Below are 72089 nucleotides of genomic sequence, written 5' to 3'. Positions count from 1 at the left end.
CTTTGATGGCCTTGATTTTATCGGGGTTGATCTCGATCCCCCGATTCGATACCATGAAGCCAAAAAACTTGCCCGAACCAACCCCGTAAGCACATTTCTCGGGGTTGAGCTTTATGTTGTATTTCTTTAAAATCACGAATGCTTCCTGCAAATGAGCCAAATGGTCCTCTGCGCGCAGGGACTTAACTAGCATGTCATAAATATAAACTTCCATTGATTTACCTATTTGTTCCTCGAACATTTTATTTACTAGGCGTTGGTAAGTAGCTCCTGCATTTTTTAGCCCGAAGAGCATTACATTATAACAATAGATTCTACCCTTGGTGATAAACGAAGTCTTTTCTCGGTCCTCTGGGGTTTATTTGCTCGTCATCTTCGTCAATCTTATGATCTTCTAGTTGGGTCGAAGCTGACGTCTGTGATTGCTATTTGGCATTTCGTTCCCCTTTTAAGTCCGGCCCCTTTGTTGAGGAAGGTGAGGATATCAGAATTGCTTCTTTGACGGCAAATATTTCTTTTGCGGCCGGTTGTTCTCCGGACACTATTTTGACTCCCTCCAATGTTGGGAATTTAAGAACCTGGTGAAGGTTCGAAGGTACAGCTCTCATATTGTGGATCCATGGCCTTCCAAAAAGGGCGTTGTATCTCATGTCGCCTTCAATTACATGGAACTTTATTTCCTGGATGGTCCCAGCCAAGTTTATCGGCAGAATTATCTCGCCTTTGGTGGTTTCACATGTCATGTTGAATCCGTTTAGAACCATGGTTGCAGGTATGACCTGGTCCTGTAGACCGAGCTGTTCTACAACCTTCGATCTAATAATGTTACCCGAGCTACATGGATCAATTAACACATGTTTAACTTTAGTTTTATTCATAAGTACGTATATTACCAGTGCATCATTGTGAGGTTGCATGATTCCTTCTGCATCTTCATCATCAAAGGACAAGGTCCCAATGGGTGAGTAATTCTGAGTTCGAGGTCGTTTTTCTTGTATAACCGATGTCTTAGTGCGTTTAAGCACCAGCCCTTGAGGGGTATCGATGCCACCGATGATCATGTGGATGATGTGTTGTGGTTCTTCCTGTTCGTTTTGTTTACCGAAATCCCTGTTTTTGAAATGGTTTTTGGCCATGTTGCTTAAAAATTCTCGAAGGTGCCCTTTATTAAATAACCGGGCTACCTCCTCTCTTAGTTGCCTGTAATCTTCCGTTCTGTGGCCCTGGGTGCCATGATATTCGCACATTTGATTGGGGTTCCTCTAGGCAGGATCGGTCTGCATGGGTCGAGGCCATTTAGTGTCTTTGATGCATCTGATAGCCGATACGATGGCGGATGCATCGATGCTGAAGTTATACTCCGATAATCGTGGTGCTTCCTTAGGTTTGATAGACCTGTCGAACCCATTTATGTTTATCAGACCTCGAGACCCTTGACCTCGATCACTCCTTTTATTGCTTTGTCTGGGGTTACGTCTCGATTCATTGATCCTGTGGTTTCCACCATATGGTCGGTATCGGTCCCTGATCGGACCTTGTTCTCGATTGATGTCCCTTCTAGCAGCGGGTTCAGAACCCAACTGATCGTCTTCGACTCTAATTTTTGACTGGTACCGATTATGCACGTCGGCCCAAGTAATAGCTGTGTACTCGATCAGGTTATGCTTCAACCGCCGTTAAGCCGTCGAACTTCATTCGTTCAAACCTTGACTGAAAGCCTGAACAGCCCAATCGTCTGTGACTGGTGGCAGATCCATTCGTTCCATTTGAAAACGAGATACGAACTCCCTTAGCATCTCGTTATCCTTTTGTCTTACCTTGAACATGTCCGACTTCCTGGTCTGAACCTTTATGGCCCCGGCGTGTGCTTTTACGAAGGAATCTGCAAGCATAGCAAATGAATCGATAGAATTAGATGGTAAATTATGATACCATATTATTGCTCCCTTTGACAGGGTTTCACCAAATTTCTTCAATAATACGGATTCGATTTCATCAGCCTCCGGGTCGTTTCCTTTAATGGAACATGTGTAAGAGGTGACATGCTCGTTGGGTCGGTAGTTCTGTTATATTTAGGAATTTTGGGCATGCGGAATTTCTTTGGGATCGGTTTAGGAGCCGCGCTTGGGGGGGAAAGGCTTTTGTACGAATGTTTTGGAATCTAAGCTCTTCAATATCGGTGGTGTCCCCGGGATCTGATCAACCCTGGAGTTATATGTTTCCACCTTTTTATCGTTTGCTTCGATCCTCCTTTCTCCTGATTCTATTCGTTTGGTCATTTCTTCGAACATCTTAGCAATTTCGGGATTAGTCCCCGACTCTTGTTCATTTGACTTTACTATAGCTGGTTCCGTTCTGTGGGTGATTTCTCATGGTAGACTGGGCTCTGGCCTGCTCGGTATCTAGGTTTGGCTTTGCAACTGAGCTATTGCTGCCTGTTGAGGTTGCAACATTTCAAAAATCATACACAAGCTGACGCCATTTTCCTCAACGTTATAGGTATCTCGAGCTGCAGATCGAGTGCCACCATGAATGCTATTTTCAGGTTCAGAATGTAGGTTTGCCTCAATGGCCACACGCGAATTAACGTCTAATGGTACTTCGACTCGAGCTCCAACGGCGTCGACAAACGGTATTTCGGCCCTGGGCGTCAAGTTGTTGTTCTCACCTTGAAGGCCAGCTTCGTTGTCAATAGGTAAGGCCATTTAATTTGAGAGCTCGTCGTTGCTAATCCGAAATCAAAGGTACTTCCGAAAATAAGCGTAAAGTGGTATGTTTTTGCAGATTCGTATCAAATAATCACTATTATCCTTAACCCCACGGTGGGCGCCAAACTGTTTACCCGAAAAATAGATAGAGTTAAATTTGTACATAGTTCTAAGGGTATATGGTATAACTTGACACAAATCATAAGAATGAATAGAAATATCGAGTGTTGACTGTAGAGAATAAAAAATAACCAAAGTTGAGAAGAATATGATTTATAGATTAAGCAAGATGAATCAATCTATGAAGCTAAAAAATGATAACTCTTCAATATATGAGTGTATGATATCTCAGTTACAATGTATGCAAAAACTTGGTTGTACAGAAATAATAACCAACCCCTTTATAGTGGAAGGATCCTACTTTAGATACAATTAAAAATACATAGTGGGAGACCCATGATAAATCAGCTTTTCCATAATTCCTGCCAGGATTCTCTCCCCTAGTGCGGTTGCAACGGCTATTGTCTATGAGCTCGATATTGACTCGAGCTCGATACCGATTCGAGCTCTCGAGCTCGATTCTGATTCGAAACCTTGTAGATTCGGGGACAGTGTTGGTCAGTCTCTGCCTCGTAAGCTCGATAACTTCATCATAGTTCGATTTGGATTCGAGCTCGATAATGATATCGAGCTCGACATTGATCGGTCCCTAGGGCTCGAAGCTTGATGACCTGATTTCGGACCTCAACCTGATCTTCGATCCAATGCATTACCATTTCGACCAGTTCGTATGAAGGACTAACTGGTTTTGACCGTATACAGTGGTCATGAAGGAACTTTTGTTTGGCACACTTACAAACATAATGGTTCTACATGTTGAATCTATATGTGGTTGACAATTTTGCAAAAGGGAATTGGCAGTTGCCTTTACTACAACAACAACAACAACGACCCAGTAAAATCCTACAAGTGGGGTTTGGGGAGGGTAATGTGTACGCAGACCTTACCTCTACCTCGAGGATTGAGAGATTATTTTCGATAGACCCTAGGCTCAAGAGAACGAAAAGAGATAATATATCAGTACTATCAACAAAAAATCATAGAAATAATAACAACATCACAAGAATCAGAAATAGATGAAAAGCAGAAATAATAATAAGTAAATAAGGCTCGACACTATGAAAACGGAAGAGTAGTGTAAATACAACATTGACCACTAGTAATCTAAGACTAAATCCTATCAGCCTAGCCTCACACCGGTAGACTAAATATGCTCAACTACCTCCTAAATTACAACCTTAATGCTCGACCTCCACCGCTTCCTATCGAGTGTCATGTCCTCGGAGATCTGAAGTCTCGCCATATCCCGCCTGATCACCTCTCTCCAATACTTCTTCGGCCGCCCTCTACCTCTCCTCGTACCTACCAACGCCAACCGCTCGCACCTCCTTACTGGGCATCCAAGCTTCTCCTTTGTACGTGCCCGAACCATCTGAGTCTCGTTTCCCATATCTTCTCGTAAATGGGAATTGGCATTTGCCTTTATAAATAAAAATTTGCAGTATGAAGGAGAAAACAGGGACTGAAAATCAGGTGCTGCCTATGGTAAATGACACAAGAAACTTCACTTGGAATTCTTTGCAAAATTTCTTATCATTGAAGTTATGGTGTCTGTATCATTTCTCATCATATAGTTATCCTAAGAGAATGGGGTGGGTCGACAAGTGAAAAAGGAACTCTTAGGTTTCCTCTAGACATTCACCAGATTTACTGCTTTTTTATGTAACTCAAATCTTTACACCATTGTGTCATGTTCTGAATAAATATAATGGTGAAGCGTGTGCTGACTTTCAGGAATGAAATATGAGGATTCTGGTAAGGGGCGAAGCCACCTTTTGCTAATGGTCCCTTCGTCGAAATATTACGAAAAATTATACTGTATATAGAAGTAACATATTAGATTTTAGATGTATATAACATATATTGACAACCCTCTGTCAGGAAATATTTTTGCTTCTTACAAGTCTGAACACCCTTGGGGAATTTTCTGACTTCGCCGCTGATTCTGATGTGCATATATCAAATATACAAGGGAAAATTTCTGTTGGTAGAGATGCAGACTGCAGAACATTCTTTTGTTTGCGGGGTTGTTTCTTGATATTGCTCTTTCCTCTCAATCCTCTAGAATATTACTGTTATGTCACATTTGGTTGTTGGCTGCCTCTCTTTGAGTATTTTCCTTGATATTTCTCAATCCTCTGTAGAATATTTTCGTCTTATTGTTGGCTGCTTTTATTAATCAATTTTGCACTGGAAGTAGAAGGTATGTTGGTTTTCTTCTCCACTATGCTTTTTTCGTGTATGTCGAATGAAAATGATCTTAGAGATGCTATCTATGTTGTGTCTTCTTTCCCTGGTTTTGCTTCTAAGTAGAAGGTAGTTTTATTATAAATTGATAGCTTCAAATCTATGGAAGCATATTTCTTATGTTTTTATCTCTTTCGTCTTTGAGAAAACCTGCAGATTGTTTGTCCGAAAGTAGCATATGTTTGGCAAATTGTCGTAGAACCAATTTTAAGCATGTAAAGGGCAACCCGGTGCACTAAGTTCCAGTTATGCGCGGGGTTCGGGGAAGAATCGGATCATAAAGGTCTATTGTACGCAACATTACCCTACATTTCTACAAAAAGTTATTTTTACGCTTCGAACTCGTAATTTATTGGTCACATGATAGCAATTTTACCACTTACGTCGAGGCTCTCCCTCATGTCAGATAAGAATGCTAGCTAAAACTATAAGAAGATAAATGCAAGACCCATCACTGTTTTAAGTTAGTAGTATGGATTTTGAGCTAGGGTTACTTATCGGTCGGTTCAATTTTGGATGTTAAACTGAAAATTGAATCAATAAACTATTTGATTATCAATCGTTAACGGTTAAGTTATTAGTTTAACAAGATTTAGGTACATTTGAATTTTGAATTAACATTCAGATTTCTGAAATAAGCAGGTTAAGCATAGGCCCACTTGGTCTTACTGTTGTTTACTAAGTACTAAATGATATAAGTTCAAATCCATTTTATCTAACATGTTAATTGTTATCAGATTTTTAAGTGCGTGACGCATTAGTTTCCAACGTCCAGTATTAGAAACCTAATATACATAATATGTACTTTTAGAATGGTATTTCTAGAAACTAAGGTAGAGTTTCCAAAGCCCTATAGTGGCTTTATATACCCAATGATAAAATTATAATTTTAGTAAAGCTTATTAGGTTATTTGCAAAACCATTAGGAGAAGGAATTTTTACCTAATCATGCTCTATTATAAATTTATTTACTCCTATTAGAGAGGTATCACTTAATTACATTTTGATATACAAATTTATTAATTATATACAAATTAATGATAATTGAGTATCCCTTAATAATAAAGCATTTAATAGGTAATAATCGATACACACGTCAACAATTACCTTCCCTATCTACGTCTCATCTAACTCGTCCACTTGCTTAAATAACTATTCAAGATGTTTAGACAACTCAATCAGTTATTTAAGCAACTCAATCAATTATTTTAACAACTCAAATTAGTTATTTAAACAACTATTTAATTTTTTAAAACAAATCAATCATTTATTCAACAACTTCAAAGTTGTTCAAGCAACTCAATCAGTTATTTAAACAACTATTGATGTTGCTTAAACAACTTAATCAGTTATTTTGTTCAACTGCTTTTTGATCTCGTAATTTTTTTTGGAAATAGAAGATATTATTGATGCGCGCTGATCACTGATTTTAAAATGTAACAAACAGCTGGAAGGAGTTTTATTCGCGTATATATATATAGAGTTAACTTTAGTAATTAGCGAAATTTGTTAAATCGTGTAAAATAATTTTTAATATAGTATACATAAAAATAAGTTTTTTAAAATTGGACAAATAAAGTCCTAAACTGATAATCCGATTGTCAAATAATACTAAACTGTTTTCGAATTGTTATTGATAACCTTATAATAATTTTTTTTCAGTTTGATTTATTGGTTTTACCCAAAATATGCACAACCTCTACTTTAAGGACATTTTTTATTAAAAAATTCAAGCAATACTCCAGCAATCCATGTCTCTCTGCATTAGATTTTCAAAAAAATATTTCAACTCGACCAGATCGGAACCATTTTTCGTTTTTTCTCTTCCCAATCTAATGAGTAGATTATTTGTTTTAAGTTGTGGGTAATGTTATGAGTTTTGATTTGTAAATGAATCAAGTGCGCCTTGTGTACAGTGACAGAAACAAATCACCTAAGGGGTTCAAAAAAAGAATATAAGTTAAAAAATTAATAAAGATTGTGGCTAGTGGAAATTAAACTAATAATCTTATAAAGATTTTGAACCCCCTGACCATTAAGTTATGCTTTTGAGCTATGATAAAATGATTCAAAATATAATTTATAGATGCAGGAAATAAATTTTGTCTTATATAATTAACCTAATGAATAACCAGAGGCGGATGTAGTGAACAACTAACAGGTTCAACTAAACACATAACTTTTGACGTGGTGTAAAAATTTATATGTAAAAATTTATTAAAATTACAAAAATAGTGGATATGAACTCATAACTTTAAAAATATAATGGGTTCAATACTAAAAACCTTAAAAGTTGAACTCATAGGATTTAAATTCCGGATCTGGATAACCATACTTGTTTTTCAGGATGGTTGTACCTTTAAACTATCAAACTAAATAATTAACCTTAAGAATTAATAATAAATTAAAGTAAAAAAGCATATCACTTAGGCACGTTAAATACAAAATATATGTCTTATATTTATTGATTAGTATAAATACGTGGGGATAAATTTTTATCTATGAGCAAATATGACTGCTTTCCGTATCTTAGGGCATGTTTGTCCATAGATAATTTCTCCTTTTTTTTTGTAATTTTTTTCAACAATGAGTTTGTCCATGAAAATTTATAAGTTTTTTGAGACTTTTCAAAAATAAGTTTTTCAAAAATTAAATATTCAAATTTTTTGAAAAATAGTTTTTTTCCACCCAGAAATAATTTTTTGAAATAGAATGCACTCCAAACATAATTCAAATTACAAACTATCATTTTTTTCAAAAATCCCAATTTCGTCTTTATTAATCAAAAGGTCGTGAGAACCCCTGCGCTACCGCCTGCGAAGGAAGAGTTCGCTTTTGCTGTGATGTTTGGACTTGTTAGCAATGGCGCAAAACAGCATCTCTTTCCCATGTGTTACTTCAGATTTCAGCTCCTTTTCTCTACAGCTGCGGTGACTTCACGTGCCAATGTATTGGTGGACTTCCTGGTTAACTCACTTGACTTCTCAACAGAAGAAGCCATTTCTACGAGCTCCAAGGTAACTCGTTCGAGAACCCGAAACTACGAGCCTCATTTGTTACTTGATCTCTTTCACAAAATGGGTATGAACAAAGCCCAGATCAAAACCCTTGTTTCTTCTTCCCCTGAATTGTTGTTTTGTAATATTGACAAAACCCTTAAACCCAAAATTAAGGTTTTACAAGAACTTGGCTTATCTGTGTCTGACCTTGATCGTTTTATCAAAAAAAGCGATCTCTTGAAAAAAGGTTTACATACTATTTTAAAGCCTAATCTTGTTTATCTCCAGGAGTTTTTTATGATGGAATTGGGGTATGAATCTAGTTATCTTGCTTCTCATGCACCACTTTTAAAGTTAAGCTTGGAGAAGAGGATCATGCCAAGGAGTGAAATCTTGAAGCTTCTTAAAGAAAACCAGCTGATAAAAGGGAAGCTAAGTCTTTACACTGTTGTCACACGTACTGAATCGCAGTTTCTAGAGAAATATGTGCTGCCTTTCAGGGCAAAGATACCCGAGGTGTATGATTTATACATGAAAACTAGAAGCTAAAGAGAAGTCTTTATAGTCGATTGTCTAGTAGGTTTATTCAGTTCCTTGATAATGTTGCACTTTTGTTTTCATGCTCTTCTCAGACATATTACTGCTTTTTTACTTTTCATAGCTGATGGTCCATCATTGAGCGATGAATACTGGAAATTGAGGCGCGTCGCATCTTCAATCAACCTGTGCTTGTTTAAATAGAAGTAAATGAGATTTTATGTTTCGAGATTGATTATTTGAATGCTTATCTCTGTCAGGTTAGTACACTTCGGGCTTGCGCTGAAAAGTCTTTTTCTTTTGTCTTTGCTCTAGGATAATTTTGCTCCTCAATTACGTAGGTTTGACTAGAGGCTTCTTTTCTTGTGTTGCCTTGTCCTGGTGAGTGGAACTAAAATCTTCATTCTGTCTTGGAAAAGCACATTCTTCAGCTTTGACAAGTGAGCATGATCTTTCGACATGTAGCATGTACCTGTTGACAATTTTTATAGGAGCCGTATACCATTGCCTTTTGTCAAGATACATTGTTATCAAAGTGAAAATGGGGCCCCAAAAAGAAAAGAAAAAGTGACTGTTACTTAAGATTCAGATGGAAGCAAGTTTGGGATGAATTCTAGAAAAATTACTTCACTATATCAATTTTAGTTTAGGTTTCAGCTTTATTTCATTTTTCATGTGTAGGGGTGTGCATAATTTCGATATTTTGATATTCGGTACATTACTTGATTTAAGCTTTTAAAAATTTTGGTATTTGGTACGGTATTCGGTTTTTTAGAAAGAAAAAAACAAAATGAAATACCGAATATTGTATCGAAATACATAGTTACATTGACAATACACATATATCCTATTACTCTTCTGTCCCAATTTATGTGGCACTATTGCCTTTTTAGCCAATCCCAAAAAGAATTACATCTTTCTATATTTAGTAACAATTTAACTTTAAACTTTTTACTTTACCCTTAAACTTTTTCTTAATTAAAAAAAAATACTTTTGGATTTCTAAAAGCTTGGCCAAACAAGCTATAAGTAATGCACACTTCTGGGAGAATGAGGTAGTCCGTGGATGTAAAAAGTAACAGAGAACCTGATGTTTCGTCTGAAGTATATTTCATAAAATCAGCTTATGTGTCCAAATATGTTAGTGTAACTTAACCATCATCTAAACAGACTCATCATCCGTATGATATCCAGTCTTTTCCTAATTGGAGATTACTTTACATTGTTCAGTCGTTGTACTATGTTATGCAGCTGCCTAGTTCTGTTCTCTTAATCCTGTGAAGCGCCTCTATTGGTATTGGAGTATTGGTAGCAAATGGCTTCTCTTAGTTAACACGTCTTATGTTTGTTGTATTGTAATAATGGAACTTAATTTGAATTATATCATTGTGATTACTGTCGGATATTGACCTGATTTACTAAAACAATCTTGGTTTTTGTGTAAGCTAGGTCTTTAACACTATCCTGTCATGGTCTGAACCAAAATGTTAAGAGAGCTACATGCTACCTTTTATGAATGAGATGCTCAAGGTGTTTATGCATTAGAAATAGCTGCTAAGAGATAATTCTTTTTGGTAAGATATGCAGATTAGAGCCATTCTTTTTCTTTGTTACTATCATAGAAATCAACGAAAACTTAAAATAGAGAACGTTTCCATTTCCTTGCACCGAGATGCTTGTTGTAAATGCTGAAGGAAATAGCAGAAATTTCTTAGCTTCCTTGCCCTGAATTATTGATTGTATGAATGCATATCTCAATCACCACAGCATATTCCATAATTCCATTCTCATTTTTTCCTGTTGGCTGAAACCTCACCCACTTTCTGCCATATGATAGTATTACTAAATTCTTAATTAATTTTGGGCTTCTCCTCTGCATTGCTAGGCAGAGAAGTGGAATGTCTTTAGTTTATCTTGGGACAGTATCTTCTCTCACTGTCCTGTGGGCATGCGAAGCTTACTTTTGTGCAACTAGAGCTGTAATGATTGTATTGTGGGAAACTCATATAGATAACAGCTTTTTAAAAGAAGCTCACTGGCTATGCATACTTTGTTATTGAAATACAGCAGCACTAAGAGAAAGCAGTCTAAAAAAGAAAAGAAGTGTTGCTTAAAATAACAATTGCAAGAAGCTTCTGTTCAGGTCTGGGCCAAATTACATGACAATTACTTGGTGTTACTCTCCTCCAGATCACATTTGTAAGAAAGCTTCACCATGGATTCTGGTTAGCTATCTATGTACTTGGGGATTCCGCAAGTTGACTTCTTTGTGTCAAGTTTTGCATATGAAAGGATAAGATTCACAAATAGCCACTTTTCAGCTCCTGTAATTGAAAAATAGCAATGTCGTGGAGTTTCACCTTTGGAATTTGAAACTCCATGACAATGGCTATTTTTCAATTACATGAGCTGAAAAGTGGCAATCATGCGCTATTACTACCATATGAAATTGGTAAAGTAAAATACATCCTAGTGCTTATGCGGCATGTATTCTTACCTTTCAGTAACCAGATCGATTCAATCTTTGGAGCTCCATCATTTCTTAGTTTCATGGAACTTACAATTGTGCTATTTTCTTAGTAATGAGGTAGTGACCTCAAAACCTGTTAATGAAGATGTATACCATATTTTCTAGTCCTAGCTTCTTCCCAAGAATTAGTTCAAAATTGAGCACATACATTCAAGTTTTATTCATGGAATTGATCTATCACATTTTGATAAGCAATTTCTCTGAATTGGAGATGTGTTTAATTTTTGTCCATCTTGCTAGTTGACTTCTTTGTGTCATTTGTTTTGCATATGAAAGGATAAGATTCACAAATAGCCACTTTTCAGCTCCCGTAATTAAAAAATAGCAATGTCGTGGAGTTTCAAATTGTCATGGAGTTTCACCTGTGGAATTTGAAACTCCATGACAATGGCTATTTTTCACTTACATGAGCTGAAAAGTGGCTATCCCGTGCTTAGGGATGTTCATAAAAATCCGAAAAACCGAACCAAACCGACCAAAAAAATCGATACTTTTTAGGTTTGGTTTGATTTTGGTTTTGAATTTTAAAAACCGATCAAATTTGGTTTGGTTTTAATAAAAAAATAACCGAAAAAAATGAACCAAGCCGATTATAGAAGTAGCTATTAAAATTTTTATTACACCTATATATATGTATATTTTTATATAAAGTTTCTAAAATTTTATGGTACATATGAGTCGTTTATATTAGTCTAGTTTTTTGCCTTTATAATAATCTAATTCTTTGCCTTTACATTCTAGTTTGATTGGTAGTTTTCTTTTGGTAAGTACAAGAATTTATTTCATGTTATAAATAATCAATTTTTAATTGAGTACTTAAATTATTTATCACTAGTTGATTCAATTATCATCAATATATCTTGGTAAATGATAGATTTCTCAAAGAGCAATTAGTTTGATAGTGTTACGTTGAAAATGTAGTCTCCGAAATATGTGTTTGGTAGTGTATATCTCATATTTAAGAAAAAATCGATAAATAACCAAAAAACCGACCAAACCGATAAAAACCAAATTGATAAAAAATTAACTTAATTAGTTTGGTTTGGTTTTAATATTTGAAGAATCGATTTACTTGATTTGGTTTCTTTTTAGGGAAAACCCGATCCAAATCAAACCATTAACACCCCTACCCGTGCTATTACTACCATGTGAAATTGTTTAAATAGAACACACATCCTAGTGCTTATGCGGCATGTATTCTTACCTTTTGCTTTTGAATTTTTCCAACAGTTGTTGCTTCGATCCTCTTTGTATGACTTCTTATTTATTTTGCATCAGAAAACAATTGTGCCTAACAGTGGCGGATCCAACATTTTAAAGTTATGGGTGCTCGCCGATAAAGACTCCAAAAGAAGAGGAAAAATGAATATACTTATGGGTGCTAACTCAATATTTATCTAAATATTTGTACAATTGCCTATGTAATTTATTAAATATGGTCAAAGTTAATGGTTGATTAAGCACCCACAAATTGTGTCCAAAAGTTAGAATCTTATGTCCTTAATTTTAAATAAGCAGTTCAGAAATTCAGGACACTTTGTCCTGAATTTCAAATTAGCAACTCAATAATTAAGGACACTAAGTCCTGAATTTCCAAATTCAGGATACTTAGTCCTGAAGTTTGGGTGAATTGACCAATCTTTAAATACATTATAAACTGTGGATATATTTTACATAACGGGCTTTAAAATGGCTATGGGTGCACTTCGCCCCCATTATGATGCATATTCTCAGAAGCCACGCAGGTCTTTAATTTCAATCCTTAGGGAATGAGGCTATCCGAATATACAACTTGTTTTCCTCTTCATTGTAGTTGATAGAAGTACCACGTCGATTGTGGGATGGCTTATTGATCTCCTTGGACAGTTTTGGACAATTCTCGCATTGTGGGCTAGTTTTTTGAGTTGAGTGAAGCCCAACGTTTATTTCTTAGCATGATATCAGAACAAATAGATGTCTTAGTTTCGAGTCTCACCACTACCTATTATCAAGAAGAATTTTGAAGTGCTTGTCTTATAAAATAATTAACCCGCACGTGAGGAGGCGTGTTGAAGTTTCTGTTTGGTAAGAAGAGTAACCATCACATCATGCTCTTAAATCTCCAGCAAAGTCTAGGAATTCGATATCAAGATGCAGCCTTTGTGAGAATTTTCTTCAAGATTGTTTACATCAATGTGCAGAAGTTAGATTATATTATCCAGTAGTGACACCAATGATCCAACTTGCGAGCATAATTTCTCTACACAGATAATGATGAAGAAAAAAATAACAAAAAAAAAAAAAAAAGGAAAGCTACTGAATAAATAAGAACTTCTAGCTTGTTTTTAGGTAGTTAAAAGAACATCCTACGACATTATTTTAGTGTTGGAGTAGTCACATTTTCATACTCGAATGATGTGGTTTTTGACAACTTTTGATGAGAAGACATTTTGTACCCATTCCTGGCTCTAAATTCATCATTTCTCGATCAGCAAATTTATTTATGCCCAATTTGTATGGTCGAGTCCCGGCCTTGTTGACAAATTCAATGTATTCAACGTTGTTCTTGAATATTTTGTATCTCTTTGCCTTCTCTACATCATCTTTGTACACCTCATACAAGTCTCGAGATGTGGCTTGAGAAGCATACATTGCCAACACTAGTAGTGACTGATTCCATAGTTCGAATCCGTGACTATTAGTCACACAGAGACGATTTATTGTTGATAGGGAAATGGGAACCTAAAAAAGAAGAGACGATCACAACGATTCGCAAACTCACTGTGGACATTGTTACATAGATGTGTCGCAATCCTCTTCCTATATCCGAGTTTGGATTGGCAACCTGAGCAAACTCGCATAGGCAAGAGCTAATGTTCAACCAATAATAGCAAAATGTCGACAAGAACATTTGGTATAGAGCACTCGAATTTCGCTAGGTGACATGAAATGAAATGAAGGGGGGGGGGGGGGGGGGGAGGGAATGAAAGAAAATAAACCTAAGAAACATTTTTAAGCAATTGAAGTAATATGTTGCTTCATCATAAAATGATTCTCAACGTATTCCAAAATACAGTGTTGATTATGTCCTTTCAAGTAATAACAAATGTAAGTAATATTATCTATGCACTAAGAAACAATCTTCCAGTGTTTCCTCCCACAGAACTTACTAAACACTTTCACCCATTCTAAACCAGAAAATTGGAAATAAAAACTAATTTTCTATCCTCTTCTCAAAATAATCTTCATTCACATTAGGTGACCAAATTGCTGTGGTATTATCTGGAAATCCTCTGAACTCTTCTCTCAAGTGGCAGGCATGCAAAACTGTGGCGCAGCGTTTCAATATTGCTTCATTTAGGCACTTAATCACACTTGATATTTCTGTAAATCCTCCTAACGAACAAATTAGAGCCGAGATATCCTACAGCACCTGGATTTCCAAACAAATCAAGAAAGAATAATTTAAAGTCAGAACTTAAATCCATGACAGGGATGAAGAATTTAATTGAAACCCGCCAGATTCTGTATTGACTTGAGACATACAAATAATATATATCTTACCACAAAGGATACAGAGGCCAAGGCAGAACATCATAGTGTAGCCAAAGTAAAAGCTGGTCTGGAAGAAACCGGACATCTTAGTCTTTACATGATAGTAATATATCGCATATAAATACACATAAAGAGCTGTTGAGGCAGCAGAGAAGAACGAAGTCCACTGCCAATGGTAGTTTTCCGCATTCAGCAAGAAATATGTGCCCACAATTGTCACACAAACAGTGACAATGATCAGGATAATAAATACAAGAAGCATAAAACCATAGACATAGTAGACCTGCGCAACAACAAAATCAAGGTCAGCTAATAATACAGCAGAAATGCAATAGATAAATACTACACAACTTCCAGCAACTTAACAGACAAGAAAGTAGTAATTGTCGATGACATGAAGATATTAAATGCTCTAAGATCGTTGCTACTTTGAAGAAGTGAACATTGCAAGTTGTCCTTTATGTGTTGAAATGATTTGTCTAATAATTTAGAAAAAGAACGGAAGGAACTATACCAAAAAACATAAGTAGATCAATGTTTTGAGAATCTCAAGCAACTAGAGAAATGGTCACCAGCATCTATAGGCAAAGACATCGATATGTAATGCAAGTTTGGCTCTGTTGCACTATGCCTCGTTATAAAGTTCAAATCTGGTTTCCAACTTAAGCTAAGGCAGTTAGAATGGTTTCACCATCCATGTCGGAAGTAGTGTCTGACAGGAACACATCGGACAGTCCAGGGACATGCCGTCATGCCAAAAACAATGTTACATCTAGGTCACCTTTCTTATTTTATTTTTTTCTGACCATGAAAACTTATTCACACATCATTCATAGGTCTTAAGTGTGTACTCACTCCTCGAACAGATACATTTAAAAGTCCGATGTCTTTATTTTTTTTTCTTTAGCAATAAGGTCAATTTAGAATTTTGAAACTTTCCAGATGAACTCAATTTTGAAGCGGGATAAAAAGAGAAAGGTGGAGGATCAAGCATCTTACTGAAGCGAAAAACTGAGAAAACTAATTATAATGCAAAACTATCTCTATGCATGTCTCATGGTATTAAATATTTATTAGATTTTTCTGGGTATGTGAGCGTTAGTTATGTGCTTCTGTATTGTGTCAAAAATGCCTCATACACATATTCCGCGTGTCAGAAGCTCGTGTTTGAACCAGCGCAGCTTCACTTTCAACTAGTGGTGGCAGAACGTTTTAAAAAAATAGTTATCCATCCATATTATCTACTAAAAAATGGGTTGGATAGTGAACTATTTAAAAATGGGTCAAATATGGATAAGAACCATATTATCCACTTAAAAAACGGATAAGCAATGGATAACCAATGTATTTAACTTTTACATTTGCAAAGACTCAAATTGGGGGTTCCTCAAGTTTGGGAGGCTAGAAATTCTCCCTGTTAGTTTACAGATATGTATAGTGTAGTCTTGTCCCACATTGAAAGAGCAGTAATATCTTCTTGTAGTGTATAGCTATAAATAGGAACCTCTTGTATTGTATTAATTATCCAATATCAATAACATATTTTTTCCCGTGCTTTCTCGCATGGTATCAGAACATTAGTGAGAAACTCGTCGTTGTACATCATTCCAGCGACTTCCGGGAAGAAAGACCTCTTCGCCGTGTAATTTTCCGGCGACTTAGAAGGTTGTCCGTAAGCAAATCACTTTCTGTTGGTGTTGTGCAAAAATCAACACCACCACAAGACTCCTCACGCTCCGGCGACCAAATCCCAGTCAACCCCACCGGAAAACACACGTCCACGCGCCCTCACGCACCTGGAAAAGAAAAAAAATTTCAGCGCGATCTGACCCACACGCCGGCGCGTGAGCACTGTTCCGGCCAGATTTTGAAAAAGTTCCAGTTGAACAGTAGGATCGCCTGGTAATTCCGATCCTACCCTCACTGGTTTTGTTTCATTCCGACCAGTTTGAGTTTTACCGTCAGCTACAGTAGATTCCGGCGAGCTACAGTGTTTCCACAGTGTTTTCGGCGCAAGACAGTGATCTGTTTTCCTGCTATAAACAGTGTTTTTCAAGCTATTTCTTCAGTTTTCTCACAGGAGTTACTTATTTCCACTATTTCAAGTTAACCCTACTATTACAAATTGTAGTGACATGGGAACCGATGCTTTGAATAGTCGGATGGTTTCTTTAGCAGATTATATTGAGTTCCTTCAGTACAAAGCATGTAGGCAGACATCTTCTGAGATAGCTTCTGTTGTTCAAACAGGTAATAGCGTGGCTTGCTTCTCCCAATCTTCATCCTCTGAGTCTTGGGTCATTGATTCAGGTGCATCAGATCATATTTCTGGTAACAAATCTCTTTTCACTACTATTTTGTATTCTCAATCTCTTCCAAAAGTCACAATGGCCAATGGGTCTCAAACCATGGCAACTACAATAGGTCAAGCAAGCCCACTTCCTTCCTTACCTTTAGATTCGGTCCTTTATGTTCCCAATAGTCCTTTTAATCTCATAGTTGTTAGTCGCTTAGCCAAATCACTTAAATGTGTTGTTTTATTTCTTGATGACCATGTTTTTATACAGGAACGCAGTACGGGGCGGATCATTGGTACCGAGCGTGAATCAAACAGACTTTATTACCTCATCCTTGCTAAATCACATGGACTCACATCTTGCCTTCCTTTTACAACTTGTCATGTTACTGATTCACCAGATTTATTACATAAACGGTTAGGACATCCCAGTTTGTCAAAACTTCAGAAAATGGTATCTGGTTTATCTCACTTGTCAGCTCTAGAGTGTGAGTCATGTCAGCTCGGTAGGAGCATACTCGCTCCCATTTCCCTAAGCGTCTTGATAATCGAGCAGAGTCCCCTTTTACTTTAGTCCATTCAGATGTTTGGGGTCCTAGTCGGGTCAGTTCCACCTTGGGATTCCGCTACTTTGTCAGTTGCATTGATGATTATTCCAGGTGCACTTGGATATTTTTGATAAAAAATCGATCTGAGCTGTTTTCTATTTTCCAGACCATCCACGCTGAAATTCAAAATCAATTTGAGGTTTCTATTCGCACATTTCGTAGCGATAATGCCCGAGAGTATTTGTCTTCCCCATTTCAGCAGTTTATGAAATCTCATGGAATTATTCATCAAACATCTTGTCTGTACACATCTCAACAAAATGGGATAGCTGAAAGAAAGAATAGACATCTTATTAAAACTGCTCGTACCCTACTCATACAATCTCATGCTCCGTTGCATTTTTGGGGGGATGCAGTTCTTACATCTTGCTATCTTATTAATCGTATGCCATCTTCAGCTATCCAGAACCAAGCTCCATTCTCTGTCATATTTTCCCACTTACCTTTGTTCTCTCTTCCACCCCATATCTTTGGAAGCACTTGTTTTGTCCATAACCTTACTCCAGGAACAGATAAGTTAGCTCCTTGTGATCTTTAGTGCGTATTTCTGGGTTTCTCGAGAACACAAAAGGGGTATCGATGCTACTCTTTTGACCTCCAGCGGTACCTTATGTCCGCTGATGTTACTTCTTTGAAATCCAGTCATACTTCACAAGTTCAGGTCATCACTTAGATATTTCTGAGGTACTACCAGTTTCATCTTTTGGAAATTCAGTCACTCCAACTCCACCACCTACAGCTCCAGTTGTAGCCCCACCACCTATAGCTCCAGTTCCTCCACATAATCCAGTTCAACCTTTTGCAGCTCCACCATTCTTGACTATCATTGTCGTCCACATCTAGCATCAGGCCCAGGTGATTCACGCCCCGCATCAGATTTTGCACCTACTACGGACTTGTCTCCTCTTAGTCAACTAATTGCACTCCACAAAGGTGTACGATCCACACTTAATCCTAATCCCCACTATGTCGGTTTAAGTTATCATCGCCTGTCTTCACCTCATTATACTTTTATATCTTCTTTGTCCACTGTTTCTATCCATAAGTCTACAGGTGAGGCACTATCTCATCCAGGATGGCGACATGCTATGATTGACGAGATGTCTGCTTTACATGTGAGTGGCACTTGGGAGCTTGTTCCTCTTCCTGCAGGTAAGTCTATTGTTGATTGTCGTTGGGTTTATGCAGTCAAAGTCGGCCCGGATGGCCAAGTTGATCGGCTTAAGACTCGTCTTGTTGCAAAAGGATATACTCAGATTTTTAGGCTTGATTATAGTGATACTTTCTCCTGTAGCTAAAGTAGCATCTGTTCGTCTCTTTTTGTCCATGACGTCATTGGCCTCTTTATGAATTAGACATTAAGAATGCTTTTCTCCGCGGTGATCTTGAGGAAGAAGTTTATATGGAGCAACCACCTGGTTTTGTTGCTCAGGGGGAGTTTAATGGTTGTGTGTGCAGATTGCGCAGGTCACTATACGGTTTGAAACAGTCCCCTCGAGCTTGGTTTGGTAAGTTCAGCACAATTATTCAGGAGTTCGGCATGACTCGTAGTGAGGCTGATCACTCTGTGTTTTATCGGCATTCTGCTCCTAATCTGTGTATTTATCTAGTGATTCTGCTCCTAATCTGTGTATTTATCTAGTGGTTTATGTTGATGATATTGTTATTACTGGCAATGATCAGGATGGTATTACTAATCTGAAGCAACATCTCTTTCAGCACTTCCAGAATCCAGACTAAGGATCTGGGCAGATTGAAGTATTTTTTAGGTATTGAGGTCGCTCAGTCTAGCTCAGGTATTGTTATTTCACAGCGGAAATATGCCTTAGACATTCTTGAGAGACTGGAATGATGGGCTGCAGACCTATTGACTCTCCTATGGATCAGAATGCTAAGCTTATGCCTGGACAGGGGGAGCCTCTTAGAGACCCAACGAGATGTAGGAGGTTGGTTGGCAAATTGAATTACCTCACAGTGACTAGACCTGACATTTCTTTTCCGGTAAGTGTTGTAAGTCAGTTTATGGATTCACCCTGTGATAGTCACTGGGATGCAGTTGTTCGCATTCTTCGGTATATAAAGTCGGCTCCTGGCAAAGGATTACTATTCGAGGATCGAGGCCACGAGCAGATTGTTGGGTACACAGATGCTGATTGGGCAGGATCACCTTTTAATAGACGTTCTACGTCTAGATATTGTGTTCTAGTAGGAGGTAACTTGGTCTCGTGGAAGAGCAAGAAACAGAATGTAGTTGCTCGATCTAGCGCCGAAGCCGAATATCAGGCCATGGCTATGGCGACGTGTGAGTTAGTTTGGGTCAAGCAGTTGCTCAAGGAGTTAAAGTTCGGAGAAATCAGCAAGATGAAACTAGTGTGTGATAACCAAGCTGCTCTTCATATTGCGTCAAATCCGGTGTTTCATGAGAGGACTAAACATATTGAGATCGACTGTCACTTTATCAGAGAAAAAATACTTTCAGGAGATATTGTTACAAAGTTTGTAAAGTCAAATGATCAACTAGCAGATATTTTCACTAAATCTCTTACTGGTTCTCGTATTAGCTACATGTGTAACAAGCTCGGTACATATGATGTGTATGCACCGGCTTGAGAGGGGTGTTAGTTTACAGATATGTATAGTGTAGTCTTGCCCCACATTGGAAGAGAAGTAATATCTCTTTGTAGTGTATAGCTATAAATAGGGACCTCTTGTATTGTATTTATTATCCAATATCAATAACATATTTTCTCCCGTGCTTTCTCACACTCCCAAAAGTGATCATATTCAAGAAGCCATAGATAATATGGATTTAACCCATTTTTTGTCCATATTAAATATGGGTCAGGTGGGATAATTTATCCGTTTTCGACCGCCCATATCCGACCCGCCTATTTGCCACCCCTACTTTCAACTAACTGACAGCAAGCAAATTAAGACAGGTGTTTATGCTTGCTTGCTTCTCCGAACAAAATGAAATAAGTTCTTAGGCAATAAAATTACTATGTCTCCGACCAATTCAACACTTAGATAGTGGAAAATTGAGTAGTGATGCAAAAGAACATATAATAAAGTTGAAAAGATTGTCAAGTAAAAATAGTGCAAGGAACAATATCTTTTAAAAATGCTATTTCCATTTAGCCAAAAAAAGAGGAGAGAATAATTACCTTGTAGTTCCAGAAGGAAGTGAAGACAAAATACATCTCAATGAAAATGCTCCCAAAGGGAAGAAGACCTCCCATCAAAGAAATTACAGATGGTGTGAGGTACCATTTCTTCTCAGGGATAGGACGGGGTATGGTCTTAACACGGCACGGATTGTTTGGCGTACCACTCCAGTTTCTTCCTACAACAGTACCAAGAAGCGCCAGAGGGAATGAAATAAAAGCCCAAATAACAAAAATAACCACCATTGTTCCAAAGGGAATAGCAGCTAACGATCCATAAAATATAGCAATCGTGTTTAGAATGAACCCAATGCCAAAGCACATAAAGGGGAAAAGTGACGCTGTAAGGATCATCGACTTTATCCACTTTTTACCTGACAATATTCAAGGGTAAAAAAACAACCTTCAATCACTTAATGATTAGAGATAATTGATTGAATCAACTGAAGAGACGTCAGTTGCAGAAAGATAACATACCACCATTACGAGAATACAGGCCACCACTCACGTATCCGGCAATGAATGATGTAAGAGCATAACATACGATAAAGGTTGTAGTAATAGCTCCTCTCCTGAGCAGCATAAAGTACAGCAGATAAGCACAATATTGAAGTATTAGGGGGTGGGGGGTGGGGGGAATATACTCCCTCAGTATGTGACATTATTTAACCATGGACAGTTCTACAATATTAATGTGATTTTTATACTATATAGGTAGCAGTGTAAGAAATTTAACTAATATTTGAAACCTTAGCTTACTGAAAAAAAAATCAAATCCAAACTATATTTAATTAGACAAATTTGAGTTCTTTAAACTTGTTCTAGTTGAATAAGATTTATATTATTACCCAAAATAGTAAAAAATGTTATACCCACATGAGAAGCACTGTAAATGCCAACTACTGGTGATAAAATAGTAAAGATTTTAAACACTGACAAATTTGATTCACTAGGAAATATCCAAATCCATGTACTGGAACTCAAATAGAAAGTGACTGACACAATAATGATTACACAGAACATATATTTGAAAGTCTTCAGACAAGAGGATGAAGATTAATGGGTTAAAGTGTATCACTACTTCATTAACACCCCCCCACCCCACCCCACCCCATACACACACACAAAAAAAAAAAGAAACAGGTTAAAGAGGGAGCCAGAGGTAATGAACCGGAAATAAACTCTACCTAGAACCACAATCTTCAGATTTAGTACATATAATTAGAGGGAAAGGTCGCAGACATACCCAATGTATAACATTCCAACAATAGCAAATATGATCACAAGGAGAACAAGTGTTGTAAGCTGAGCGCCAGTGCCAACAACAGCTGAAAGCAGGGCCAAATTTGGTACAGGCCGGAAGACATCACCATGGACAAGTTTCCAACCAGACTCTTCATTTACATCCCTCTCCTGTACAATTAATTTAAATTTTTGATAAACTATCCAAAAATTTGCCAGACATGAGAAAAGGCCTCAAATAGTACCTTAAATTTGGGTAAAGACTCAAAATTGTCCTTTATGTATGCACTGACTGGAGCAGTAACAGTTTCTAAAAATGGTGCACTTTTGGTCCTGGTGGATGGAATCTATTAGCTACTAATATCACCCCCTACTTTTTGCCATTCAATACAAAACAACCCATTCGTAAACAAAAGCACCTCACTCTCAAAGTATTGACTTGAATGGAGTACTTTCATCTTTCATGAATCACAAAAAGATTGTTGCTGGTGATTCCATTATGTTCCTGAGGTCCGAAAATAGGGACCTTTCAAGTAAATAAGGGAGTGCACTGCAGGTGGATTAAAGACTTCTTCTGGGTGGAATTAGCTGGGGGAGAATAGATTGGTGCCACACCGAGAGCAGTGTTATTAAAAGCGACCGCTTCCTCGCTTAAAGCGAGAAGCGATGCGAAGCGAGGCATCTGGCGCTTCTCTGATCTGAAGCGTATCAGGTACACAAAAGCGATTGCTTCCCCCGGAAAAGCGAGAAGCGAGGAAGCGAACAAAGCGACAGAAGCGAGCGCTTCTCTTTATAACTGGGCTGCCAACGTTAATTAATTAAAAAGGCTCTTTTTTTTAACTTCAAGATCATCAAGTTTGGTCCCAGGTATGTGGTTTCTTCCTCCTCCTCCTTTTTCTTTCACTGTTTCAGTGTCCAAATAGCAACGAAATGCTGGCGAAATGTTTTCCCTTCAGTTCTTTTTCTCATTCTCCTCTTCTTCTTCTTCTTCATTTTCTTTCACTGTTTTAGTGATAAATTGCAGCGAAATGCTGCCCATTTTTCGTTTCAGTTATACTGCCATTTTTTGGCATACTTACTGCCATTTTTTTCAGATCATTTATTCTTAGTTGTCTATGCAGTATTTATTTTATTGTCATTCTCCTCTTCTTCTTCTTCATTGTCTATGCAGTATTTATTTTAATATTTATTTTTAAATTCTGCTTCACTTCAAAAAAGCAAGCGCTTCGCTTCTCGCTTTAAGTGAAAAGGGGCTTGTCGCTTTTCCTCGCTTCACGCTCTTCACAACACTGACCGAGAGTTTTCCACATTCCTCAGAGAAGACAAGAATAAATTGAATGAAAACAATACTGGGTGCTTGATAAGCAGGGGAAAGGTGTGAAGGCAGAATCAGTACTGGAAAGAATGCAGCCAATGAAACAGCCTTTGAGGTGATTTACTACCATTGTGTGAAAGCAGCATTGTAGATCTGTCGGCGATGGCTTTTGAAACTGAATAACTTTTCATGGATAAGCTGGCTAATTAGAACTAAACCATCTTTTCAGGTTGTTGATCCACTCAATCTGGAGGCTTCTTCATATTTGTTTTTTTCTAGGAAGAAATGACCCAAAGCCACATAGCTTACGCAAGAAGATCATGTCATTCTTTTTATAAGTAATAATAAAGAATTTTATTATTTGTAGTGTGCAGTTACAAAAAGTAAATATAGCATGAAAGAAGATGCAAAAAATCTACAAAAGCTCTTCCAACCCGAAAGCCAACAATTGGCTAAAAATTAAAGTCGGCCAAGAACAACACTAGATGGTATCTTTAATTGTGTAAACAGAGGAGAGCCATCTCTTGTAAAATGTATAGCAATTTAATTTTGTAAACAGAGGAGACCCATCTCTTGTAAAATGTATAGCAAGTTCGGGAAGTTTTTATGGTGAATAGTGAGTGTCTGGTAGCAGAAACTAACATGGCCCCTTTTTCGGGAAAAAAAGGTAAAGAAAAACATGGCCGGTTTCACTAAGAAAGGTGAAATGTGTTGTCGGGGTTTTTCTTTTCTTTTTTTTTTTGAAGTAAGGTGTTATATTACTGGCATGAAGAAGATGCAATAAGTACAAGAGTAGATGTGTTAGCGCCAGTTATAAAAAGTTCTATATCTAGTGCAGGGAGCTAACCAGAAAATTGGCTGTTGGGCCAGAATGAGAGAGCTAATGAAGTCTAGAAAGGGGAACAGGAACACATTATTTACAGGGGATAGATTACTCCAACCAAAAAGATTCATTAGGCTTCTAGCTTTTACAGATCAGTTAGGAGTTGAAATGCCATCAAAGCATCTGCAATTGCAATTTCTATCAGGAAAGGGTTATTCTGTATTGGGCGGCATTGGGCAGCAACAAATACGGGTCACATAAACAACTAACAAGTTCCATCTATCAGGACCAAAGTGCACCATTTTTAAAACTAGAAGGACTACTAGTGCCCCACTATATATTTAAGGTAAGATTTTGCATCAACGCTCGAACTTAAGGGACTATGGGCTTTTCTCACACAGACATCATGCAAAGACATGATTCAAGAGAAGAAGAAACATTACCAGAGACTCCAGATCATCATCTTCACGGGCATATTTAGCATAATCATTACGAAGAGTGCGCATCAGAATCATAGACACTAAGCCAGTGAGGAAAATAACCATCATGAACGAATTGAAAACAGAGAACCAGTGAATCTGCATAAAGAATAAGAAGTTAACAGAGGCTGGCAACAGAAAGAGTAACTTGGAGATACTCGTGTGCAGATTTATCCGTTAGTCATTTGTTTCAACAAGGACCAGATGACAATGAAGTTTCAAAACACACATGAGACAAGAAAGCCACAAGGAATTTAAATTCTACAACTTCTCTCGGGGCAACAAAGTATTGTCTCCAATCATATCAGTAAAGAAAATGTGAACAGTTATCTGTTGGAAATAAGTATGGAATTGTCCACTGGACGCATTTTCAGTTATCAAAGTAGTTCTTTCATATAATTGACCCGGCCATAGCTCATAGAGGATAGAGCCAAATGAACAGAGCATAAGACTGCAATCACCATTTCATTGTTCAGTTGATTCTTTCAATAAAAGCGATACGAGTGCAAGGTGAGGATCATCGATGGTGATTGGCATGTACCTGGTGTTCAAAAAAGGGGTAATCCAGGTATACGTCAAACCGGCGTTCATAACTAATATTTGTGGGAACCCATTTTACAGAGTACGTCATGCCCAAGAGTCTTCCTTCCTCCAATGGCTTTGGGCTCTCTTGAGTTAGGTTGACATGAATGATCTGTCGGAGTTAAAAAGTTAACTCAGCATAGCAACATTAAGTTGCAATAGGTATGAGAAGTGACCACGAGAGTGAAGATCAATAATACATTACCTGGTCTCCATTGTATTGAATAAGAAAATTCTTGTGTGTGTAGAGCACATGCTTGGTGTCTCGGCTTCTATCAGGAAGCACTTCACCGACGAAACCTGAATTTCCATTACACCATAATGAATTTCAGTTATGTTAAACAGTATCTAGTTATCAGAATTCACAAGACAAAAACTAGCTGAGCACATACCCCATAATGGCAAATCGTCTGATGCAGGAAGCCATAAGTCATAACCACAAAATACATACAGATCACAGGATACAGTAAAAAGGTCAGTAACTTAGCAGGTCTCATCTAGCAGCCATGTGTTACTGTTAAAAAAGAACTTTAAAAAAGAAAAAACCATAGGACATATAAAAAAAAATATACCCATAAAAAACTCAAACCAATATGAATTTTCGATTGCATCCTTAAATTGTGCCACTTTTGCTGCATCCAATGCAAGATCACAAATTGTGCTTTTCTCCACATCTCCTGTTGTATTAAAAACGGAACATGGTGAAAAAGATGCGCATTTGAGGAATAACAAATCCATTGTTAAATTTCAAAGAAACATACTTTTGAACTTTATGTCAATTCGGCTATCAATAAGCTCATTCCCACCAAGAACCTCGCCAAGGCCACCCCACTTGTGACCACCATCACCGGGGTGACAGAATGGAAGGCTGTAATAGTTGTACGTCTCTTGTGGATTATTATAGGGTCCCACTTTATTTACCCAAAGAGTGACAGGTTCATCTGCTTGATACTGCAGCAAATAGCAGAAAAGACATACATACCATCAGATAAACTCAAACCACGTTCTTACCAGCAAAATTTTTGTGAAACCAGATTTTCCTATCTGAGTTTAGAGACATTAAAAGAGACAGTCTTTAGGCTCTCATAAGATATGCTAACCGAACAGCACTCGCGTTGATTGTTGAATGTTAATTAGTATCAACTATCGCATATGTTTTATTAGGAGGGCAGCAGAAGGTATAGAAGAATAGAAGAACTAGTAGCAGAAGACATGGTGAAACAAGAAATATTCAAAGGAAGGCGATGAGTAAATGCGCCAGTTTTGTGGTTACAGAGTACAGGGTATGGACTAAGGAGGAGTGAAATAAAGGTTTCATACCCTTCAACTTTTGAAAAGATTAGAATTATAAGAAGATATATCTGGTTTAGTCAGTTAAATGGGAGAGCTTATCTATCGATCTTCCTTTCCATTTTGCATTCTCATTCCCTTCTTTGATCTAAACATATTAAAGAGCCGAAGACACTGTTTTGAGGTGAAAAAGCTTAAGGCAAGGTAATCCACAAGTGAAACGAGATTTCAAGCAATAATGATTTATAGTTTCTCAATTAAAAATAACCTCAAAAACAGAATAATCAGGTAAAATTGAGAACAGATTCAGAGAGAAAGGGCCAAGGGGAAACTTTGAATTCCGTTGTTATACTTCCAGCAAACATAAGAGTCCCAATCAACACATATACACATAAAAAGCGTCAAACAAAATGCTCTAGCCAGATAAGAGAAGAGTTACTACTCTAACCTTTTTCTCAACAATGCTCAAAATCATTAACAGTATGAATGTAAACACATTAACAGTGTAAAAAGAAAATGATCATAAAGCATCCATTTTTTAAGATTCAAATCATTATCCAACTAGACCTTCAGCATCAGATCATTATAATATAAAAGTTCAAAATTTTCTTTTATAAAGCTCAAAATTATTACACGCTTAGCACCTATAAACATAAAATCTTAATAAAATGACCTTAAAACATCCAGTCTGTAACCTTCAAATCACTACACAAATACAATTTCATCAAAAAGCATTATCATACAAAGTCTCTATTTTTTTCCACAAAGCTCAACTTCACTAAAAACTAAGTATGTACACACATAAACAGCAGAAAAGAAAAGAAGAAGCTACAGGTTCGGCGAAACTGATATATGTGTTAAGAAACCTACTAAATTTGTACAAATATTAAATGTCGAACCCAGTAACTCAAATGGTCAGTGGGTTCAGTGGCATCCAGAATACTTAAAGTTCAAATCCTGGATCCGCTGTGACTACAGAAAATGCTGTTACATAAATAAATAAAAAAGAAAAAAGAAACACATCATAGAGTTAACTCAAGATCCAAGAATGGTGAACCCCAAAAACAAAAACCCATTTAAATTTTCATAAACTAAAGTGCATCAAATTATTAATTCACTGAAATTCCAAGATTTTCAAAATTTTCTACCTTGGCAAAAGATGGGTATGCAAGGAACAGAGAGGAGATGATGAAAATAAAGAGGGATCGGACGGTGGAGAGCATTGCTGTGAGATCTTGAAAATTGATTCTTGAAACGTCTTTTTTGTTTATCAATTACGGGTTCTTTATGCTCTGTATCTTTTATTACTGTTCGACAGAACGTGAGCACTCTCTCTCGCTGTGTTCTTTGGATCTGAAGTTATGAATTGGTGTTTGGGAGGAGGGAGGAATTTGAGAGCTCAACGACTCGACAAAGCTGCAAATCTGAGTTTTTGTCGTTTCAAGGAAACTGTTTGGAAAAACCCAAAGAAAAGAAAATGAATTAAAAGGAAAAAAGAAATTGTGAGCAGTGGGCTAAAAGGTAATTACAGTAACTTATAAAAAAGTACTAATACCACGTAAAACTCTAATTAAACCCTGTCTCAAGGTCCGAGTGACCTTTGTGTTTTGGCAAAGTAGTGTGAGGAAAATAGAGAAAAAATAAATATTTGAATTTCTCTTTTTTACAATGAATTATTGTCCATATTAGAAGAGAAAAAGAGATTTGATGAGTTTATATATAATTGTACTTCTTCTAACTCTTAAAGAGTTGAGAAGAAGCAAGTCTCACGCGCTCTACTTTGCATTTTGTCTTTTTTGGATCAAATTTATTTGTTAATATAAAGATTACACTAATACTTTTAATCCAAATAAATCGTTTCCGTAACGATAATTTAGTTCTCCCTCTCGTTATTTGTTCAGACATTTTATGGAATAGTCGTTACATATAACAGCCACTTTGGAGTGGTAGCCTGATATGAAAGGTTGCATCTCTTTGTTTGGATCCCACTTTTTGGCTATAATTACACGTCAAAGCACTCTTTTTCCCTCTTGCATTGTTTTAATAAAGAAAAAGTAATTGTGATTTGTTGCTGCCTTATTGAGTGTGTTGAACACTTGTGTTTGAAGTACCATTACATTAGTGAGGTTAATCGGTTCTATCCTATAAGAAAATAATTCTAAATCTTGCATATTAGGAGAAGATTAAGTTCCTTAAGGATACACTGTGAATTTAGTGGGCTCGGATTTATTTCTATTGCTTCTATATTTATGTTTTTGTGTTTGTTTACAGGTTGTGAATTTTTTTTTTTTAATACAGATTACTAACAGTATGCTCAGAGACAGAGCTAGATCATTAGTTACGTATTCGGACGAACCCAATAATTTTGCTTAGATCTAGTATTTGTATTAAATTATTTATAAAATATGTATAAATCTATTTACGGACTCAATAGCTAAGGCTTCATTTGCTTGCACTTAATTGAGGTCTGAGCCTTTAATCATTCAGATCTCAAATATTAAATGTGTTTGTTTTTAAAGTCTAAATTTTAATCATTCAAATCTTAATCATTAAGTATTTTTTTACTTCACAACTACTTAATGAGTCTGAATAAGTCTGTATGATTAAGATCTATAACAAATACTTAATTTCATTAAGATGCTATCATCCACATTCATTATTAATTTCTACCATCGCCTACCATTATCAACTACCACCATCATTACCATCTTTAACCATAGCCGTGACCACTACCACCACCCTACCACCATAATCCTCAACCATAACTATAACGACCCGACTTGTCGTTTTGAGAATTTACGTTCCGTTCAGTGACTTAAGGTCCCGAGCAACTTCGTAATATGTATTATGATCCGCGTGTGGAATCGAGTTTGGTTTTCGGAAGATTCAGAATTTAATTGAAAGAACAATTCTTATTTATAAAGCTTGAATTTATAAAGTTTGACCGGAGATTTGACTTTTGAGAAAACGACTCCGAAATAGAATTTTTATGATTCCAATAGATTCGTATGGTAATTTCGGACTTAGGCGTATGTCCGGATTTGGATTTAGAAGTCCATATGACAATTCGACGCACTTTGGCGAAAGTTGAAAAATGGAAAATTTTTACTAAGTTTGACCGAGGAGCTGACTTTTTGATATCGGGGTCGGAATCCGATTTTGAAAATTGAAATAGGCCTGTTATGTCATTTATGACTTGTGTGCATAATTTGAGGTCAATCGGACTTGATTTAATAGGTTTCAGCATCGAATGTAGAAGTTAGAATTTCTTAGTTTCATTAGGTTTGAATTAAGGTGCGATTCGTCGTTTTGATGTCGTTATATGTGATTTGAGGCCTCTCGAGTAGGTCTGTAACATATTTTGGAACTTGTTGGTATGTTTGGACGGGGTCCCAAGGGGCTCGGGTGAGTTTCAGAGTAGTTTCGGATCATTTTTAGTTGCTGGTTTTTTGCCACAGAGGTATGCATCACGATTGCGTACTAACGGGCGCGATCGCTAAGAGCAATTTTGCTATTTGGAAACTATGAATCGTGATCGCGAAAGCCGTTTCGCGATAGCGTAGAGGAAAACTTCTGCTGCAATGACCTAACTTTGGAAGCTTATATCTCGCAATCTATAAGGAATTTGGAGATGATCCAAAAATAAAAGTTGTAGCTCTTTGTGTCTAGTTTTCAGAAAATTAAACTATTTGTCATTTGAAATTTTTTACAAACAGTTATGACCATTATACTAGAGGTTATCTGGAAGAGTTGAGGAGTTTGTGATTCGCGATCGCGAAAAGCAAATTTTGAGTTGGAAAATTTTGTGCTTCGCGATCGCGAAGAATAAATGCCTGGACAGAAGCTATATTTTGAGGTTTCGGCCATTTTAACATATTTGAAGCTATGGAGCTCAGATTGAAATAATTTTTGAGGCGATTTTCAGGAGATTTTCAAGGGAAACATCGGGGTAAATATTCTTAACTCAATATTGGTCAAATTGCCCGAATCCATGGTTATTTTTAACATTTAATTGGTGATTTAAGTTGGAAAATTGTGAAAACCCTTTTGGTTTAATTTGAAGAATTGAGGGTCGAGCTAAGGTCGGAATTTGGTAAAATTTGTACTCGTGGTTGAATGGACGTTCATATTTTGTAACTTTTGTCGGGTTCCAAGACATGGTCCCCACGGGTAATTTTTGAGTTAAATTTCGGATTTTTGTTCGAAAATTAGTATTTTCACATGGAATTAATTCCAATAATTTGTATTGACAAGATCAAATTAATTGTGACTAGATACGAGGCTTTCGAAGGCCAATTCGCGAGGCAAAGGCACAGCGGAGTAAAGAATTTTACGGTTTGAGGTAAGTATCTTGCCTAACCTTGAGTGGGGAAAATTACCCTAGGCATTGAGTCTTATGTGAAAATTGTGTAATTGAAAACTATGTACGCGAGGTGACGAGTACGTACTTGGTTTATATTTGCAAATTACATTGGTTAAAATTCGTAGACGCCCTTATGTATTAAATTGGAAAATTGTTAGAACATAGTAAATCCTTGTTTGTTGGATTTATTTTTATATGATAATTTGGTGTGATTGCCACCTTGATTTTTATGTGAATCCTGTGTTTTTGTTGAGTTGATATTTCCTGGAGATAATTTCATTATGGTTTATTCATTTGTAAATAATTTATTAAATAAATTTAAATGAGGCATTAATCTATTTGCCAAAAATTTGGATTAAAAAAGGTGTTGTTCCTTGATGAATTACTTTCCAGTTCATGTTATTGAAATTGGTATTGAGATATAAAGGCCGTAAATCATATTGAGGCAAAATGTTAAATTGTGAAATATTATTTTGTTGAGTTGTTCACTTCCGGATATTTTTGTTAAGATTTTATACACAATATGGTCGAGCCATGGGCTCCTTATTGTGAAAAATAATGTATTGTTGATTTCTGTGACAAGTTGTGATATTTGAGCACTTGATGTGCAATTTGTGATATATTGTAATATTTGAGCACTTGATGTGCAATTTGTGATATGTTGTAATATTTGAGCACTTGGGGTGTAATTTGTGATATGTTGTAATATTTGAACACTTGGGGTACAATTTGTGATATGTTTTGATATTTGAGCACTTGATGTACAATTTATAATATGTTGTGATATTTGAGCACTTGAGGTGCAAGTTGTGTTATGCTATGATAATCGAGCACTTGAGGTGCGAGTTGTGATATATTGTGATATTGATACGCATGCGGTGGTATAAGGTCTGGGTATTGAAACGCATGCGGTGAGATAAGGGGGGTTTGATACGCGTGGCTAGTAAGGGAACTACTAGAAGCCATGCGGTGTGATAAGGGTGGCTAAAATGTGTGATGCTATTTCGGAAAAAATGATTTTAAAAACTAAATGTGAAGGCTCCCGCGGTGATATAAGGAAAGATTAAAATTTATTTATGATTTGAGACTACGAGGCGGTACCTCGAAAGTGCCCTTTGTTGATATTTTTCTATGGCTGCACTTGCCTTTGGTTATTTTATTTTTTCGTGATATGTAAATTCTTGTGTTCTTCCGTGATGCATTATTTACTTTTATTATGTATTTTGTATTCCTTGTTGTATTGTGTCAGCTTTGGCTCTTTGTACAAGGCTCTGAGGATTTGTGTTTCTGGTTTTTACTGGTTTTCGAGGTTTGAGTTATTTTGAATAAAAGAAATTGCTATTATATTTTAATTTAATAAATTTTACATCCAAATCAGTAGCTATCGGTTGCTTCATTTTAATTGAAATGTCATTTTCTTCACCCAAACGAGTTCAAAAATAAATTAATTTCTTTGTTGATTCCTTACTTGGTTTAAAAATTATAAACTTACTTTATTAAAAATAAATTGATCATGCGGATCTTATATACATTGATATTTTGGTATGTTAGTTGTCCGTGCGGTTGTAATAGAGATATGGGCATGAGGTGCCGTGAAAAAATAAAAGTGGACTGAGATCCGTATTTTATGATTATGAAATGAGGTGTCACATAGTGACTTTTATTTGAAAGAATTATACTCGAAGGACATTTATTTGAAGGAATTATATTCGAAAAATTTTTATTTAAAAAAAAAAATTATATGTGAAAGATTTAGATTTGAAGGACTTAATTAATTGGTTGTAATTATGTTCCTTATTCGTTTGAGCAATATTTATGGTGTTCTTGTTGCCTTGTTGTTCATATCCTTGATTGATCTTTGTTGCCATCACGACTATTTATTTTCTATTATTTTTTGAATGCTATATTGCACAAGTTATTTGACTAGTAAGTATCTTGACTGTACCTCATCACTACTCCACCGAGGTTAGTCTTGATACTTACTGGGTACCGACTGTGGTGTACTCATACTGCACTTCTGCATATTTTTGTATAGAGCCAGGTATTAGAGATATCAGACTCGGGCAGAGTTAGGGTGTTGATCGCAAGGACTCAAGGTTAGAGTTGCTTGGTCATCGCAGTCCCTTGGAATCTTTCCATTATATTGTACTGTCAACTCTTATTCAAACAATATTGTATATTCGATCCTTGAGATCATTCCATGTGTTCAGTTAGAGTTCGTGACTCGGTATTACCAGTCGTGGGAGGTTGTTATAATTAGTTCCGTTGTTGGTTTCAACACTTGTATTAAATTATATGTTAAAAAAATAGCTCGAAATGTAATTGTAATCGGCTTACCTAGCCTTAGAGACTAAGTGTCATCACGACGCCTGTGGTGGGATTTTGGGTCGTAACTTCTTTCATTCATGTCATGCGGAATTTATTGATTTTGGAATTTGAGCCTTTGTATCTCTACTCTCTCACAAATGGTGAGGACACGTGCTACCGAGTCAGCTGAACAGACACCCGCGCATTCTGCTAGGGCCGCAAGAGGCCAGGGCCGAGGTAGAGGCCGAGGTGGAGGCCGAGGAAGGGCACATACCGCGGCTAGAGCACCGGTCAGGAGCAACATATCAATGGTGGCAAGCTTATGAAGGGGGTAGACTAACCGAAACACCACCACCAACTTGGGCTCAATTTTCAGAGATGTTTTTGAAAGAGATTGTTCCCCAGACTCTCTGGGATGCGTGGCGCACAGAGTTTGAATGATTGCGTCAGGGCACCATGACGGTGTCAGAATATTCTATCAGGTTCAGTGAGTTAGCCCTTCATGCACCTATCTTGGTTCATACAGTTAGAGAGTGAGTCCGCAGATTCATTGAAGGGCTAGATTATGATTTTAAAATATGTATGGATCGAGAGTTGTAGACTGACATTCCATTTCAGCAAGTAGTAGAGATTGCCAGAATGTCAGAACGTGTTCGAAGTGAGGAAAATGAGCCTAAGGAAACCAAAAGGTCTCGGAACTCTGGAGGATTCAGTGGATTCTACTCTGTAGCTATGACTCATCATGGCGGAGGCCCGGGCAGTCAGTCAGCCCAGTCCGCAATTCAGAATACTCGTAGTGCTCCAGATAATACTTTTAGTGCACCACCGGCACAGGGTTCTTAAAGTGGTTATTCCAGTTATCCGGCACATACTCAGTATGAGCAGTCGCAGAGGGGTTATTATGAGTGTGGTGATACTAGGCACATCATGAGAAACTGTCCCAGACTTGGGAGGGGTGAATTTCATCAGAACACTCAGGCTACAAGTTTTATTTCAGTTAATACTCCACGTGCACAACCAGTTAGGAGTGTAGGACAGGCGGGTAGAGGGCGCCGAATAGGGGGAGGCCCGACCTGTTAATATAATTGATATGACTTAGCTAAGGCCAGTACACCAGATGGTGTCGTTACAGGAATGATTTAATTTATAATAAAAGGAGCAGCGACGATGGCAGAAAATTCAACAAGGGTATTCAAACCTCTACCAGTAGGCTATGCAAGGGTGTTAAAAGTCTATTTTTAATCAATAACAAGTAATATTTTATCTTATACGTAGTATAATATTGGTGAAACGTAGCTTCGCCCCTGAAAAGGAGCACTATTCTTATTTTGATTCAATTCTGATTATCGAGGTGAGACCTCCTATCGTGCTCCATATAGGGCGAGTTTGTGATTTGTACACCACTCACGTGCTTATCCCTGTTGGAAGATTTGACGGTGTTAGCCCGTGTCTATCATGTTGTTTTGCACACTATTGAGGGCTATGAGTCCAAAAGTGACTTTCTGTTACTCAATATAATGGGTTTTGATGTAATTTCGGGATAATTGATTACAATTTTATGAATTATATGTCCTACCGGTACGGGGATTCATTATGTGTTGTGAAATTATTTCACGGAATTTATCCCGAAAATAAAGGTTCGAAATGTAATTGTAATCGGCTTACCTATTCTTAGAGACTAAGTGCCATCACGCCGCATGTGGTGTGATTTTGGGTCGTGACAATAACCACACACTCACCCACCTAAACTATCACCACCAACCACCCAATCACCATAAACCATAGACGGCACCACCCACAATCATAAACTACCACCACCCACCATCACCTTACTCAATCACAACCACAACAACTATCACTACCCACTATTATTAACTATTACTACCCATCGCCACCATCCTCAACCATAATCAGAGGCGGAGTCAGGATTTGAAGTTTATTGGTTCTGAATTTTTTTTGGGACCCATAGCTCGTCTTTGTTACTGGGTTCGCAATTAAATATTTATACATATTTAATAAATTTCTTAATAAAAATACAGTGTCTAAGCAAAAGTGACTGGGTTCGGCCGAACCCGCACCTAGTAGTCTCACTCACAGCCACCATCATAATCGCTACCACTACTATCACCACTAGCTACTACCAGAACCACCACCATCAACCAAAATCGCCACCAACCACTGCCTCTAGTCGCATTCAAAAGCACCACCATTAGCCATCATCATCACTAACTACCATATTTTAAAAAATATATATTTTATTGATAGAATATTAGATATATATGATAGAATATTAGATTAATTAGTATTTTATTTGAATTTATATTTATTAATTTTTATATAAAGATAAATTCTATATATTCAGATGTTTAATAAACAAATAGCCTTAATTATTTAATACACATCTTAATATATTCATATGTGTATTCAGATTCAGATGTCTTAATCTTAATACACATTTTGATATTCAAATATGTATTCTGATTGAGATATCTTAATTTTAAATAAATAAATAAGGCCTAATAGTCTGTTTGGCCAAGCTTATTTTTTAGTCAAAAGTATTTTTTTGGGACAAAAATAGCTTCTCTCTAAAAATATTTTTTTGAAAAGCGCTTTCGAGAAAAATACAGTTAAAAATATTTTTTAAAAGTTTGGTCAAACACTAATTGTTACTTAAATATTTTTCAAATTAATTAGCCAAACACAAATTTTTGGAAAAGAGTTTTTGACAAAAGTAGCTTTCTATAAGACTGCTTGTGAGTTCAACGGCAACTTACAAACTTTAAATTGTGGCACACCTCTCATCTCCATTTCCATCTCCGCCAAGCCACTTGCCAAAGGTAGGAAGTGTTCTCACACAGCTGCGATGTGTTATAAAACTAAAATTTCTCTGCTTCGACGTGCGAGTGACGCCACTAACAAGTGACAACATATACGTATATATTTAGCAAACGCCGTCAACATAGCTTTGTCAACTATTCAATTGTATGCGTGCAGTTCGAGCAGCCTAGCTTCTTCTGCTACAGAAAATGGATATTTCCTCATCACCACCAATTGTAGGAGGAGGAGAAGAAGAAGAAGAAGCTATGCTATTGCTGGAGACTGAAACTCCAACTCATTCTAACGATGTCGTTCCAGATTCCGTTGACTTCTACGGCCGTCCGGTCCTCCGATCAAATTCCGGTCGATGGCGATCCGCTTCTCTCATCATATGTAAATCACATCAATTGATATGCTTTTTCGTTTTTTAGTATTCCGTTATTCATTTCATTTGACATGACCCTGCGTACACATAGTTACTAATATTTTGTGCACTACTTCTTTCGCTACAAATATTTCTGATTAGATTTTTAAAAATTATTAGTTCAATTCTTCTTATAAAAAGAAAAAAAGTGGAATTCACTGTGTTAGTGAAGTCAGCAATTTGTCCTAGTTAGCTGAAACCATGAGCAAAATCTGGATATAGCCTAACTGGAAAAGTTACTTAGATTGGCTGTTTGATATTGACAGCACCAAGTGTATTGATTTGGTGTTTTTTCTTAGGTTTAATTACACTAAACACCTCTATAATATGACTCAGCTTTAGATACCCCTTTTATTTTAGAATTAAAATATTTACACACCCTCTACACTATGAAAATCCTTTAATCTGCGTGTTCTAGATTTCTGCTGTCTCCAATTTGAATTTAGCACTAATTATTCTGAAAAAATGAATTCAAACTTAGTGCACGTCGCAAGATGTAGACAAGTCTGAAACATTTGTTAGTTTTGATCTTCATAATATGAAGTTATGAACTCCATCTTTCATGTTAGGCAGAGAGAGTGCTAGTTACTATTACTATATTGTTATATGGCAGGCGTGGAAATAGCGGAGAGGTTTGCATATTATGGAATAAATTCTAACCTAATTAATTACCTGACTGGGCCACTGGGTCAGTCCACTGCGGCAGCTGCCGAGAATGTGAATGCGTGGTCCGGAACAGCGTCGCTCACTCCCCTTTTGGGTGCTTTGGTGGCTGACTCCTTCCTCGGTCGTTATCGCACAATTGTGTTTGCTTCTCTGTTTTACATTCTGGTAAGTGTTAATCTCTTATTTTTCAAAGTTCTTGGCGTTAGGCACTGAGAAATGGTCCACAAGACCTCAAATCAATATACTTGTATAGGTACTCGGGGTTACTAAAGAAGGTAATATCATTGAGGGATATTGTTCTCTGTAGTCCTTCAATTGATTGCTATGGATTCAATGCTCAATGCTCTAATAACCTTTATCCTATTCTGTTCAAAGTTTTGGTCTTTTGAATTTGAAATGGTGTTGAAAAGCATGATGTGAGTTCACGATATGAGAATTTTGTAGATCGGACATGGATCGTACAAAACTGCCTAAGATCAAGAATTCTCATTGCCTATTTGAATGTTCTTTGAGTTTCCAGCTTGTACCTAATAGAATACAATAGATTGTACCTTACAGAATTATGAACCTTACTCTATCATTGGAATATGCCCCATTCATATAGCCCATCTTTTGGATTTTTTTCTGTTTATATTTTTCTATGATTTAAATTTCTAAACCTCGATTTAACATGTCGTAAGATTTTGAACTGTTTTTGTGGAGGAAAAGCTAGTTTAGGAGCAATACTACCCCCTTTAGCATAGGTGGATTTAGGACCCACCAGCCGCTTCCTCAAGGTTTTCTAAAGTTGAAATTTTAACCTTCAAATGTGTAGGACTTATAGTTGTCTCAAGGGCATGGGTCTAGTAGTAAAAGTGCAACACGTGTTGTGTAGGTTAGGGGCACATCATGGGTTTGAACCGTGGCACAGACAAAAGCTTGGTATTTATGTAGAAAAGGATAGAGGACCGAGCCCATTATCCACGAGTTTCGAATCATGCGCCACTAGCCCTCGGGGATTTCTTGGTTATCAAAAAATATTTAAGAACTTAGTAATACTTTTTCATATATATTATGTTGGATAAGGTTGAGAGTTTGTAAGGTTTGCCTACTAGAATGTCTTTTGAATTCAGTTAGACAAATATTCCATCTAGAAATGGCAGTCACTTCTACTTGTGCTTTTGATTCGCATGATAACAGGGACTCGGACTATTGACGCTTTCGGCTGTCTTCCCCTTCTTCAGCTCTTCTAACTGCCAAACTACTGATAATGCTGATGCATGTTCTCCTCCTCGACTCCAAGTTGTATTATTCTTTTTCTCTTTGTATCTGGTCGCAGTAGCTCAGGGAGGACACAAGCCTTGTGTTCAGGCTTTTGGGGCTGACCAATTTGATCCACTAGATCCCATAGAATGCAAAGCCAGAAGCTCATTTTTCAACTGGTGGTACTTTGGCATGTGTGGAGGTAATATTGTGACCATCTCGGTTCTGAACTACATTCAGGACAACTTTAATTGGGGTCTTGGGTTTGGCATTCCTTGTGTTGTCATGTGCCTTGCACTTGTCATTTTTTGGTTTGGTACATTAACTTATCGGTTTAGCAGCAGATGTGATAAAATAAGCCCATTTGTGAGAATTGGCATGGTTTTCAACAAAGCAGTGAGAAATTGGCTTGCGACATCTGTAGTGACATCAATAGAAGAAACAAGAGTGCAGTGTCATCAAGATTCCCAGGAAAACAGGTAACCGTTCTCAGTTATAAAATTTTATTGATGTCTTATTGAATAGTCAGATAAGTGGTTAGTTTTATCCAAAAAAGCAAATGGTGTGATATAAATGCTGTTCTTTCTATCTTAACCAGAATATTAGACTATCTTCTGCTGTAAATATAAGACTTGGAAACAGAATTATACTGCATAATACTTCACAGAATGTTAGTCTGTTTATAGGTTTCTGAACAAAGCTTTGCTTGCACCTGATGATCATTCGGCTGAAGATGGCCAAATTTCCAAAATCAATGATGTTGAAGCAGCAAAGGGACTTCTCAGGCTGGTTCCTATATGGGCGTCGTGTTTGATATATGCGATCGTATTTGCTCAAGCATTCACCTTATTTACAAAGCAAGCAGTCACAATGGACAGATCAATTACGCCATCTTTCAGGATACCATCTGCTGCCCTTCAGTCCTTTATCAATGTTTCTATTGTCATTTTCATTCCAATCTACGAGCAGATCCTAGTACCTATTGCGAGAACGATTACTGGAACTCCATCTGGTATTACAAAACTCCAAAGAGTCGGAACTGGGATCTTTTTGTCTGTTCTTACTATGGCAATTGCAGCACTGGTGGAGAAGAAGCGCCTCGAAATTGCACGAGAATATGGATCGGCTGATGTACCAAATGCAACAGTTCCAATGACTATCTGGTGGTTAGTTCCGCAGTATCTTTTAATTGGAATTTCTGATGCATTCACTATGGTTGGTCTTCAAGAATTCTTCTATGATCAAGTGCCTAGAGAATTCAGAAGCATAGGTCTCTCTCTTTACCTTAGTATCTTTGGTGTGGGGAGCTTTCTAAGTAGCTTCCTCATCTTTGTCGTTGAGAAAACAACAGGTGGTAAAGGCGAAGATGGTTGGATTTCAGACAACTTGAACAAAGGACATCTAGATTACTTTTATTGGCTACTTTGTGGAGTAAGTGCTCTTGGATTTATGACATATTTGTATTTTACACGGCGTTATGTTTACGCTCATTGTGGAAAGGTCATCTGAAATTGTTTAAACTGAGGTTTTTATGTTCTTTGAATTTACCAATGAAAAGATAAAACACAAGTCTTGACAAGCATATAATGCCTCATGAACAAGTGGAAACATGACCAATTTGTTCATCACAGATTCCCTTAACAATTAACAGAGTATTGGTTGCGCTCATCACAGATTTCCATATGGAGTACGTGTTCGGGATAAGCATTTTTTTATTGGTATAACCATTTGGTCTCCATAATTCATTGGCCCGACTAATCCAAATTCTCGCGGATGAACGACAAAAAAAGGACACTTTGGTGCCACTATTGGTTTTTTTACCCACTTGCCCCATGAGCAACACTTCAAGTTTAACAAGTGTTGCCTCTTGCTTGCCCCATAGACAACACATTTGACTTTGTACATTAAAGGTTCAACCAGCGGGTCAAAAAGTCAAGAGTGACTATTTTCAACATCATTAGGTGTAATTTCCTGAACTCGCGCTGCGTAGGCCAATTTAAAGGGGAAGCACTACCTACCAAGAGTTTCTCTTTCCTATCGCTACATAAGCAAATTTTGTTATCATAATCATCCACTTTATATACCAAGCATGGTTGGTCTGCAGGAATTCTTAAATATGAAGAGAACTGAATAGTTTGTCGTAACAATAATAAGACAAGTTTTATATGAAATGCTTCTAGCAGCTTGGATAGAAGAGGAAGCAAAAGTATGTAGCAATTTTGAAAATACTTATTGGTGCATGTGGAATCATGTGATCTTTTATCTTCATTCTTTTACCCCCTTTAAAAACCAAAAAACTTCAACTACAATTGATAAATGTAACAAGGTCAGATCCAGATAAGCCAGGTTCTTGTAAAACCTTAATTTTGGGTTTAAGGTTTTTATCAATGTGAGAAAATAAATATGTTGGACAGCACAGGCCCAATAAACGACTGGCCCAATTATAGCTGAAGCAGCCTCTTTGTACATGTTATACTCTTTTATGTAATAGACACATTTTGTAGTAGCTAGCCACATTTTGCATTTACTTGATAGCCACTTCCACTTGTATATAAACAAATAGATGATTCTCGAATAAAACAAGTGAGACATTTTCATTTCAATAGATCAGATATTTTCTCTCTCTTCGTCTCTCTTCTCCTTCTCTGATAATGGAGTTTGTACAATAATCGAGCTCTCTTGTCCGAGTCGAGCGATGTTACCCTCGACCTTAGTTTTACAAGTTTCGGTTTCACATACAAACCCTAATAATCCAAAATTTGGGGTTTTACGGATATTGTGGCCGATTACTTCAAAGATGAAGCTTTAATGATGTTGTCCATGGAGTTTTGACTGAATTTTAAAGCCTTGACAGTTTTCCACCATTTCAGAGGAAGAGCGGTATCATCTACTCTCACTCCTATCCGTTACTGTATATATGTGATCCTGCTTTGAAGTTTTCTTAGAAATATCATTTGATTTTAGAAATACCAGGTGTTATCATGACCATAGATGCTGAAACTACGTCTTCGTCCGTCTCCTCTGAAGGTTTTGCTACTTTTAGTCTAGATCCTTCTCACCCTTTCTATGTTCATCCGTCGGATAGTCCTGATACTCATTTAGTTTCTCCTCCGTTTGATGGTACTGATTTTGTCGCGTGGAGGAAAAGTATGCTTGTTTCTCTGTCTGCCAAAAATAAACTGGGCCTGATTAATGGTCGGCATGATAAACCTTCAGTAGATTCTCTCTATTATCCCTTTTGGAAAATATGCAATAACATGGTGATCGCTTGGATCACTAATTCTTTTTCTAGGGAGATTTCTACCAGTGTATTGGGGTACGACACTGATAGGAAAATCTGGTTAGATATAAATGAAAGATTTGGACAGTCTTATGGGTCCAAATTCATTCAGATTCAGAGGAAAATTGACACTATCTCTCAAGGGACTTCAGATATTGCATCATACTTTACTAGGTTGCGAAATCTTTGGGATGAAATGAGTACTGCATATGTATGTCCTGTTTGTTCTTGTGGTGCATTACCCAAGTTCATTGAAGAACTCAAGCTCTTTTGCTTCTTAGCTGGCCTTAATGAATTTTACTCTATAGTTAAGAGTAACATTCTTTTGATGACTCCACTCCCTACTGTTAGTAGAGCTTATTCTATGCTACAACATGATGAGAAACAAAGGGAATCTTCTCACACACCAGGCTCTCCAACGAGTCAGTTTCTTTCTCTGCATCTTCTACACCTTCTGGTAATCAGAAAACTTTTAATCAAAGGGATTAGTTTGAGTCAAGAAAGCCTGGGCAAGGTGTGAAAATATCATGCAAATATTATAAAAAACCAGGGCACACCATTGAGAAGTGCTACAAGCTGCATGGATTCCCTCTTGATTTCAAATTCACACGGTCTAAAAGGTTTGCCTCATGTGTTTATGCTGGCACTTCATCTATTGAGTCTTCAGTTCAAGCTCCTCTTTCCCAACCTGTGACTTCATCAACTTATGGTTTAAGCCAGGATCAATATCAACATCTTGTCTCTCTTCTACAATAAGCAAATATTTCTCCTGGTACCAATGACAATGGTTCTTCTGGAGAAACTTTTGGCTATGCTCACTTTGCAGGTTTGTTGAAAAGTTCTATGGTTAATTCTATTGATTTTCATGTTTGTGCATCTTCTCAGTTAAGTGATGATACTTGGATTTTAGATTCTGGGGCTACTAACTACATGACACCTCATAAACAGTTTCTTCACAATTTAAAACCATTACCTAAGCCATTCTTAATCACTCTTCCTAATGGTTATAAAGTCAAAGTTGTCTCAACTGGATCTTTACACCTTAGGGCTGACATAATGTTACATAATGTCCTTCTTGTGCCTTCTTTTCAATTTAACTTGATCTCAGTATATCAACTTCTTCTTTAACTTAATTGTCTTGCAATACTCACCATTTCTAATTGCTACTTATAAGGCCCTTCTCTGAAGTGGCCACTGGAAATTGGTAAAGTTACTAATGGTCTGTATTTTCTCCACCTTGATGATACTGCTCCATCATCTATGTCAGTCCCATTTGCTGTTTACAATGTTTCTGATTTTACTGCATCTTCTTGCCCTATTTTTTCTAATCAGTCTTGTAATGTTTCTACTTCTGCACTTAATCCTGTAACTCCTTTTCCCTTTGCTCCCCATTGTAATTCAATTTCTAGTATCAATAAAACTGATCTATTTTGGCACCAAAGACTAGGCCACATACCTTTTGCTAGAATGAAATCTATTCCATTTGTTTCTAGCAAGGTTTCTTCTAAACAATCTTTTATTTGCTCTATTTGTCCTATGGCTAGGCAACAAAGATTACCATTTACTGATAGCTCCATCTTTTGATATCTGCTCCTTTCCAGTTAGTACACATTGACATTTGGGGACCCTACAACACTAATACCTTTGATGGTTTCAGATATTTCTTGACTTTAGTAGATGATTTTACAAGAATCACCTGGACCTATCTACTTTCATGCAAGGGTAATGCTTTATCTATTATTAAAGCTTTTATTTCTATGGTAATCACACAATTCCACACTTCAGTTCAAAGTTTTAGATCTGATAATGCTTTTGAGCTTGGTACTAGTTCTGAGGCCAAATCCTTTTTCTCTTCCCAAGGTATTTTGCACCATACCACCATTCCACACACCCCACAACAAAATGGGGTTGTAGAGAGAAAACATAAGCACTTACTGAAAACATCTTGTTTCAATCTAACTTACCTTCCAAATATTGGGGTGATTGTGTCTTAACTGCTACCTATCTTGTCAATAGATTCCCTTCTACTGTTTTGAATAACATCTCACCTTATTAAAAACTTCATGGTCACCCTCCTTCCCATGATCATCTCAAGTCCTTTGGTTGCTTATATTTTGCCACCTCACCTAAGTTTGGGAGGGATAAATTCCAATCTAGGGCCATTTCTTGCATCTTTCTTGGTTATCCTTGTGGAAAGAAAGGATACAAACTGTTGAATTTATACACTCATTCCATTTTCTACTTTAGGGATGTTGTATTTCATGAGTTTGTCTTTCCTTATGCTTCCCCTTCTTCTCCTATTTTCACAGCTCCATCTCCTCATTTTGTTGACACTCCTTCTTACACCTCTTCTGCTCCATTAGTCTCCACTTCCTCATCTTCTCCAATTTCTGCCCATGTATCTACTCCTCTTCCTGATCTTTCCTCTTCTGTTGCACCTTGTGCTCCTCCACCTCTTAGGAAGTCCCTTAGGGTGAGTAATCCTCCTCCCTATCTTTCTGATTATTCCTGTTCTAATGTTCAGTCTTCTTCCCCTCCTAACTCTAAGCTATCCACTGCTGAACTACACTTGTATGAGCCTCACTTTTACCAACAGGATGCTTCCCATCGTGCTTGGCAAGAGGCAATGCTAAAGGAATTTGAAGCTCTTGAGGCTAATCACACTTGGGACATAGTCTCTCTTCCTCCCAACAAGAAGCCCATTCCTTGCAAATGGGTATATAAAATCAAGCAGAAATCTGATGGTTCTATTGAGAAGTACAAGGCTAGGTTGGTGATTAGAGGGGATACTCAAAAAGAGCACATTGACTACAATGAGACTTTTTCCCCTGTCGTTAAATTCACTACCATTAAATGCCTCCTCTCCCTTGTTGCCAAGAAGGATTGGACAGTCTACCAACTCAATGTAAATAATGCTTTTCTTCATGGGGATCTAAATGAAGAAGTATACATGAAAGTTGCCCCTGGCTTGCAAGTTTCTGCTTCTTCTACACAGTCTTCCTCTACTTCTCCTCTAGTTTGCAAGCTCAAGAAGTCTTTGTATGGCCTCAAGCAGGCTTCTAGATAGTGGTTCTCTAAACTGTCTGAAGCTCTGCTCTCTAGAGGCTACATTTCAAGCAAAAATGATTATTCCTTATTCACAAAATCTGTTGATGGGTCTCTCACTGTACTGGCTGTTTATGTTGATGACATTTTGTTGGCTGGGGACAACATTTCTGAGTTGGACAGTGTCAAAACCTTCCTAGATGCACACTTTAAGATTAACGATTTGGGTTCCATTCATTACTTCTTGGGTTTAGAGGTCACTCACACTTCTCAGGGATTTGTCATGAGCCAACAAAAGTTTACTTCTGATTTGCTAGTTGAATTTCATTGTCAGAATTTCTCCTCAGTGATGACACCTCTTGATTCTTCCATCAAGTTGGTTGCTGACATGTGAGAGCCACTATCTGATCCTAACACTTATAGGAGGATCATTGGGAAGTTGAATTTTCTTCAACATACCCGGCTTGATATTGCCTTTTATATGCAACATCTTAGCCAGTTCTTACAGGCTCCTCAAATTCCTCATATGTTGGCTGCTATACATGTCCTTAGGTATCTGTCTGCTGTTCCTGATCTTGGGATCTTGCTCTCCAATTCTTCTGATTGTTCTCTTATAGCCTATGCTGATTCTGACTGGGCTACTTGTGCCCAATCTCGGAGGTCTATCACTGGTTATTACATCACACTTGGTGGCTGTCCTATATCTTGGAAGAGTAATAAGCAGCCCACCATTTTCTTATCTTCCGCTGAGGTAGAATACCGAGCTTTGAACATGGTTGTGGCTGAAATTTCTTGGCTGATTAGGATTCTAGCTGATCTTGGGTTGTTGATATCCTCTCCTATCCCTATTTATTGTGACAGGAAGGCATCACTTCATATTGCTCGGAATCCTATTTTTCATGAGCGTACAAAACACATCGAGATTGATTGCCATTATGTGCGCGACAGTCTGCATTCTGGCTTGGTTTCACTTCATTTTGTTCCAGTTCTGAACAAGTGGCTGATATATCAACCAAGTCTCTTCCAGGACACCTCCATCATAATCTGTTTGGCAAGCTTGGTGTGCTCTCACCCTCAAGCTTGAGGGGGGTGTTGGATAGCACAGGCCCAATAAACCACTGGCCCAATTATAGCTGAAGCAACCTCTTTGTACATGTTATACTCTTATATGTAATAGACACATTTTGTATTTACTTGATAGCCACTTCTACTTTTATATAAACAAATAGATGGTTCTGGAATAAAATAAGTGAGACATTTTCATTTCAATAGATTAGATATTTTCTCTCTCTTCGTCTCTCTTCTCTTTCTCTGATAATGGATTTTGTACAATAATCGAGCTCTTCTTCACTTGACAGAAGAAGAGACACGAGTTTTAATCTGGGCTTTGTTCATACCCATTTTGTGAAAGAGATCAAGTAACAAATGTGGCTCATAATTTCGGAGTGTCGAACGAGTTACCTTGGAGCTTGTCGAAATGGCTTCTTTGTTGGAGAAGCCAAGTGAATTTACCAGAAAGTCCACCAATGTATTAGCACGGGAAGTCGCTGCAGCTGTGGAGTAAATGAGTTGAAATCTGATGGAAATGAGACGCTCTTTTTGCGCAATTTTTACTGATTCCAAACATCGGGGCAAGCTCTCTTCGTTTGCAGGCGTTACCACTACCTTCGGGGTCATACTCCACTTCGTTGATTTATTTCAGCTATGAGTCATTCACTTTAGTTTTATGGCGGCTGGACTTTAATTATGTTTTATTTTTATTTTAGGCAAAACGAACTCGTAGACACTTCAACTTGCATTAATTTTTCATCCCGGTAAATAAACTTTTAACTTTTTCATTTGAATACCTTAACTTATAAAAACACACGTTTTAAACACCTGCATCAAAGCTTGATACTCAATTGTGTTGACAAGGATAACACGTCATATGATAAGGTTTTTTATGGTTTGACACATGTAATTTATGGGTCCTACCGTATATGGTGAAATTGGTTTATATTAAATGCTCGAATGATTACATGACACGTGAAATCGGAGGCGGACGAAAGATGAAATGAATAGGAATCAAGACCGAGGACAACAACTTCGGTTGGTATTGGGTAGATCCCGAACGGAACACAATCAACTGAGGCAAACGAATGTTTGTCATCGGATGATGTTTAATGAACAATACTCCTCAGTATTAAATATGCAACTGTTGTAGAGAATTTTAGCATTTATGGCCTGTCGTTACACATTCATCAATGACCCTCATTATTGTCATTTAAGAGGGGCTTGATCCTAGGATCTTATTTCCTAAGTATAGCTATAAAAATGGACTTGAACAACCATTGTAGGACACGGAATCTCTAGCAAAATTTATGCTACTCCCTCCGTTCCATTTTATGTGAACCTATTTCCTTTTTGGTCTGTTCCAAAAAGAGTGACCCCTTTCTAAATTTGGATACAATTTAGTTTAAGCTATTCTACCATTAATGAGAAGCTTTTATAACCACACAAATACTCTGGACCCCTTTTTGACTTGTTTAGGACCACAAATTTCAAAAGTCTTCATTTTTTCTTAAACTCCGTGCCCAGTCAAACAGGTTCACATAAATTGAAACGGAGGGAGTACATTTTACTATAAAGCTGAATAATATAACTTTATTTTATGTCTAATATTGTCCTTATCGTTGTCTTCAGAAGCTTTGCTCCCGAAACTAGGTTGCTTGTTATTTCTCTCGATTTCAATGTTAAGTCTTATATTTCATTTAATTTATTTATCATTTTGGGATCAAATCAATTCACTTGTCTATAAATCACGCAACAAATTCAATTGTACAGTTTTACAGGTAAACAGTTTGGCACCCATCGTGGGGCTTAGACAACTGCGTAATTGAGTTGATCCTTGAATCTATTACTAACTTATTTGATTCTTTGTTTCATAGCAAAAATCGTATAAAATGGCAGCTGACGATGTTAACATCATACACAACGTTGAGGCACTAAATAATCTGCCATAACACGAGGATTCGATCAATGAGACCCACAATGAGGGGGACGTTGCAACTTCGATCCATGGCGGGCCATATACCCGACATGTGGAGGAGACAAATCCTAATGATGAGCACGTTGCGGAAACAGTAAGGATCCCGAGAGAGTAGCAAAAGTCCATCATGTGCCATCTCTCAAGGCAAGACCAGGCCATGAGAACTAAATCAGGCATTGTCAGACGCTTCCAACAATGGAATAGAAGAGGCCATGTTCTTCTCGGCGCTCCCACAAATCAAATAGCTCAAAGAGTTGATAACAACACCTCGAGGGGTGAGGTTGGCTTCGATGGAGCCGGGGGGATCGATAGCGGAGCCGGTAACGACAACGACAATGATCCCTTCAAAACCGAACTCATGAGGTTCATGAGGAAAATGAACGAGTGGATGGATCAGAACGCGAAAGAGTTCCATGTTTAAATGGACCAAATTACTGGCACACCACCAGCGTTGAAGGGCCCGAACTCGAAGAAGTACACCCAATTGCCATTTAAGCCGAGCACAACACTAGAATTGATTCCGAAACGATTCAAAATGCCACACATACCGAAGTATGATGGGACTTCAGGCCCTCAGGAGTATAGCACAACCTATACCATGGCGGTGAAAGGAAACGACTTGGTCCAACATGAGATTGAGTCGGTCCTGTTGAAGAAATACGGAGAAACCCTCACGAAGGGGGCCTTGACATGGTATTCACTCTTACCCGAACACTCAATATATTCCTTTGAGATGCTCGCAGATTCTTTCATCAAGGCCCATGTTGGGGCCATGAAGGTCTAGGACCGGAAGGCGGACATATTCAGAATTTAGCAAAGAGAGCCCGAGTTACTGCGTGAGTTTGTGATCAGGTTACAGAAAGAAAGGATGTTACCGGTCGTGCCACATGAATGGGAAGCTGAGGCATTTACTAAGGGGTTGAACCTGAGGAGCTCCGATGCCTCCCAAAAGGTGAAAGAAAGCCCGCTCGAGTTCCAAACAACTACATGGGCGGATGTCCATAACCATTATGAATCAAAGATAAGGATAGAAGATGATCAGCTCGGCTTCTCGGCATCAACCAAGGGTCGGGATCGAGAAAAGAACAGGGATAAATTGAAAGATGATTTTTATTCATATCGGCGATCTTCTAAGGGCCAATTCTTACCCTACGAGAGGGTCGAAGGACGCAGTAGCAAAGGATTCCGATCAACGGATAGGTTCGACCCCAGTAGAAGAATTGACCACGGTCGAAATAATAGGTCGTTGTAGGACAAAAAGGTATCGGGTTCCCGGGATTTCACTTATCCCAGGCTGTTAGAGTATAATTTCAATATTAGCGTAGTGGAGCTGGTATCGACAATGAGAAACATCAAGGAAGCACGGTTCCCGAGGCCAATGAGATCCGATCCCAGCTAGAGGGATCCTAATTTATGGTGCGAATATCATGGGACTTATGGCCACCGAACTGGGGACTGCTGACATCTGCACAAGGAGGTGGCAACACTGTTGAAGAACGGCCATCTCAGGGAATTCTTAAGCGAATAGGTTAAGAATAATTACAGTCGTAGCCGAGACAACGCGGAACCCTCGAAGATAGGGGAAGACCCTCCTTGACTAACTATCAATATGATTTTCGGGGGGAACGAGATCAGTAGTGTAACTTTCTCGGCAGCCAAGAAGACAAAGGTATCAGTGACTCATAGCAAGAGACTCTAGGAAGTTACCAATGACGCCATCACCTTCACGGAAGAAGACGCCGATGGACTTCTTCTGCCGTACAACGATGCCCTGGTAATTTATCTTAATGTTTTAGATTTCAATATTAAACGTGTTTTGGTTGACCGGGGAAGTTCAGCCAACATCATTCAATGGAGGGTGCTGGATCAAGCCAAACTTACCGGAAGCATCATTCCGACAACAAAGCTTCTCGCCAGGTTCAACTTAGCGAGTGTGACAACCCGGGGGGAAATCTTGTTGCCCACAAATGCCGAAGGTGTCACGAAGACCACCTTATTTGAAGTGGTGGACGGCGACATGGGCTACAACATAATTCGTGGTAGACCTTGGCTACATGAGATGAATGCCATACCATCAACATATCACCAACTGTTTAAATTCCCAACTCCAGAGGGAATCAAACAAATAATAGGAGATCAATTGACAACAAGGTAAATGAATGCGGTATCGATTTCCAGCAGTAAAAGGGAATGAACTCAACACATAGCAATTATAGGAACCGATGCCTATTCCCGAACCGATCGAAGATGACAAAGGGGAGGAGTCGTCGGAATCCCATCAAGTACCAAGATATTTTCAAGTACCGGAAGAAATAGACACGGCCAAGTTCACGGAAGAAGAACTCAAACAAGAGGCTTTGTTCGAAAAATTCTTGGAGAGAAAATTTCACTTGGGTACAGGACTCAACCCCAAGCTCAGGTCAGGATTTAATGATTTTCTTAAAACTAATGTTGATTGTTTCACGTGGTCGCACGCGGACATGAAAGGTATCCCGCTAGAGGTAGCTGTGCACAAGCTAAGCCTGGACCCAATCATCCCACCCTAAGGCATAAGAAACGCCCAATAGAGGTAACTCGGTTACTTGATATCGGTTCTATCCGAGAGGTAAGGTATCCCGACTGGCTAGCTAATATAGTTGTAGTTTCGAAAAAGAATAATAAATTTTGAATGTGCTTAGATTATAAAGACTTGAATAAGGCGTGCTCAAAAGATTCGTTCCCACTGCCGAACATCGATCAAATGATTGACGCGACCGCCAGACACGAGTTAATGAGTTTTTTTGATGCTTATTCCGTGTACAATCAAATTAAGATGAACCCGGAGGATCAAGAAAAAACTTTGTTCATAACAAACTTTGGCACATATTGTTGTAATGTAATGCTCTTCGAGCTTAAAAATGCTGGAGCCACTTATCAGAGGCTCATGAACAAGATGTTCGAAAACGAAAAGGTAAGACAATGGAAGTATACATAGATGATATGCTGGTCAAGTTTTTGAATGCAGGTGACCATTTAAAACACCTCTTGGAAACCTTCGATATCCTAAGGAAGCATAACATGAAGCTCAACCCCAAAAAATGCGCGTTCAGAGTTAGCTCCGAAAAATTCTTGGGTTTCTTGTTGTCACAAAGAGGGATCGAGGTCAATCCCAATAAGATAAAAGCCATCAAGGACATCCCAGACCAGCTGACAAGTGCGAAAGAAGTCCAAAGGCTAACCGGTAGATTGGCTGCTCTAAGTAGGTTCATTTCTCGATCTTCAGAAAAATGTCATAAATTCTTCTCACTTTTAAAGAAGAAGAACAACTTCGAATGGAATCTAGAATGCCAACAGGCCTTAAAAGACCTAAAATGTTATCTATCAAGCCCTCCGCTACTATCAAAACCAGAGGAAGGCGAACAATTGCTGATATACATAGCGGTCTCAAAGGTAGTGGTAAGAGCCGTTCTAGTCCGGGAGGATGAAGGTACGCAATCTCCTGTCTATTATGTTAGCAAAATTTTGTCGGGAGAGGAAACTCATTATCGGCACCTCGAAAAACTGACCTTAGTTCTCGTAGTCGCCTCTCAAAAGCTTAGGCCTTATTTTTAGTGCCACCTGATAGCCGTTGTGACAACCTTTCCCTTGCGGAATGTCTTTCACAAACCTGAGTTGTCAGGTCGGCTGACCAAATGGACAGTTGAAATTAGTGAATTTGATATTGAGTATAAGCCCAAGACTGTGATCAAATCACAAGTTTTGGCCGACTTCGTGGCCGATTTCAGTCCCGGGCTACTGCATTTGGCTGCAAAAGAAGCGATGATGGTGTCAGAAATGACATCAGGAGTTTGGACCCTGTTCACAGATGGAGCTTCCAATGTGAAAGGGTCCGGGCTCGGGGTTCTCCTAATCACGTCCTCGGGAGAAACCCTGAGGCAGACCATAAAATTTGTTCCTTTAACTAACAATAAATCCGAGTATGAGGCATTGATTACAAGACTCGAATAGGCCCGGGGACTTGGCTCCGAGGTCATAGAGATCAAATGTGATTCGCAGCTAGTGGTAAACCAAGTTTATGAGATCTTTGACACAAAGGAGGAACACATGCACCAATATGTGATTAAAGTTCAAACTTTGCTCACATGGTTCGGGGTAGTGGTCGATTATCCACATCCCGAGAGAAGAAAGCATAAAAGCAGATGCGTTGGCCAATTTTGGGTCGTTCACAGAGATGTAGGGATCAGATTTTGGTACCGTCGTACAAATCATGCATTCGATACTAGATGTGGATGGTTATTGTGAAGTAAATACAACCAACCAAGTCTGGGACTGGAGGAATGATTCATCGATTACCTTCAGTACGACAAGCTTCTCGAAGACCCGAGGGCATCCCGAGCACTCTCTACCAAAGCAGCTCGCTATAGCTTTTAGGGGAGGGGGAGGGAGGGGGGAAGCTATATAGAAGGTTGTTCCAAGGCCCGTTGGCCCGATGTTTAGGAGCCTCAGAGGCAGATTAAGTCATGAGAGAGGTTCATGAAGGGATATGCGGGAATCATTCTAGTGCAGATTCATTGGTGCTAAAATTAGTTAGAGCAGGATACTATTGGCCTCTGATGGAACAAGACGCGGAGGCATTCGTTCAGAAATGTGACAAGTGTCAATGCCATGCACCGTTAGTGCACCAACCGCTAGAACTATTGCATTCGGTACTGTCCCCATGGCCATTCATGAAATGAGGGATGTATATAGTTAGGCCGCTGCCACCAGGTCCCGGGAAGGTAAGGTTTCTTTTAATTTTAACTGATTACTTCACTAAATGGGTTGAGGCAGGTCCCTACCAAAAGATCGGTGAGCGCAGAGTGGTCAATTTACTGTGGAAAAATATAATTTTCAGTTTGGAATACCGAAGGAGATTGCCTGCGACAATGGACCACATTTCATAGGCTCTAAGGTTACAAAATTTCTTGAAGACCTGAAAATTAAAAGAATCACATATTCACCATACCATTCAAGCGCAAATAGGCAGGCAAAATCAACTAATATGGTTGTTATTCAAAACCTCAAAAAGAGGTTGGAAGCATCCAAGGGCAAGTGGCTTGAAGTGTTATCGGGAGTGTTGTGGGCATACCGGACGACGACTAAGTCAAGCATGGGGGAGACACCTTTCTCTCTCATATACGACGTAGAAGCTCTGATCCTGGTGGAAGTAGGAGAACCGACCTTGCGGTACTTTCGGGCGGACGAAGAAGCAAATAATGAGGCATTACTGGTCAAACTGGATTTGCTTGACGAACGCATGGACTTGGCGCATATAATAATGGTGGCTCAGAAACAAAGGATGGAAAGATTCTATAACTGAAGGGCCAATCTCCGCTATTTTAAAGTGGGAGACTTGTTTTTGAGGAAAGTGACTTAGAACACCCAGGAGCTCAACGCGGGAAAGTTGGGTCCGACATAGGAAGGCCCATACCGGGTTTTTTCTATCACCGGAAAAGGATCATATGCACTAGAGAACCAAGATGGAGTCAAATTGCCGAGCAACTGGAATGTGACTCTCCTCAAAAGGTATCACTGCTGATGGATCCTACTTACACTGAAAGTATGTGTTGCACTCTTTTTCCATTCTGGGTTTTTTCTGGAAAGATTTTTAACGAGGTACCAATGGAAAGCATACTACAAAGGAAATGTCATCAGCAAAGTTAAGACCTTTAAATGACAAGGCATTGAAACGACAAACCACTGCGGGATGGTTAAATAGTCTTTGGCTCGATGGCAAATTCCTAATGGGAAGCAAAACTTGCCATCATACCAAAGGCTATTCAACCGTTCACAAGTGTTTTTCCTCAGAGAAGCAAGACTTCCAGTGTTCCAATTCGCATTCGACGCATTCGAATAATAGGGGGGGGGATAGTATAAGAATACGTCAACTTGATTTCCACGAAAACCGAGACTGTGAGACCCGGGAACAATAATGTCTTATCAAGACTGGGGACTGCACAGCTAGCCCCGTAGAAATAAGTTGTACAAATTAGCCACATGTATTGGCAATTTCTTTTCTTTCAACAAACGAATGCTAATGTACTTTTGAAGATAGAAGGAATAAAATGAAGTCCTTTTATTTTTATCTTGTTTCTTGTCCAAACAATGAATTGATTTAATTTTATCATTTGAAAGTTAACTAAAAACTTCAAATACTAGTGCCGGAATGAGCATGAGACGTCCTCTTCAAGAATAACATAAACATAAGAGGGCCCTCTCTTATGAAACCCTCATCGTAAAGGGTTGGTTCTAGAAAAGTTTATGCCCGGAACCCAAAAGCTATCGGAAGAAAACACACCCGAAGTGTTACTTAATTCGACGTAAAAGGAATAAAATTTGTGCAATACTTAAACAAAAGGTCCTTTTTATTTATCAAACATGTCAAGCGTCATGAATACAAAGATACAAAAGAAGACAACAAAAGAAAACAAAGCAAAAAGGCTAAACTTAGTCGCCACCGGAACTCAGGGGAAGAGAAACATCTATGCCGCCGGGGGAAGTAGGCGGATCTGTCGTCAGCAAAGGATCTTGGCCTTCATCATCATTCTCTTCAAGTTTCTCCTCGGTTCCCGAAAACTCAAAACCGGGACTAGAAGAGCCAGTTGCATCAGGCTGCGCCGGGAGGCGTTCTCGAGCAATTAACTCCAGTGTTCGAGCCTTGGTAATCTTATCATCAATATCAATAACGCCTGCTTTGGCCTCTTCCAAGGTTTTTCTCTTCATATGGTACATAGATTGTGTTTTTTCAATGATGATAGAATCTCTTTGGTGCTGAACTTTTGCCTTAAGCCTATCAACCTCGGTCAAAAGGCAATCCAACTCGGATCTCATGGCACTAAGGCTAAGATCGAGATCACGGATTGTGGTTATGTGAACCTTATTTTGATCCATGATCTTCTTGTACCTATCTTCCACCCAAGCCTGCTTTTCCTTGGCAGCAACAACCTCTTAAGCCTTTGAGTTCAAAGCTGCCTCCAAATTATTTGCTCGTTCGATGGAGGCAGACTCGCGCTCGATAGCCGCAAGAGAAACATCTTGATATTTAGCCTGCCTAGCCTTTGCATCCTGAAGTTGTGCATGTAGTTTAGTGGATTCTTGGCTGTGATACATCACATCTTGCTCACTCTGTTGCAACCGGGACTGAAGCTCGGCCGCTTCAGTAGCCTTCGCCTCTAGTACCGAGAGGCGTGCGACGAGTTAATTCTTCTCGGCCAACAGTTGATCCCGCTCGGACATAAGTCCCTCTTTGTCAAGGATCAATCTCTGAAGGCCATCAGAAGCGAGGAAGTTGGCTTGTAAAACAAATATCGAAGTCAGAAACCCTGCTGTAACAGATGAATAAAAACAAGCAGTAAAAACAACAAGTACAATACCGCTGCTGCATTATGCATGGCGTTATTTAACATACACTTCCCTGAAAGAGAGTGTATTTTCTTCTTATCATTCTTTGAAGACAGTGGCTTCAGGTAATTGGTGAGCTTCACCGGCCTGGACAGCAGGTGGAACTCTTTTGAGACCGAGAGAGAGAGACGCCCCTCCTCACTTGGGGATCGACAGAAAGAGAATGAATAGTTGTGCCCCAAATTCCCGTGGTCAAGGGACTAGGGAGGAGGGACATCCTCCTCTTCGGTGTCTGCAGCCAACATAGGAGATGTGGCAGTTTCTGGTGATGAAGGCACGACCGGTGTGGAGGGAGATGAAGCTGATGGTGTTGTAGGTTGAGAAGTAGCTGCGATAGAGGCCGTGCTGTTTGTTGGTTGATCACCATCCAAAGGCAGAAGATGCCCGATATTCAACCTCATAGGACCAGGAGTAGCAACTGGGACTAGAAAGGAAGAGTCAGCATTCTCCACTAGATCCAGTTCTCCCTAGAGCACTCTGACCTCGCCCTTAGTTGGGGTTCTAAGCTCTCCATACTGAGAATTCGATTGAGCCGATGAAGATCTTTGTCTCCTTAGAAGGGAAACCTCTCCATCACTAGCTTCCCCATCGTCAATAACTACAGTGACTGCGACTGGCTCGGGTGTGGATTTCTTTACTTTCTTATTGTTATCCCCAACCGAGGAAGAATGCCGCCTTTTTGGTTGCTTGTTCTCTAGCCGAGGATGCCTAGAGAAAGTATTTGCACTGGAAGCAGACCCAAGGGCACCTGTTAGGGTGAAAGTTTCCTACAACAACTTCGTAACCTCTGCGGGACCGACCAAAACATCCCTCTCAAGGCGGGAAACAGAACCCTGCGGGAGACATGAATTAAATAAAAAGGTAGGGTTAGCAGGTTTTCTTATGTACAAAGGTGGAATGAAGGAAGAGTCAGTTTACCATGGTTCTTGGCCCTCCACTCATATTTGAGGGCCAACTCCTTCCACCAGCGGGTCTCTAACGTAGTGATGTCCATAATCTTGTTAACCCATCGGTCCAAGACTTCAACCCTTGGTGGTGTCCATCGAGTAGCTGAAATAACAAAAGAAAAAGGGTTAACAATGATATGGGGACAATCGTTTTCTGAGAAAGAGATAGATTTTGAACTTACGTGAACGATTCTAAGATTCGGGGAAAGATGGAGTTGTGGCCGGGATGATATCTTTGGTAGCAATGACAACAAACCGCTCCATCTATGCACGATCATTATCATCATCCATGCTTGTAAGCAAGGTATGGTGGCCACACTTGCTGAAATTTATTACTCCCCCACGAAAGATTTTGGGGGAGTAGAGGTTCATCATATGTGCCAGGGTGAGGGACTCCTTCGTTTCCTGGCACAGCCGCCACAGACAAGCCACTGTTAGTTACACCGAAGGACCCACCTGAGCCAAACAGACCTGGTACCAGTGGCACAACTCCAAAATCATGGGGTCAAATCCCCCGCTCAAAGAAAACAGACCCAAAGTGAAGGGATACATATAAATGTACGTAAACCCTTCTTAGTGAAGGTTACCCACTCCACCAGATCGAGAGCAATGATGTCTAGGGCATGCCAGTTACAGTCCTCCTTCACAGCAAGAATGCTAGAAGGGCGAATATAAGAAGAATATTTACCAACAACCCAAGTTCGAGGGTTTGGAGTGGCGAATTTCTCTTCAAAATCTTTGGCAGTGTTTAGATGATTAGGTATAATGGTGCTCATTGTGGGAGGATCAAATATCAACATCAACCTCTTTATCTTTGCTCCTCTTCGGGCCCCCACCGAAGAGAAAACCAGAAGAACTAGTAAAAAAAGCCATGATGATAAGGAGATGATAGAGTTTTTTTCAAAAGGATCAAAGAGAGATGAAAGCAAAAGGAAGATAAGTGCAAAGAGGTTAAGAAAGTTTATGAAGTTGTAGAAGTGAAAGAAGAAGAATGAGGCATATAAGTAAAGGTATATGCGGCTAAAATCGTGGTCATGATTACCTCGAGAATCGGTAAAAATATTGATAAATCGTGGGGTAATACGTGTTCGGAGTATTAAATACGAGGAGACGTGCGTCTTATCAAGCGTCAGAAATTTTTCAGAAGGGTTTTACCTGCCAAGAAAAGAATCTTCACCAACTTCCTGATGACACAAAGATGTGCCACCGGAAAGCAAGGGGACTATATATATAGGGTAAAATTTATTTATATTAAATGCTCGAATAATTACATGTCATGTGGAACCGAGGCGGACGGAAGATGAAGCGAGTAGGAACCAAGACTGAGGATAATAATTTCGGCTGGTATCGGATAGATCCTGAATGGAACACAGTCAATGGAGGCAAACAAATATTTATTATCGGACGACATTTAATGAAGAATATTCTTCAGTATTAAATATGCAGCCGTTGCAGAGAATTTTTGTATTCATGGTCTGCTGTTACACATTCATCAATGACCCTCATTATTGTCATTTAAGAGGGTCTTGATCCTAGGATCTTGTTCCCTAGGTATAGCTATAAAAATGGACTTGAATAACCATTGTAGGACACAAAATCTCTGGCAAAACTTATGCTTCATTTTACTATCAAGCTGAATAATATAACTTTATTTTCTTTCTAATATTGTCTTTATCGCTGTCTTCGGAAGCTTTGCTGCCGAAACCAGTCTGCTTGCTATTTCTCTAGATTTCAACGCTAAGTCTTATACTTAATTTAATTTATTTATCATTTTGGGATCAAATTAGTTCACTTTTTTATAAATCACGCAACAAATTCAACTGTACCGTTTTACTGGTTTAACACCCATATTTTAAAATGAGTTAATACCCTAAAGCCCGCCTAAACTATACAACTTTTGTCAGCTCCCTACCTAAACTATCGCATGTCCCCGAAAACCCCCTGAACTATATCCCCCTTCATAATAAAATTCCCTCGTCGCTTATGTGGCATAATGTGTGTAATAAATCGTCCAAAAGCGCGTGAAGGCTGAAAAAACCATTAAAATGGCCCATCTTACAGTGTCTAACAACTAATTAGCCCTTATATTTTGAAATTTATATTTCTTTTTATTTTCTCCTGTTTTTCTTATATTTCACCTTCCTTCCTCATTTATTTACCTTTTTTCTCCATTTTTCACCATTCTTCTCCATTTCTTCATCTAAATCCATCTGAAATTCTCTCTCTTGTTATTTCTGAATTAATTTCTTATCTTTGTCATTTTATCCATACTTTGTTTCTTACCCTTTATTTGAAAGAAAGAACATTATTTAAAGTATTTGTAGAGCATGAGGTTTAATGCCTTTCAAGTAATTAGGGAATAAAGAAATAGGACATGTAGCTATCTTGTTTAATAGCTTAGGTATCTCCTTCGACAATCTTCAGAATTTAAGTATGTCAAAACTCTAATTTTCTATACTGATTCAGGAGCAGAAACCCTAGTTTTTATCCTGATTTTCGAACAGAAGCAAGAATCGATAAAGCATTCGAGATTAAAACCAAGATTAATGGTGAAAATCGCTACTGAGAGATTAGTGTAGCCATTCTCCGATGAGAGCAAAGAGAAAATGAGTTTTTTATAATTGACCCACTAGTTTTAACCCTAGCCCCCTTTTTATTTTTACTAAGTAATTTTTTATAATGATATAATAAAGAGTATTAAAATCTTAATTAAGTTTGTTTTTTAGATTAAGCTACAAATATCCACGTAGATTGCCACATGACAGATTTTAAAAATAATTTGGATAGTGTATTATACGCACTAGTAAGAATGCGACGAAGGGGCTTTATTATGAAGGGGATATAGTTCAGAGAGTTTTCTGGGACATGCGATAGTTTAGGTGGGGAACTGACAAAAGTTGTATAGTTTAGGCGAGTTTCAGGGTATTAAATCAATTTATGAAATTTGCTAAAAATATTTCTCTCTCCTTCTCAACCCCACCAAAACTATTCAATCGGAGCCATACTACCACCATAATCTTCATTCATGACCAATTATTGATCAGATAAAAAATATCTTAAATTATCTATTTTTTACCCAAATTCTCTTTTTAGTCTTATGTTCAATAAAATCACCATTTTGCCCATGAAAAACTCGGCCTCATTTTCTGAAAATATTATGATATGCCAGCAACAATGCCATCGTCATGCACTACTAGAGCACCATCAACAATGCCATCGTCATGCACTACTAGAGCACCAACAACCCTGCATCTCTTCAGAGACCGAAGGCAGCAACGAGCAACAAAAATTAGAACGTCGTAGACGGACACCAATTCATCATCACCTTTATACTAATAGTGAGGTGCCTTCTTCCACCAAATCTTCTCCACCAATTCCAAATCTTAAACTCAACCTTCAAATCACTTACCTGCAACTAAGAAAACACCAATCAGTCTTTCATTAAAAAAAGACCACTAGTGACAACACCTCACAAGAACCCTAGAAGAAAAATCAATCGAGAAAAGAAAAGGAAAAGAAGAGAAATTAAGGAGGAATTAGGGGAGGTGAAGGCATCGGGAATAATGGGGGTGGAATTTTCAGAAAGGGGAAAGAAATGGGGAGAGGTAAAATGAAGGGGCAAGGCAGTGGAGTTAAACGAAAGGGGAGTTGCAGTTTTTCTTTCTTTTTTCTTTTTTAATCATTTCTTTTGTTTTTAACCTTAGTTTATGTTTGGCAAAATAGCCTCGGGGCCACCTAAACTTGTAGCCATTTGTCAATCCAGTAAACAAACTTACAACTTTCCCATTTTTCCATTTTAACACTTATATTGAAGAAATGACTACTATAAATACTTTTGACCGTTGACCATACCTATGTGAAAATGGTGTAGTTGACATGGACGAACTGAGTGAAAGTCACGCTGTCAAGGCGCGTAATGGGATTGTTTTAATTAAATAATATTAGAATGAAGAAAAAGAAATAAAAAAGAATAAAGACCTATCCCTATCCCCTTCTCTTTTCCCCTCCCCTCCCACATTTCTCTCTGTCTTCCCTAGCAAACTCCCCTCCCCTTTCTATATTTGTTTTCATTTCCTATCCTAATTTTACCTCCCTTCCCTTTAATCATTTCTTTTCCCCTCCTTCTTTTCATTCCAATATTTTTTTTCATTCATTTGCTAGTCTCCACCCACTTTTTCTATCCCAACTTCCCTCAAACTCCCACATAACCAACACCATCACCCCATATCGTTGCCATTAACTTTCTTTTCTTCTTCCTTTTCCCTTTCTCTTTTTTCTTCCAAAGCAAACCTAGTTAGTAGGCTGTCGCTAATAAATTGCAGGTGAGAATTAATGAAAACTTAGGTGGCTTTGATAGAAGAATAAGAAAATAAAGTGAAATTTTTTGTCTTCAATGGAATTTTTCGATGGCATTTAGTGAAAATAATTTTGAAACGAATGTTTGTTTAGTTTTTTGGGTGGAATAACAATAACTTTTTACTGGAAGAAAAAAGGAGGGGAGTGTAACGATCCGGCCGGTAGTATCGAGTATTATATCCCCATTCCCCTATTTACTGCTTATCTTGTGTTCAATTATAATTATGTGACTCGTCGGAGAGGATTCAGAATGAATTGGAACAATTAGTTTCAAGATTTAAAGCTTAAGTTGAAATAGTTGATCGGATATTGACTTATGTGTAAACAACCCCGGAATAGAGTTTTAGTGATTTCAATAGCTCCGTATGGTGATTTTGGACTTAGGAGTGCATCCGTAAAAGTTTTTGGAAGCCCGTAGTTAAATTAGGCTTGAAATGACGAAAATATAAAGTTTAATTTTGGAAGTTTGATCGGGGAGTTGACTTTTTGATATTGGGGTCAGAATTCGATTTTGGAAATTGGAATAGGTCCGTTATGTCATTTATGACTTGTGTGTAAAATTTGAGGTCAATCAGACTTGATTTGATAGGTTTCGGCATCGAATGTAGAAGTTGGAATTTCTTAATTTCATTAAGTTTGAATTAAGATGCGATTCATCATTTCGATGTTGTTATATGTGATTTGAGGCCCTGAGTAGGTCCGTAATATATTTTGGGACTTGTTGGTATGTTCAGACGGGGTTCTGAGGGGCTCGGGTGAATTTCGGGGTGGTTTCAGACCATTTTTAAGACATTTTTAATTGCTGGTTTTTGTCTACAGAGGTGTGCATCACGATCGTGAACATTGGGTCGCGTTCGCGAAGAGCAAACAGCAGTTTGGGTCCTTGTGAATCGCAATCACGGAAGCTCTTTCGCGATCGCGAAGAACAAAAGCTCTGCTACACTCACTCGACTTTGGAAGCTTTTATCTCGCAATCTATAAGGAATTTGGCGATGATTAAAAAATAAAAGTTGTAGCCCTTGATGTCTAGTTTTCTAAAAGTCAAACCATTTGTCATTTGGAATTTTGTACAAAATGTTATTACTATTATACTAGAGGCTGTCTGGAAGAGTTGGGGAGTTTGTGCTTCGCGATCGCGAAGAGCCAATTTGGAGCTGGAAAATTTTGTGCTTTGCTATCACGAAGAGTAAATACCTGGACAAAAGCTATATTTTGAGGTTTCGCGCGATTTTAACACATTTGGAGCTATGGAGCTCGTACTGAAGCGATTTTTAGGCGATTTTCACCATATTTCTTGGGATAAGTGATTCTAACTCGGTTTTGGTTAAATTATATGAATCTATTGGTTTTTTTATCAACAAATTATTGTTTTGTGTAGAAAACAATAAAATTTTTTATAGACTTTAATTGAGGATTTGAAGACCAAGTTGTGGTCGAATTTGAGTAATTTTAGTATGGTTAGACTCGCGGTTGAATGGAGGTTCGGATTTTATGAGTTTTGTTAGAATCCGAGACGTGGGCCCCACTGGCGATTTTTGAGTGTATTTTCAGATTTTGAAGAAAAAATAGTATTTTCATATGGAATTAATTCTTATAATTTGTATTGACTGAATCGATTTAATTGTGATTAGATTTGAGCCGTTCGGAGGTTGATACACGTAGAATAGAATTTTCAGAGTATTGTTTAGCTTGCTCGGCAATAGATTCAGCTTGTTCGAGGTAAGTAACACTTCTAAACTTGGAGCTGAGGGTATGGACCTTGATTATACGTATTATGTGAATTGTTTGGGAGGTGACACACATGCTAGTTGGCGGGCGTGTGGGCGTGCACCGTAGAAATTGAGACTCATTCGATTCCGTAGATTTGTATAGTCAATTAACTTGTATTTTTCCATGTATTTTTCATGTGTTAGAGGAACTGAGCTGTGACTCATGTTAGAAATCTTGCTTAGGCAAATGCTGGTATTATTGGAACCCACTGAGGTCATTTCTGCTGTCGAATTATATGTTTAAACTGTAATTTCATACTCAGTCATATTCATTCATTGCATATCATATCTCAGTCTCTGTTGTTATATATTGATACATCATATCATCATTTTTGGGCTAGTTTCATGACATTGTGAGCCCGAGAGACTGGAGAGATTGATGACTGAGTGAGGCCGAGGGCTTGATTGTGAGGATAATTATAGGATCGGGCTGCACGCCACAACAGGCCATATTGGCTTTATATATTTTATTATTTATGGGATCGGACTGCACGCCACAACATGGTTGACTGATTTATGTCATGATTGGCTTGTTATAGCGCTTGGGCTGAAGGAGCCCCTCCGGAGTCTGTACATACCCCTAGTGAGCGCAGGTACCTACTGAGTGCGAGTGCCGAGCGATTGAGAAGATTGAGTGACTGTGAGGATTGAGTGACTGGGATGACTGAGTGAAATGATACTCTTAGAGTTTGTATATGGTTTTATTACTGAGTTTCATCACATTGACATGAACACTTGACATACAGGCATAGAGATACATTTTTCCTCATGCTGTACGATATTGCATCATTCATGACTTCTCCTACATATTGACATGAAGGCATAGAGATATATTTTCCTTATGTTATTTAAAAATGAAACAATTACCTGCTAAAAGTTTTGGAAAAAATCACAGTTTTCAAACTTACTCATAAATTGGTGATTTCGGTAAAGGATTTGGGTTTTCACTGATATTTTTGAAAATGAGGACTATTTTTCTAGAACTGTGAACGAGCTGAGCATTTTATCTCTGAGCTACTTCTTTTAATACTTCTATTATGTTGTTATGAACTGTTGTTGGCTATTGGTGTTGGACCCTGACCTTTGTTCCAGCTCATCACTACTTTTAACCTAAGGTTAGGTTTGTTACTTATTGAGTACATGGGGTTGGTTGTACTCATACTACACTTCTGCACCTTGCGTGCAGATATTGGATGTTGATGTTGCTGTGATCGATGAGAACTGGATTTGAAGATGTACCTGTGTTCCAGTCGTAGCTGCCTCTTGTTCATGGTAGCCTTAAATTTATAAAAACAAAATCTGTTTATGTTCATTTCGAACAGATAATGTATTTATTTCATACCAACTTTATAAATTCTAATCTTAGAAGCTCATGATTTGTACTACTAGTCCTTAGGAAATTTTTGTATAAAAGGGGTGTATTATCATTTTTTTTATCTTAATAAATCTCATTTAGTTGGATAGTTATTAATTGGCTTACCTGACGGGTTGAGTTAGGTGCCATCACGGCTAGGTAGATTTTGGATCGTGACAAGTTGGTATCAGAGCCCTAGGTTCATAGGTTCTACAAGTCATGAGCAAGTGTCTAGTAGAGTCTTGCGGATCAGTATGATGACGTCCATACTTATCTTCGAGAGGCTACAGGGCATTTTGGATAATTTCCCATCTTTATTTCCTTATCGTGCGTAATTGATTTATCTTGAAGCATAACTCCTTGAATTCCTTCCACGTATTCGTGTGCGCATGTGGGCGCTCAGTATCAGCTGTGCATCGCCGGCTTATGATTCCATGAAAGAGGTTCGAGATGAGTATTCTGTGTTTTGGTGATGGGCCAGTCTGGAGGACTTGAGGCCAGGGTTAGACCGCAACTTAAGCTCGGTAGCTTCAGTTGTAACTTATACATTTGGACTCATATGTCCGGTAATGTCCATATGAGTGGAATTTTTAGCTCGATGAGCGGTGGAATGGCTTTGTGATGAGTATGATATGACTGCGGGATATGTTAAGACGATTTGAATGTGATGAGAAGTGTTTCCTTGAAATGTAAAAAGGGCCATTGGGTGCTTCATTTTCGTTTTGATGTGACGTACAATCTCGAGTATGAATATTTTGAAGGATCTTTCACTTTGTTAAATTTTGGGATAAATTAAATTCTCACGTCTTGTTAATGAGTTCAGACTCAGAAAGATTAAGTGATTGCATGGTAATTGTGACTGCGAAAGGGTATAACAAGATGCCAATTTGAGGCTAAGCTGGTGGGTTATCCCCTGCGGAGTAATCTACGTAGGTGTGTTCCTTATAATGTTGAGTAGAGAGTTTCTTTTCTTTCAGCGGGGTGTATGTGTTGATATTTGAATTTGAATCTGGTTGAGAAAGTTGACTTGAGTGTTAAGAGAATGAATGCGAGCTTAGCGGATGATTGAGGTATTTTTATGGTTGGCGTTGCATGAACTTGAGAAGAATTTTCGTTGAACTAACTGCGGTATTATGGAAGTAATAGAGTATGGGTATTGTGAGTTATTGAGTGTTCTAATCTATGGCTTTGAGCCAAGTGGGGGAGCCTGCTATTGACAATTTAATTTCATGGTTATATGTTAAATTTTAGTTTTGGTCTGAGGCATACTTATGGATTGGTTATGACTTGCAGAGGTTGAGATCGAGGATGACTCGAGTACTGAAATTCCTAAATACGGGTTACATTTCGCTTTATGAGTATATGAAAATCATGGGATGAGTGAGTTGTTATTTATAAATGATGTAGTGCGCATGGAGTATGAATTGGATCGGTGGTGTTAAGAAGGGGTTACCTCTTTGAGTGTTGTTGTGCTAATGGGGCATGTGTCTTTTAGCCCGTTTTGGCGGTGCAATTTAGATTTGAGCAAAGAAGGTGACTCCCAAGAAGGTTCTAATGGGTTCGATATATAGCAATCGAGAATTTTTCCGAATTTGTGTATGGATAGAATTTGAGATTTACATTTAATGGTGTTGGGACTTGCGGTAATTCTGTATGACTATGGATTCTTCATTTTAGTATAAGAAAGTTAAGAAAAACAATTTTAAATTCACATAAGGTATTTTTAGAGTGAGTGTTACGGCTGTGGTATTTATGGAGGTGCTTAAGAAGAATACAATGGCTTATGGGCCTTAGGGCGGAGTGATTTTATGTTAGAATTTCTTTTAGTGAGCTTTGGATAAGGATCGTGGAGTTCTGACAGGGAGAAGTGTCAACTTGAGGGTAATTCAGAAGAAACTCGGAGAAAATAGGACAACTGGATAGTAGGCTAGACCAGTATGATAATGGTATACTCGGTTCTTTTACGTAATTATGATGTGGTGAGACTTTACAAATATTTTTTGGTCAATCTTCTTGGGTTTGGTGACCTGCATGGCTTGGTCGAGTTAGAGGAATTCAGTTCTGATAGCTTAGTTATGTGCAAATGGATTTCAAAGTGTTCTTGATTGTTTCTACCATGGTTTGAACCGGATATTTTCCACCGGTGTGGGGAACGTATTATATATTGTGACTTGCTCCTTGAAGGAAGCAAAAGGAAGGTTTCTAAATGACCCGGTATGTAATTTGCTGGTGACTCAGAATTGATAATGAGATTCTCGTGCTTGTCACATGATGGCATGATAGATATGGTATGTTGTGCGGGATTACTATTTACATGTACAAGGGGGCAGTTCAATCTTGAAGGGAATATCACGAATTTTGGACAGAATGGTCAGTTTAAGATATTTAGATGAATGTTATAACTGCTCGATAATCCTTGAAAAGGGTGCGCATTTCAAAAGGCGCATTGTGTTTTGACTTACGGATGTTTCGTTGGTATTGCGGTACTCACATGGTTTATAGACTGCTGGTATTCGAATTTTTGTTATGTGGCACGTAATAATTATATAAGTATTCCTCATGAGGTGATCGTGCATGAAAGATGTGATAGTTATTCGAGTACTGGAGTTGGGAGCAGTTACGGTGATTCATGTGTTCTATGAATTTGGAGACTGGGAGTTCTTAGAATCATATTGTTTCAGGGTTGCGACCCGTTTGAGGTCAGTGTTTTATTTAAACTCAGTAGAGGCACTAGTTACGCTAATTAATTATGATAGCTACGCGCTATGAGTGCGCATATATGTGAGGTTTGAGCCCATGTGCGGGCATCGGGGCAGTATTCATACTCGGAAGAATGCTTAGGCTATGATATGGCTAGAGTTGACTGTTAAGCGCAAAGTTATAGCGTTTCTCGTATTCGTACCTTTGTTGAGAACTATCTGGGTTATACTTGAGGTTACAAAGAGGTTAATTCCCTGAATAAACTGGTAGTTACTAAATTTGTGATAACTTGCCGATTTGAGCTGTGATAGCATACTTTGCACATGCCTACACTATGGCGTGTTATTTATACCAGTCCAGGAGTGTGAGAATCTTACTTCATTATCATAAACATGTGTACTTGTTTAATTGATCCTGTATGATATGCTTGGACTGGAGGCGTGTGACCATGCTAGGCAGATTATGTTATTGGCACGTGAGTTGTCAGTGCAGATCCATATACTGATATTATTGGCACGTGAATTGTCCGTGCGAGTCCAGATATTGATACTATAGTACTTGAGTTGTCCGTGTGATTGATTTTAATGTGATCTCTAGAAGAGCTGGCTACCATTATTAGATTCGTATGTCTTGGTTCTACTATATATGATGATCTTATAACATTGCAGTTGTGGTGGTGCTTGTTGAACTTGCAATACGGTTCTCTTCTTTGAGACATTTTCCATTTTTGGGTACACAGATTGCGCAACTGTGGCTTGAGTTATATTGGTGTGGCATGTATGTGGGATAGTTGTGTTTAATAATATATGGTCACTGGACCTAGAATGGGTACTATCAGGTTTGATTATGGTATATTTGGGAGGATGGCATTGAAAGTCGGCTTAGAAAGTGATTATGGTTCTTGTTGGGGCGAGAGAGCTCCATGACTTGTTTATATCATCAGTGTACAAAGGTTTTGGAATGAGGTTTTGTTTGATATGGGGTTTAATACTAGTACTTGGTTGGTTTTGAGTAGTTACTGTGATCTGAAAATGGTGTTGCGAGTATGCGAGTTATGTAGTATGTTATGTGATTATATATCGGTTTATGGTTAAGGCTTAATACAAATTGTTCAGACTTATAAAGTGGGTAGATGTGAGATTCGGGTCTTGAAAAGAAATTCTGAATGTTGGAAATTGAATTACAAGGTTTATGGACTAAGGTTAAATTAATGACTTTCAAATATGTTGTGTTGTCAGGCCTATACAGAATAGGGTGATATGGGATTACCCCCGGGAATGTGCGTGGTAGGGTGGAATAACGATTTAAAGGCTTAGGAACAACTCTTGGCACCTTCGAGGACGAACGTATGTTTAAATGGGGGAGAATGTAACGACCCGACCGGTCGTTTTGAGTATTACAACCCCGTTCTCCCATTTATTGCTTATCCTGTGTTCAATTATAATTATGTGACTCGTCGGAGAGGTTTCAGAATAAATTGGAACACTTAGTTCTAAGATTTAAAGCTTAAGTTGAAATAGTTGACCGAATATTGATTTATGTGTAAACGATCCTTGAATAGAATTTTGATCATTCCAATAGCTCCGTATGGTGATTTTGGACTTAGGAGTGCGTTCGAATTTTTTTTTGGAGGCCCGTAGTTTAATAGGCTTGAAATGGCGAAAATATGAAGTTTAAGTTTGGAAGTTTGACCGGAGAGTTAACTTTTTGATATCGGGGTCGGAATCCGATTCTGGAAATTGGAATAGGTCTGTTATATCATTTATGACTTGTGTGAAAAATTTGAGGTCAATTAGACTTGATTTGATAGGTTTCAGCATCGAATGTAGAAGTTGAAATTTCTTTGTTTCATTAAGTTTGAATTGAGATGCGATTCGTCGTTTTGATATTGTTATATGTGATTTGAGGCCTCGAGTAGGTCTGTAATATGTTTTGGGACTTGTTGGTATGTTCAGACGGGGTTCCGAGGGACTCGGGTGAGTTTCGGGGTGGTTTCTGACCATTTCTAGGCCATTTTTAAGTGTTGGTTTTTTTCTACAGAGGTGTGCATCGCGAACATTTGGTCGTGTTCGCGAAGAGCAAACAACAGTTTGGGGTCTTATGAATCGCGATCTTGGAAGCTCTTTCTTGATCGCGAAGAACAAAATCTCTGCTACACTAACCCGACTTTGGAATCTTATATCTCGTAATCTATAAGGAATTTGGAGATGATCCAATAATAAAACTTGTAGCCCTTGATGTCTAGTTTTCCGAAAGTCAAACCATTTGTCATTTGGAGTTTTGTACAAAAAGTTATGACCATTATACTAGAGGCTATCTGGAAGAGTTGGGGAGTTTGTGGTTCGCGATTGCGATTGGTTTACCACGATCGCGAAGAGTAAATGCCTGGACAGAAGCTATATTTCGAGGTTTAAGCTAGTTTAACAAATTTTGAGCTATGGCGCTCGGATTGAAGTGATTTTTGAGACGATTTTCACCATATGGATTGGGGTATGTGATTCTAATGGTTTTAGTTAAATTATACGAATCTATTGTTGTTTTTACCAACAAATTAGTGTTTTGGGTTGAAAATAGTAGATAATTTCATAGAGTTTAAGTGAGGATTTGAAGGCCAAGTTGTGGTTGAATTTGAGTAATTTTGGTATGGTTAGACTCGTGGTTGAATGGGGGTTCAGATTTTGTGAGTTTTGTCAGATTCTGAGACGTGGGCCCCACTGGCGATTTTTGAGTGTAATTTCAGATTTTGTGAAAAAATTAGTATTTTCATATGGAATTAATTTCTATAATTTGTGTTGACTGAATCGAATTAATTGTGACTAGATTCAAGCCGTTCGGAGGTTGATACGCGTAGAATGGAATTTCCGGAGTATTGTTTAGCTTGCTCGGCAACGGATTCGGTTTGTTCAAGGTAAGTAACACTTCTAAACTTGGAGCTGAGGGTATGAACCCTGATTATACATGTTATGTGAATTGTTTGGGAGGTGACACACATGCTAGGTGATGGGCGTGTGGGTGTGCACCGTAGAAATTGAGAATCAGTCGATTCCGTAGAGTTGTATAGTCAATTAACTTGTATTTTTCCATGTATTTTTCATGTGTTAGAGAAACTGAGCTGTGACTAATGTTACAAATCATGCTTAGGCAAATGCTGGTATTATTGGGACCCACTGAGGTCATTTCTGTTGTCGAATTATATGTTTAAATTGTAATTTCATACTTAGTCATATTCATTCATTGCATATCATATCTCAGTCTCTGTTGTTATATATTGATACATCATATCATCATTTTTGGGCTAGTTTCATGACATTGTGAACCCGAAAAGACTGGAGAGATTGATGACTGAGTGAGGTCGAGGGCTTGATTGTGAGGATAATTATGGGATCGGGCTGCACGCCGCAGCATGCCATATTTTCTTTATATATTTTATTATTTATGGGATCAAGCTGTACGCTGTAGCATGGTTGAATGGTTTATGTCATGATTGGCTTGTTATAGCGCTTGGGCTAAAGGAGCCCCTCCGGAGTCTGTACACAACCCTAGTGAGCGCAGGTACCTACTGAGTGTGAGTGCCGAGCGATTGGGAGGATTGGGTGACTGTGAGGACTGAGTGACTGGGAGGACTGAGTGAAATGATACTCTGAGAGTATGCATATGGTTTTATTACTGAGTTGCATCGCATTGACATGCACGCTTGACATACATGCATAGAGATGTATTTTTCCTCATGCTGTACGATATTGCATCATTCATGACTTCTCCTACATATTGACATGAAGGCATAGAGATATATTTTACTCATGTTATTTAAAAATGAAATAATTACCTGCTGAAAGTTTTGGGAAAAATCACAGTTTTCAAACTTACTCATAAATTGGTGATTTCGGTAAAGGAATTGGGTTTTCACTGATATATTTGAAAAGCAGGACTATTTTTCTGGAACTGTGAACGAACTGAGCATTTTATCTCTGAGCTTCTTGTTTTATTACTTCTATTATGTTGTTATGAACAGTTGTTGGCTATTGGTGTTGGACCCTGACCTTTGTCCCAGCTTGTCACTACTTTCAACCTAAGGTTAGGTTTGTTACTTATTGAGTACATATGGTCGGTTGTTCTCATACTACACTTCTGCACCTTGCGTACAGATATTGGATGCTAATGTTGGTGTGATCGACGAGAGATGGATTTGAAGATGTACCTGTGTTCCGGTCGTAGCTGCCTCTTGTTCATGGTAGCCTTAAATTTATAAAAAAAATCTGTTTATGTACAATTCAAACAAATAATGTATTTATTTCATAACAACTTTGTAAATTCTAATATTAGAAGCTCATGATTTGTACTACCGGCCCTTAGAAAATTTTTGTATAAAAGCAGTGTATTATCATTTTTTTATCTTAATAAATCTCATTTAGTTGGATAGCTATTAATTGGCTTACCTGACGGGTTGAGTTAGGTTCCATCACGACTAGGTATATTTTGGGTCATGACTGTAATGACCCGACCGACTGTTTTGCTTTCTAGAATCCCGTTTCCCTAAATAAGACTTCCCATACATACTTTTACTGATTTATGACTTGCGGGGATGGTTGGTTCGGGATTTGAAAGAGTTTGGGTTGAAATCGGAACACATGGTTCCTTAAGGTTGACTTGAAAGGCCAAGTTTGACTTCGGTAAACATTTTGAGTAAATGACCTCAGAATCGGGATTTGACGGTTCCAATATGTTTGTATGATGATTTCAGACTTGGGCGTATGTTCGGATCAGGTTTTGGATGATCCGGGAGCGTTTTGGCACTCTACAGTGAAAGTTGGTTCTTGAAGGTTTTAGAAATTCTTTAAAATTTGGTTTGGAGCAGGTTTTGGTAATATCGAGATCCAAACAGAATTCCGAGATCGGAAATAGTTTCGTAGTGTCACTTAAGACTTGCACGCAAAATTTGGTGTCATTTCGAGTAGTATAAGTTTGTTTCGGCGCATTGGAAGTAAATTGAAGAACTTGAAGTTCTTAAGTTTGATTCAATTGGTTTAAGGTTTGATTCTTAGTTTTAATGTTGTTTCAGGCGTTCCGAGAGTTTGAGCAAGTCCGTTTTCTGATTTCAAACTTGTTGGTACGTTCGGACGGGGCCCCGGGAGTCCCGAGTGTCAATCAGACGAGGCTCGGACTAAGTTAGAATTTGGAAACCAAAGCTAAAGCTCCAGCTGCTGTCATAATCGCACCTGCGCTTGGTCAGCTGCAGGTGCGAGCCCCATGATCGCAGATGCGTCCCAGCATAGACTGCATAGCCATCGCAGAAGCGGAAGAAGGACCGCACCTGCGAAAGCGCAAGTGCGAAGGCAGGCATCGCAGGAGCGGGCAGTATCGCAGGTGCGCTTCGTTTGTCGCTAATGCGTGGCCGTAGGTGCGCTCACCTGGGCGCAAAAGTGAGATGAGGTAGCCTAGATTTGGTCCGCACCTACGTGAGTTGTCCACAGAAGCAGAAGCGCAGGTGCACCAATTTAACCGCAGGTGCGGAAGTCGCTGAAGGGTAGTGATGCTTTAAATCGGGGTTTGAGCACTTTTACTCACTTCTTACTCTTCTTGGGGTGATTTTGGAGCTGGTTAGAGAGGGTATTTCCATCAACTAATTGAGGTAAGTAATTTCTATTAAATGTGAATTAAATACATAGTTTATGGGTAGGTTATAACATGTAAATTAGTGAAAATCATAGGGTTAGATGAAAACCTAGTTTTTTGATAAAAAATGGAGTTTTACCGCGAAAATGGTTATGGAACTTAATGAAAATCATATATTTATGTTCCTAAGGTTATGAGTAACAACTTTCTTCGAAAATATCCAAAATCCGGGCACGTAGGCCCGAGGTGAATTTTAGGAATCTTGCATTTAGGGTTGGGAAATTA

At 38.3% G+C, this 72089-nt stretch overlaps 4 protein-coding genes across 7 annotated transcripts; 3 read left to right on the top strand and 1 right to left on the bottom strand.

The window, feature by feature from the left end:
• Window positions 1-7538: 7538 nt before the first annotated feature.
• On the top strand, window positions 7539-9195 carry LOC107799474 (uncharacterized). Of its 3 annotated transcripts, XR_012708987.1 has the most exons (4): window positions 7563-8092; window positions 8363-8590; window positions 8736-8871; window positions 8953-9195. XR_012708987.1 is itself a non-coding variant. In XM_075252561.1 (3 exons), exons 1-3 carry the CDS (start codon window positions 7919-7921, stop codon window positions 8751-8753), a joined length of 420 nt encoding a protein of 139 aa, XP_075108662.1. In that variant the 5' UTR covers window positions 7563-7918; the 3' UTR covers window positions 8754-9195. The 3 variants fall into 3 exon arrangements, 1 of the variants encoding a protein (XP_075108662.1); XR_001651131.2 differs by having other exon boundaries at window positions 7539-8092; window positions 8363-8817; window positions 8927-9195; XM_075252561.1 differs by having other exon boundaries at window positions 8736-9195.
• Window positions 9196-14129: 4934 nt separating this feature from the next.
• LOC107780080 (transmembrane 9 superfamily member 1) lies at window positions 14130-28074 on the bottom strand. The gene is made up of 12 exons (XM_075252560.1): window positions 27623-28074; window positions 25946-26135; window positions 25757-25861; window positions 25577-25594; window positions 25390-25484; window positions 25144-25296; window positions 24567-24701; window positions 21990-22156; window positions 21221-21315; window positions 20744-21117; window positions 14685-14958; window positions 14130-14553 (listed from the first exon to the last, which is right to left on the bottom strand). The coding sequence occupies exons 1-12, from the start codon at window positions 27695-27697 to the stop codon at window positions 14486-14488; spliced, it is 1749 nt and encodes a 582-aa protein (XP_075108661.1). The 5' UTR covers window positions 27698-28074; the 3' UTR covers window positions 14130-14485.
• Window positions 28075-35924: 7850 nt separating this feature from the next.
• LOC107780079 (protein NRT1/ PTR FAMILY 5.10-like) lies at window positions 35925-39875 on the top strand. 2 transcript variants are annotated; one of them, XM_016600599.1, is made up of 4 exons: window positions 35925-36354; window positions 36999-37216; window positions 38231-38772; window positions 38980-39875. In XM_016600599.1, exons 1-4 carry the CDS (start codon window positions 36171-36173, stop codon window positions 39800-39802), a joined length of 1767 nt encoding a protein of 588 aa, XP_016456085.1. In that variant the 5' UTR covers window positions 35925-36170; the 3' UTR covers window positions 39803-39875. The 2 variants fall into 2 exon arrangements, with proteins under 2 accessions (XP_016456085.1, XP_016456086.1); XM_016600600.2 differs by lacking the exon at window positions 36999-37216.
• Window positions 39876-41274: 1399 nt separating this feature from the next.
• LOC142180160 (uncharacterized) lies at window positions 41275-42093 on the top strand. Its single transcript, XM_075251100.1, has one exon. It carries the CDS (start codon window positions 41275-41277, stop codon window positions 42091-42093), a length of 819 nt encoding a protein of 272 aa, XP_075107201.1.
• Window positions 42094-72089: the final 29996 nt, after the last annotated feature.

This window comes from Nicotiana tabacum, chromosome 4 (assembly GCF_000715075.1).
Source record: "Nicotiana tabacum cultivar K326 chromosome 4, ASM71507v2, whole genome shotgun sequence".
Classification (NCBI taxonomy): Eukaryota; Viridiplantae; Streptophyta; class Magnoliopsida; order Solanales; family Solanaceae; genus Nicotiana; species Nicotiana tabacum.
This window is presented reverse-complemented; position numbering and strand designations above follow the sequence as displayed.

Excerpts from the sequence above, each read along its gene's own strand:
- LOC107799474 (XM_075252561.1), top strand. The coding sequence starts at position 7,919 with ATGTTTGGACTTGTTAGCAATGGCGCAAAACAGCATCTCTTTCCCATG. Across the intron at positions 8,093-8,362 it reads CCATTTCTACGAGCTCCAAG|GAGTTTTTTATGATGGAATT; the intron begins GTAACTCGTTCG and ends GTTTATCTCCAG.
- LOC107780080 (XM_075252560.1), bottom strand. The coding sequence starts at position 27,697 with ATGCTCTCCACCGTCCGATCCCTCTTTATTTTCATCATCTCCTCTCTG. Across the intron at positions 25,862-25,945 it reads AATTGACATAAAGTTCAAAA|GAGATGTGGAGAAAAGCACA; the intron begins GTATGTTTCTTT and ends TTAATACAACAG. Across the intron at positions 14,554-14,684 it reads TGGCCTCTGTATCCTTTGTG|GTGCTGTAGGATATCTCGGC; the intron begins GTAAGATATATA and ends TTGGAAATCCAG.
- LOC107780079 (XM_016600599.1), top strand. The coding sequence starts at position 36,171 with ATGGATATTTCCTCATCACCACCAATTGTAGGAGGAGGAGAAGAAGAA. Across the intron at positions 37,217-38,230 it reads CTTCTCTGTTTTACATTCTG|GGACTCGGACTATTGACGCT; the intron begins GTAAGTGTTAAT and ends GCATGATAACAG. Across the intron at positions 38,773-38,979 it reads CAAGATTCCCAGGAAAACAG|GTTTCTGAACAAAGCTTTGC; the intron begins GTAACCGTTCTC and ends GTCTGTTTATAG.
- LOC142180160 (XM_075251100.1), top strand. The coding sequence starts at position 41,275 with ATGACCATAGATGCTGAAACTACGTCTTCGTCCGTCTCCTCTGAAGGT.